A 72089-nucleotide genomic window follows, 5' to 3' on the forward strand; every position below is an offset into this window, starting at 1 on the left:
AGCTGTATAGTAGGTCGTGATGTCAGGTAGCATCAGTCCTCTGACTTTTGTTCCTTTTCTTCAATACTGTATTGGCTATACTGGGCCTTTTATCCTGCCTGTAGAGACTTTACAATTAGTTTGATGATATCCACAAAATAATTTGCTGGGATTTTGCCATTACACTGAATCTGTATGTTCATTTGGAAAGGATTGGCATCTTAATGATATTGAGCCTTTCTACACATGAATATGGAATATCTCTCCATTTATTTCATTCTTTGATTTCTTTCATCAGAGTTTTAAATTTTTCTTCATATATATATATATATATATATATATATATATATATATAGTACACATTTTGTTAGATTTATACCTAAGTATTTATTTAATTTTGTAGTTCATTAAATCTCTGCCTTTGGCTACGTCACAGTCCTGGGGTCCTGGGATTGAGCCCCACATGGGGCTCCCTGCTTATCAGGGAGCATGCTTCTCCCTCTACCTGGCATTCTGCCTTCTTGTGTACTCTCTCTCTAATAAATGAAATCTTTTAAAAAAAATTCCCATCACTGATATATGGGAAAGCCATTTACACATAAGTATTTATAATTTGGTATACTGGTCCTGAAGCCTGCAACTTCACTATAATTAATAGTTCCATGAGGTTACTATTTTTTTTGTGTGTTGTTGTCATTAATTTTTAAGGATTTCTTATGTAGACGATTATGTCATCTGTGAACAAAGACAGTTTGATTTCTTCTCTCCCAATCAGTATCCCTTTTATTTCTTTTTCTTGTCTTACTACATTAGCTAGGACTTCCATTATGATGAATGGGAGTGATGAGAAGAGGCATCCTTTGTTTGTTCCCAAATTTAGGGGAAAAAGCACCTAGTTTCTTACCATTAAGTATGATACTTGATGTGGAATTTTTTTTGTGGATGTTCTTTATAAATTTAGGAAGTTCTCCTCTATTCCGAGCTTACTGAGAGTTTTTACCATGAGGGTTGGATTTTTGCCATATGCTTTTTCTGTATTTATTTATATGACCATAGGATTTTTCTTCTTTAGAATACTAATGTGATGGATTACATTTATTATTTACAGTCCAATATTTCTATGACTTAAAAACCTTCCATGTGTGGGTTACTCCCAAATTTCTATCTCTAGCCTAGACTTATATCCTGTCAGTCATCTAACATTTCCTAAAGTAAACTCCAGATCTTCATTAACAAAAAAGACTTTCTCATGTCATTCATTAATTGGAAACCCTATTCTCCCATTGCCTTTTCCAGAAAGGACAGGTCCTCATTCTTGTACAGTGGAACTCAGGACTATAGTCACCAACATTTCTGTGCTTTTGAAACATGCTTCTGTGGTGGAATTTGGTACACTGGGATAGGGCAGAGACATAGCAAAGGTGGAGGCAAAAGATATGCCTGGATTCTAAGACTATTTTATGATGGAATGAATAATCAAACGATGAATTGTGGAGACAGAAAGATTGTGGAATTTGAGTCCCCTCGGGTGCAAAAAGTTCAAAAATAGAAGTTAAACTAGAGAGCCAGGATTTTTCCTAATCAAGCAAGCTGATCGCAATAGAAATTTTTTTTGCATGAGGTCACAACTAGGTAGCCCATGGCAAGGAAGTCCTAATTCTGGAGGCCACATATCTCTTAGGACAGTCCCACTTAATGCTTGTTGTAGATCAGTTATTTATTTTCAGTGCCTTACTGCATTTTTCATAGGGTTACAATTTCAATGATATATTATTTGGTTACTTATTTAAAATGCAGAGGACATGAGAGAGTTGGATAGCTTCTGGAGATGAAAGCTTCATACAAAAGATGTATCGAGAAGATCCAAACCATCTTCTTATTCGTACTGGATCTTTGGGTTGGTAGCTTGGAAGGGGCAGTGGGACGAGGTTGTATTTTAAACTTTGTGGTATGGAAACCTCACAGTTACTTTGGGTGGAGGGGTGTGGAGATGTTACTAAGGGAAAAAAATGACCTGTAGCATCAATGAGGCACATGTACATGTTTTGGGATTGTTTCCAAATATCAGAATTCAACCATATTATAAAGAGCTTAATCTAGAAGACAATAGCCAGGAGGAACCTCAGTAACTGCAAAGGAGTCTAGTCTCCAAGTTAGGAATCAGTTTGAGGAGACATGAGAAAGGAGGGACAGTGAGAAAGAAGTACTGATGCTGGTGGACCAACTAGTCAGTACATCCGTTCAGAAGACATAAGGACCCCAGGAATTTGAGAAAAAGTAGCCTGTGGTCCCTGTTAACTAAGTCCCTTCTGAGGGTGAGACCATCTATGGCATTTTCAAACTTGGGTTTTAGGAATATGTATGTTGTTTACATGTGGTATTTTTACAATATACATATAGTATATATACAATACACAAGTAAACAAATGTGTATAATATACATACAAAACACACATATACAATATATACACAAATATGTAGAATACAAAATATAAAAATACAAATGCACAAATACAACATACATACAGTGTACAAATAAATGTATATTTGTACATATTATACATATATTGATGGAGTGTCCTCTTATATATGTCCAATAAAACCTCTGAAATAACTTGATATATATTAATGGATTCCACATGCAGCAGGACAACTTTGAGTGGCTACATTATGGGAACAAAACAGTAGAATTTATTACTGACTGAGGTTAGGAAACAGCTATATTGAGAAAGTCGTGGAATAAAAAAAGTGGTAGTAGTTCAGAGAAGACATGATCCTTGTCCCACTCAGCAGTCTGACCCATTGAGGAGGGGAGAATGGGTGGATAATGATAGAGGGGAATTGTGGACAACACCCGGAGGATGGTGCTCATTGGCTTCCCGACTTCTCATGAGGTTGATGCACCTCTACCCACCATTCTGGGTGATGAGAAACATCCTCCCCAAAAACCTTTCCACCAGAGGTCTTAGGGTTAGTGCCTATGGGATCAAGGGAATATGATCAGGATGAGGAAGTACTTAACAGCATCACAAAACTAGGGGAGAGCCTTCCCAAGCAGGGAATGATGTCACAGTTAAATTAGCAGAACTGTTTTTGCAGACAGTTATAATTTGATGAGCTGAGGCAAGAAGCAGCAGCTAGAGACAAACAAAAGAGTTTGGATATAAATAAAGCTAAAAAGAGGGGCTGTACTAGGGAGGATGGTTGAACAAAAGTTCTGTTCATCCATGCTTATTCCTGCCTGCCAAACAGGGGGAATTGTGGCATGCTAGGAGGCTCCAGCTAGCGCTGGCTGGTGGGAACTGATGGGAAACATTCCTCCCAATTCCACATTCTGTGAGATCACATGAAATCATAGAAGTATTTAGGATTTATATCATAGAAATGGGGAAACAATGTAAATCTGAGTTTGCTTTTTGTAAATTCTTCTAGAGAACCCGATATGAAGTATTTACCAGCACACTATTGGGTCCTAGACTGGTAACAGAAGTCAGAAAATCACATGTTGAATTGTGTCATGTTTTATAGTGAGCTCTTTCACATCTGTCAACTTGCTTTGTTGGCAGAGAGACCGGTATATGACCTTAAGCCAGAAGGAGTGAAGGAGGTCTGTCTCATTAGACTACCATGGCCCAGTATTTGATTCTAAGTCTCACTCAGGCATTTCTGCCCTGGGGATGTGCTCCAATTCCAAAATAACCCTGCCATGAACTTGGTGCTCTGGGCATTTTGTTGCTTCGGAACTGCCAGATTATATATCTGGGGGTGAGAAGGTTGGAGAAAAACAAGAGTGTTGCCCTTCCTGACCTGCACTGCATGTCAGGAAGTCTGTGCTTGGTAGTCAGCTGCCTTATCCCAGTATTTCAGGGGATCATTTCTAAATCAAAAGTATTTCTGGAAAGTGTAGTCCCTAAAAATTCCATATGGATTTGATAAGTGATTTGACTGATGAGATTTTGTCAGGAACTCAGCCTCTGATTGTGCACACAACCATTGACTGTGCTTTTGATACCATTGCTTAAATAATGGGGGAAAATGACTATTTGTAAATACAAGACTCAAGTGGATGATAAAAATAAACATGCAACTTTCTTAGCGTAAGTCTGTGGCACCCAGAATAACTCTCATATTTTCACACAATGGGGAACCATATGTGTTTGATAGAAGAAGAAAATAGCTTCCCCTGTTGATGGCGAGGTGAAATCACTTCTTGAAAAATATGTTTATCTGAATGACACTTGAAGGAGGCAGTTAGCAGGTGGGTAGGAGATGTAGCTGCATGGAACTAAATGGAGGCGGGAGAAGTAGAGGTCCTATTTTGGAATGAGGAATAAGAAGGTGGCTAGTTTACTTATAGACCCCACAAAATTTGAGAGAAGCCTGGTGAGGAATCATTTTATATAATTTGCTTTTAAGTTTAGTCATTGGAACACATAATCTTTGTTACTGGAGACTCCTGGAGCTGGGATTTTTGTCTGTGCTTTTATCATCATGTGTCCTTGGAGTGGCGGGGGAGGAATCAAGCGTTTCTAAGATTTCTTACACCAAGAATTCTCCATTGTTGGAGACGAGGTGATGTCAAAGTTGGCAATCCTCAGTTACTTCAACCTGGCGTTAAGCCATGTGCAACTCTTCCAAACTCAGCAGGATATGAGGGAATATGTGGTAGAAGCAAATGGAAGCTAAGCTCTGTTGGAAGTGCCTGATGCACTTAGATATTCAGGCATTTATCTTCTTACTTCAGAAAAATGTTTTAAGGAATTTAAAAAAGTAGAAGAATCAGTGCACTTAAAATGGGAAAGAATGATGATGCAGTGGAAACAGTAAGGGGATGGAGTATTACTAGGTCAAAGTTCATGTGCGTGCAGTGTGCTCACCAGAAATGGAGCACACATTAACTCCGAACCCCCCAGAACCCGTGCTGATGGCCACACAGGATTGCTTCCATGTCTTTGAATGGCCTTAAAGGGAAAACCAACCAGTTACTCAGGGGGTAAAGCTAAAGCTCTTCTGGCCTTTAAGAAAGATTTCTCCTCTGAGTCCCCTTAATGAGATGATACTTTCTAGAATAACAAGCAGAATCCTCAACAGTGTCTTCAAAGAAAATTGCTGAAAGGTTTTGGCAGGCATCACACTCACCATGTGTGTCCGCGTGAGCTGATGGCACTGCACCACAGTGTAACAGGAGACAAACACACAGGGGCAAGGCTTCTGTGATGCAAGCGGGCCAGAGCTTTCTGACACTGTAGCTTAATGCAGGAGCAGACTTCTGAGTTTTTGGTGAATGGACAGACAGAATGGGTAGACTGAGCATCCTTCACATGATTCTCCATAAATAACGTATCATGCGGATGAAATCTTGATATAGTGAAATAGAAAATTCAACATGAGCTTCTCTGATGGATGTCTGGATTATAGAGATTTTAAATGCAGTATTGCTTTTAATTTTACCTAATTGTACTTGGAGTTATAGTTTATGATTCCCATCTTATTGAAGAGCAAATTGAGATGCACATTTGGTCCTTTGCTCAAGTTCACTCTGCTGATAAGAGCAAATGACATTGAGTTTAGGTCTTTTTACTCCAGTGCCCATTTCCTTCTTCCCTCCCTCCCTCCCTCCCTCCCTCGCTTCCTTCCTTCCTTCCTTCCTTCCTTCCTTCCTTCCTTCCTTCCTTCCTTCCTTCCTTCCTTCCTTCCTTCCTTCTTTCCTCCCTTCCGCCCTTCCTCCCTCCCTCTCTCCCTCCCTCCCTCCATTTCTACTACTACTACTACTATTACTTCTTCTTCGTACTTTAAAAAAAAATTCAGTACAGTTAACATACAGTGTTATATTAGTTTCAAGTGTAAAATAGAGTGATTCAGCACTTCCATACATCAACTGGTACTTATCAGGACAAGTGCACTCCTTAATCTCCATCACCGGTTTCACCTATCCTGCCACCTACCTCCCCCCTGGTAACCATCAGTTTGTTCTCTATAGAGTTAAGAGTCTGTTGCTTAGATTGTCTCTCTCTTTTTCCTTTGCTCCTTTGTTTTTTAAATTCTACCTATGAATGAAAATCATATGGTATTTGTCTTTCTCTGATTGATTGATATACTTGGCTTAGCATAATACTCTACAGATCCATCCATGTCCTTGCAAATGAAGAGATTTCACTCTTTTGGATGGCTAAATACTATTCCATCGAGAGAGAGAGAGAGAGAGAGAGAGAGAGTGTGTGTGAGTGAGACCTCTTCTTTATCCATTCATTTATGGACAGATACTTGGGCTGCTTCCATGATTTGGCTATTGTAAATAATGCCACTCCAAACATAAAGGTATATGTATCCCTTTGAATGAGTCTGTTTGTATTTTGGGGGTAAAATACTCAGTAGTTCAGTTCCTGAATCATAGGGTAGTTCTATTTTTAACTTTTTGAGGAACCTCCATACTGTTTTCCACAGTTGCTGCACCGGTTTACATTCCCCCCAACAGTGTAAGAAGGTTCCTTTTTTCCCCCACATCCTTGTCAGCATTTATTGTTTCTTGTGTTTTTTAGGTTAGCCATTCTGACAGCTGTAAGGCAATAACTCATTATAGTTTTAATTTGCATTTCTTTCATGATAAGTAATGATAAGCATTTTTTCAACTGTTGACCATTTGGATGTCTTCCTTGGAGAAATGTCAGTTCAGGCCTTCTGCCCATTTTAAAAATTATACTGTTTTTTGAGTGTTGAGTTGTATAAGTTCTTTACATATTGTGGATACTAACCTTTTATAAGATATGTCATTTGCAGATACCTTCTCCCATTCAGTAGAGTGCCTTTTAGTTTTGTTGATTGTTTGTTTCACTGTGCTTTTTTACTTTGATGTAGTACCAATAGTTCATTTTTGCTTTTGTTTCCCTTGCCTCACGACATGTATCTACAATGTTGGTATGGTCCATGCCAGAGATATTTCTGCCTGTGCTTTCTTCTAGGATTTTTATGGTTTGGGGTTTCACATTTCAGTTTTTAAACCATTTGTAGCTTATTTTTGTGTATGGTGTAAGAAAATGTTCCAGTTTCATTTTTTTGTGTAGTTGACCAATTTTCCCAGAACCACTTGTTAAAGAGATCTTCCCCCACCCCCAACTGGATTTTCTTTCCTGCTTTGTTGAAGATTAATTGACCATATAATTGCGAGTTTATTTCTGGCTTTTCTATTCTGTTCCATTGTTCTATGTATTTGTGCCAGTACCATCCTGTTTTGATTATGACAGCTTTGTAATATATCTTGAAGTCTGGAATTGTGATGCCTTCAGATTTGCTTTTCTTTCTCAAAATTGCTTTGACAATTTGGGGTCTTTTGTGTTTCCATATAAATTTTAGGATTTTTTCTGTTCTAGTTTTATGAAAAATGCTGTTGGCATTTTGATAGGGATTGCATTAAATGTGTAGATTGTTTTGGGTAGTGCAGTTATTTTAACAATATTTGTTCTTCCAGTCCATGATCAAGGAATGTCTTGCCACTTCATTGTGTCATCTTCAATTTCTTTCATCAGTGTTTTATAGTTTTCAGAGTACAAGTCTTTCACCACTCTGTTAGGTTTATTCCTAGGTATCTTATTATTTTGGTGCAATTATAAATGGGATTGTTTTCAAGATTTCTCTTTCTGTGGCTTCATTATTAATGTACAGAAATGTAACAGATTTCTGCAACATTGATTTTGTGTCCTGGGACTTGAGGAATTTGTTTATCAGTTCTAGCGTTTTTTTTTTTGTTGGGAATTTAGGTTATTTTTTAAAAGATTTTTATTTATTTATTCATGAGAGACACAGAGAAGTAGAGATACAGGCAGAGGGAGAGGCAGGCTCTCTTCTGGGAGCCTGATGGGGGACTCCATCCTAGGATGCTGGGATCACGCCCTGAGCTGAAGGCAGACTCAATCATGAGCCATCCAGGCATCTATGTATAGCCTCATGTCATCTGCAAATAGTGAAGATTTCACTCTTTCCTTAGTAGTTTGGATGCCTTTCATTTGTCTTTGTTGTTGAATTGCTGTGTCTAGGACTTCCAGTACTATGTTCATTAACAGTGGTGAGAGTGGACATACCTGTCTGCTTCCTGGCTGTAGGGAAAAGCTCTCAGTTTTTTCTCATCAAGGATGTTATTAGGTTTTTTAAAAAAATTTTTATAGATGGCCTTTATGACGTTGAGGTATATTTCTTCTAGAAGTACGTTGTTGAGGGCTTTTATCATGAATGGATGGATGTTGTACTTTGTCAAATGCTTTTTCTATGTTTAGTGAAATAATCATATGGTTTTTGTCCTTTTTCTTGATGTGATTGACTGCAAATATGGGACCGCCTTTTGATCATGGGAATAAGTCCCACTTGATCCCCTGGTGAATGATTTTTTTTAAATGTATTGTTGGCTTCGATTGTCTAGTTTTTGTTTTTGTTTTTTTTTTTTTTTTTGATATTTGCATCTATGTTCATCAGAGACATTTGTCTATAGTTCTTCTTGTTTGTAATATCCTTATCTGGTTTTGGCATCAAGGTAAGCCTGGCCTCCTAGAATGAGTTTGGAAGTTTTCCTTCCTCTTCTTGTTTTAGAACAGCTTGAGAAGAATAGGTATTAACTCTTTTAAAAGTTTGGTAGAATTCACCTGTGAAGCTTTCTGGTGCTGGACTTTTGTTTGTTGGGAGTTTTTTGAGTACTGATTCAATCTCCTTGCTGGTATTTGGTCTGTTAACATTTTCTATTTCTTCCTGCTTCACTTTTGGTATTTGATGTATTTCTAAGACTTTAGTCATGTCTTCTAGATGGTCCAATTTTTGGCATATCATTTTTCATAATATTATCTCGTAATTGTATTTCTGTGGTGTTAATTGTTTCTTCTCTTTCCTTTGTGATTTTTATTTGATGCCTCTCTCTCTTTCTCTCTCTTTTTATGTGTCTGGCTAGAGGTTTATCAATTTTCTTGGTCTTTTCAAAAACCAGGTCCTAGTTTCATTGATTTGTTCTATTGGTTTTTAGTTTCTATACCATTTATTTCTGCTTTAATCTTTATTATTTCCTTCTTTCTGCTGATGCTGAGTTTTTTCTTCTTCTTCTTTTTTTTTTTTTTTAGCTCTTTAAGGTGTAAGATTAAGTTGTTTGAGATTTTTCTTGCTTCTTAAGGTAGGCTGGTATTACTATAAACTTCCCTCCAGGAACTGCTTTTGCTGCATCCAAAAGGCTTTGAACTGTTGTGTTTTAATTTTCACTTGTTTCCACATACTCTTTGATTTGTTCTTTGATTACTTGGTTGACCCATTCATTGTTGAATAGCATGTTACTTAACCTCCGTATATTTGTAGGTCTTCACAGATTTTTTTCTTGGGATTGATTTCTAGTTTCATAGTGCTGTGGACAGAAAAGATGCATGGTATGTCATTGATCTTTTTAAATTTGTTGAGGCTTATTTTGTGACCTAATATTCTGGAGAATGTTCCCTGTGCCCTTACAAAGAACGTGCATTCTGCTGTTTTTAGATGGAATGTTTTGCATATATCTGTTAAACCCACCTGATTCAGTGTGTCACTCAAAGCCATTGTTTCCTTGTTAATTTTGTTTGGGTGATCTGCCCATCCTGTTAAGTGGAGTGTTAAAGTATCCTTCTGTTATTGTATTACTACCGATTAGTTCCTTTAGGTGTGTCAACTGTTTTATGTATTTGAGTGCTCATATGTTGGGTGCATAAATATTTATAACTGTTATATCTTCCTGTTGGATTGTCCCCTTTATGATTATATAGTGCCCTTCTTTTTCTCTTTTTACAGACTATGTTTTAAAGTCGATTTTTTTCTGATACAAATATTGCTACTCTGGCTTCCCCCCGCCCCACATCTGTTTGCATGATAAATGTTTCTCCATTGCTCACTTTCTTTCTTTTCTTTTTTTTTTTTTAAAGACTTTATTTATTAATGAGAGACAGAGGGAGAGAGAGAGACAGAAAGAGAGAGAGAGAGGCAGAGACGCAGGCAGAGGGAGAAGCAGGCTCCATGCAGGGAGCCTGATGTGGGATTCTATCTCAGGTCTCCAGGATCAGGCCCTGGGCTGAAGGTGGTGCTAAATCGTTGAGCCACCCGAGGCACCCTCCATTGCTCACTTTCAATCTGCATGTGTCTTGAGGTCTGAAATGAATCTCTGTAGGCAGCAAATAGTTAGTGTTTTTTTTTTTTTTTTTAAATCCACTCTGTCAATGTTTTTTGATTGTAACATTTAGTCCATTTACATTCAAACTAACTAATGATAGGTATGTATTTATTGACATTTTGTTACTTGTTTGGTGGTGGTTTTGGTGGTTTTTCTCTGACCTTTCCTTCTTTTTTTCTCTTTCATGGTTTGCTGGCTTTCTTTAGTAATACACTTGGATTTCTTACTCTTTTTTGTATACTTATTATTGTTTAATTTGTGGTTACCTTTGGTTTATATATAACACCTTCTGAAGAAAGCAGTCTATATTAAGCTGATGGTTGCTTAATTTTAAACTCATTCTTTACTCTTGTCCCCACCATGATTCATGTATTTGGTATCATATTTATACTATTTTATGTTTCTCTTACTTTTTAAAATATTTTATTTTTATTTTTTTATTTTTAAAAAAGATTTTATTTATTTATTCTTGAGAGATACACAGAGAGAGAGGCAGAGACACAGAGAGAAGCAGCCTCCATGCGGGGAGCCTGATGTGGGACTTGATCCCAGGACTCCAGAATTATACCCTGGGCCAAAGGCAGGTGCTCAACCACTGAGTCACCTGGGTGTCCCTCTGGAATTATTTTTATAGAAATATTTAAATTTTCTGCTTTTGTGCTTCCTTTTTTTGTTGTTGTTGTTAAACTGTTACACATGGTTTTAATTTTGGATCACAGAGTTCCCCTTAATGCTTCTTGTAGGGTTGGTTTAGTGGTCATGAATTCTTTTACCTTTGTCTGGGAAACTCTTTCAATCTGTCTAAGTGATAGTGTTGCTGTGTATAGTATCCTTGGTTGCAGATTTTTCCCCTTTAGCAATTTGAATGTATTTTCCCACATCCTTCTAGCCTGCAAAATTTCTGCTGAAACATTAGCTAATAGCCTTAGCAGGTTTGTTATGTATATGACTGTCTTCTTTTTCTCTTGAGACTTTTAAAATTCTTTTATATGACTTTTTGTTTGCCATTTTAATTACTATATGTCTTGGTTGATCTCCTTGGGTTGAACTTTTTGGGACATCTGTGTGCCTCCTAAATTTCAATTTCTATTTCCCTCCCCAGATTCAGGAAATTCTCAGCTATTATTTCTTTAAATATGTTTTCTATCCCCCTTTTTCTCTCTTCTCCTTCTGAGATCCTTTTAATGTGAATGTTATTAGGCTCGATGGAGTCACTGAGATCTCTAAGTGTATTCTTATTATGCAGGATTTGTCTTTCACATGCTCAACTTAGTTACTTTCCATTACTTTATATTCTAGGCCACTGATACTTACTATATAGCCCACTACTCCTTTCATCTATTGTATTTTTAATTTCATTTTTTGAGTTCTTCATCTCTGATATGTTATTTTATCATCTGTTTGTCAAGGGTCTCATGATGTCCTCTACCCTTATCTAAAGTCCAATGAGTATATTTATGATCATAATTTTAAATTCTGTATCGTATCAGGTATATTACTTATTTCTGTTTTGCTTAGGTCTCCTGATTGATTTTGTCCTGTAGTTTCATGTGGGATATATTCCTCTGTTTCATTTTGTCTACCTCTCTGTATTGGTATCTCTGTATTAGGAAAGTCAGTGCTGAAAAAAAAAAAGAAAAGAAAAGAAAAAAAAGAAAAGAAAAGAAAGTCAGTGCTGTCTTGTGCTTTTGAAAGTAGTGGCTTTAGGAGAAGAGGCCATACAGTGTGCTATAGTGTGGTGTCCCCTTTACCTGAACCTGACACCTAAAGGCAATCTCCTATGGTATTGCTTGCATCCTACTGTTGTATCTGAGTCACTTTTTCTTTCAGTCCAGGTGTCTGCACTGATTCTATGCCTACTGTGGGTGATGCTTTTTCTCTGTGGTGTTAGACCCAGGCAGGCTAGCTCTGAGACGAGTGACAGCAGGAAGCCTCAGGAGTGGGGCAGTAGTGTTGGCAAAATTTGTACATGGCTGCTAGTCCTGCTGAATCCTTGAAGCATGGTGGTCACCTGCAGTACAGCGTGGGGTGGTACCAGTGACTGGGGCACCTGGTGCCTTTGTGCATGCCTGGGCTAGTAAAATTTGCCTTGAGCCCAGGGCTGAGGCCAGAAGGAGTGGACAAATTCTCTGGAGGATGTATGAGTGGGGCACATTATTAGCTGGTGAGATGGTGAATGTGCAGGGCCGCCTTCCATAGGTGGCCCTATATTCACGCAGGTGGAGAAAAATGGTGCTTGTCAGCATTTCTGTTCCCAGAGAAGTCCACCAACATGTTCCAAAATCAGAATAAACAGATCTTCCTCCTGTTTGTATCAGGCATTGTACAAACTGTTGCTTCTCCATTGCCTCTGCATGGGCTCCGTTTCTCTCTTCTCTCGCTCTTTTTAAAGATTTTATTTATTTATTCGTGAGAGACATACTCACACAGAGGCAGAGACACAAGGCTGAGGGAGAAGCAGGCTCGTTGCAGGGAGCCTGATGTGGGACTTGATCCCAGGACTCCAGGGTCTCACCCTGAGCTAAAGGCAGACACTTAACGGCTGAGCCACACAGGCGTCCGTGGGTGCCTGTCTCTTTAGGGGCAGGGATCTAGGTATCACTCTCCCCTCCCAGTTTACCCAGTGCTGAGTCAGCTGACTTTTAAAGCTCTAGGCCCTATGTTTTCAAAGCCAGACTTGATGGGGATTCATCTTCCCTGTGTAGGTCCCTGGTGCTTTCCCGTCTTGGCACTGGCAGCTCCTTCCCTCCTAGGGGCAACTGCTGACAACCACTTCTGCCCTTCCTCCCCACCCATATGAAGCTGCTTCTCTAAATTTAGTTGCGGAGTTTGTCTTTCCAGTCTTCAGACTGCTTTCTGGTCTATTTACGTGATAGGCAGCGGTACCCAGGGGTAAACACAGGACACAGCTTAGGGTCCTCCTATTCTGCTGTCTTCTCAAGTGTCCATTTCTTGACAAATGAACCTTCTGCTCCTGCCTCCCTAGAATCTGGAGACTGAGGGAAATGACCCCCAAAACAGCATGGCCAGTGCCATGAGATCCTGCTCACTCTGGTCTTTTCCAGCCCCAGTACTGGACACACCGTGCCTCTAACAGGGCACAGCTACCCCCAGAGATACACTGTGTCTTAAGCATTTTTGTTAGGTAGTCATTATTACAAACCCATATACCGTGTATATGACAATGGAGGATTTTCAAACTTCCTCACGATGACCTTTGGGGAAGGTAGTGGGTAGGAGAAACTAGTCAGTGAAAGATAACTATTGGAAAACCTCCACTTCAGGCAGCTTTTTTCAAGGTGAAGTTATTCAATATGATCACCATAGACCAACAAAACAAAGGCAATTTCTTCTTGGCACGGTGTCTCAGAGCATTTAGAAAGCTGATGTGTTTGTGAGATGCCATGAGCTACACGCATCATAAGGAGCTCCCTAAATGCACTGTACACGAGGCCTTTCTTTGCAGAGGATCTATAGGACCAGTCCAGCAATTGGTTTATTTGGGAAATGTTACCCTACAAGTGTGATTCTCCGTTGGAGTTGCCTAGGAAGTCTTTTTACCTTCTGATTTTGAATCCCAGAATAATTACATTAGAATCTCAGTGGTGAGAGAACATCAGCATTTTTAAAGAAATTCTTCAAATGATTGTACAAACTCAGCAGTGTCAAGAGTATGTAGTCTAGGGGCATTAGGTCTTCATTAATTTGAAGACCTATTTAGCCCTGAATCTTAAAGATCTTTTGCCTCTCTAATAAGAGTGACCAGGTAGAAAACTGATGCCAATGTCTTTATCAGTACAACTCTTTTAAACTCTACTTTGTTTTGAGCTACCATTGCTTTCTGCCTTCCGGCCCATGTCTTCAAAGATTGGTCTATAAAGGTCTGTCTTATACAGCTCCCATTCATTCCTAGGTCAGGTGAACTCCTCTGACTTGTGTCTATCACTTTCCTAAACTCACTGCTAATTAAATAAGCAACTAATAAGCAACCTTATCCAGGGCGAGTCCAGATTGCTCTCGCATATTAGAAATCTGAGATTTATATTGCAACATTTTAACTCTGATTGGTACTATTTACATCCCTTTCTCCCTTCCTTAGTCTCTTGCTCCTGATTTGGACATTAGTACAATACAATTTGATGACTTTTTTTTTTTTAGATATTTTGAAATACACATTATATGTATCTATCATTGATTCAGGTTCTCTTATTTTACTTTGATTAGACATGTTTGATGGTTTTCACTACTGTATAGTTCCCTATTTTTGAGCTGTAGCTTTTCACTAAGAGTGTCAACAAGTTGAATGAACAATAAAATACACTTTTGGGAGAAATTTTTGTTTTCAAGTGCTGCTAGTGGTCATCTTTAATCAAAATCTGGACCACAAAGGCATAACATAGAAGGAAACAAGCATTTTTAATACATGCTATGCCAGGAGCACATGGATGTACCTGGAAGAACAACTCAACATAGGACCTAATTTGAATCTGAATGCCATGAAAGACAAGTAAAAAGGTTATGAAGCCATCTGTGAATTTCTTCTCCACATAATATGATGTGTGTTGTGCATTTCAGGCTTTGGGGCATTTATTGTAACATCAGCTTATGAAACCAGCACCAGGCAAGATACTCTCTAAGAACCAAAAATGCTTATCAACTATATTTGGGTTGCACTTGGGATAATGAGAGCCCGACACAAAAAAATCATCAAGTGTACCATCTGAGATCATTGAATTTACACACAAAATCCCAAAACACAGGAAGATGAAAGTTGAGACTTTTCTAAATATGTGACCAGAGAGAAGGAGAATGGAGTGAATGAATCATGGCGTGTGTTAGATTTACTTTGTTACAAGAGCCTTAGAAGAAATAAATTGAGTTCTCGGGGTATATAATCCTGTCAACCATAGAGGTTGGAGCAATTTTGGCTTATAATATGTCTAAGAACTCTAGCATCAGAACAATGGAGAGACACAATAAAAAAGCAGAAGGAACATGACAGGAGAGGGGTAATGCATAACCTGTGCTGAGAGCAGAAACCCTGTGTGAGAGAGCTGTGAAGGGGAAATGTGAATCACGATCTGGCTGAGAAAACTCTTAGCCTCACAAGGTTTGAAAAGGAACTTAAGAGGCCAATTAAGAGACATATAGTTGAATCATCGGTTGAGAGCAAACTGGACTTAACAGATAAAAGCCCAACTGGCACAAAGTTACTCTTGAAAAGAATCTGTAAGCAGGCTGACCTAGAGAAGGGACTTGTATAAAATGACCCATGAAGGCTAAGTTAAAGTGAGAGCAAACATCTTCTTCCAGCCGTTGAGTTGTCTGGCCAACAGAAAGATGGGTGCAGGGAGTGGGAAGTGGGGGATGGGGGATGAGCAGTGTACAACTCGGGCCAGTGGACTGAGTGGGAGTTAATGGGATGTTACATGTGAAGGCAGAGGGACTGTCTTTCCCATCAATGCTGAATGAGTTGAACCACATCGGGACTTGTCTGTTCTGGTGTTCTGTTATAGAGTGGGTCACATCTTCCAAATTCATATGTTGAAGGTGTGACCTCCAGCACCTCAGAATGTGACCTTACTTGGCAATAGGGTTGTCACAAGTGTAGTTAGTGAAGGCGACGACATACTGGAGTAGAGTGGGCCCCAATCCTATTGGATTGCTGTCCTTATGAAAAGAGGAAAGTTGGTCAGAGACACACAAGGAGAATGCCATTTGAGGACTGCAGTTGTCCTGTGACAAGTCTAGCAACTATCAGAAGCTAGGGGAGGGGCTTGCAACAGACCTCTCCCTGGAGCCTTAGAGGGAGCATGGCCCTGCTGGACATCTTGCTCTCACACTTCTGGCCCCCAGAATAGTCAGATAGTAAATCCCTGTTCTTAGAGCTATTAACTTGGTGGTTATTTTTTTTATAGCAGCTCTAGAGAATAATTATAGGCTCTTGTGGATTCTCCTCCTTGAGGGCTTTCTATCTCTCTGAGCAGGTCCAGAAGACAGCAGAGGTCTAAGAGGAGGACGTGTTGGTCAGGGAGCTTTCTGGAAGCATAGGGAGAATAAGACTGGTTAGAAGATGCTAGTTTGGGCAAAGACTCAAGAGGCTGCATAGGATGGGGATCAGTCACTAAGAATGTAAAAGGCTGTCCCGGGGAAGTAGAAGCAGGTTCTCTGTAGCAAAGCCTGGGACTAGAATAAAGGGTAGAATTTTGGAGAAGAAAGCCCTACCGGGCACTGAATTTCCTTGGAGATTCTAAATGAGAAGGAAGGAGAGAACTCTTGGCAGAAGATGGAGGAAATAAAATCTTCTAGGCTTGAAGTGGATGTGGGCTGGGGCAGTCCTGAGGCTCTAAGTACAAATGGTATTGTGGCTGCAGAGCTGAAGCTGAAATTGGTTCAAGCCAGGGACCCTGGGGTTCTGCACACAGGAGGTATTTGGCGGGGCAACTAAGTGCTGAGGCAGGTGCAGACTGGGGTCTCCCAGGGCACTTTGTCAAGGAGTGTATTAACAAATCATCTGGAGCTGAAACAGCACAAGCCTGGAGTGTTCTGGGGTGCTTTGTCTCTGTCACCTTGATGAGATGGAGGGAGCTGTAGTGAGCTCTGACCAAGGGCATCCTGGTATATGTTGTGCTGGGCTCATCTTGGTAGGACTGCAAAACTGGTACTGCTAGGGGCTAGCTGAGATGGTAGGTGTTCTGGGTGCCTGGATCCTGTTTCCATCCACCCTGTCTAGGTGGAGACAGAATGTAAACTGACATTCACAGACCCTTCAACATGGAGAGAGATTCCACATCTGTCCCATGCTTGGTGGACTGCTGGGGTTGTGTGTTCCAGGGCATCATTGGCTGGCGTGGGCTAGAGTCCTGGGTTTGGTGAGGCAGCATGCCACCCATGCCCCTGGCCGCACTATTAAGGTGGAAAGGGAATGCAAACAGTGCTGCTCACCAGCCCCTCTAATCCACAGCGAGTTACAGCAACTCCCCTAACATTTGGCAGGATTGCAGGGCTGGTTCCTTTAGGTCCTAACTGCCCCTTTAAGCCCTGGCATCTTTTCTGTGCCCCAACATAGACGAATCTGCTCAGCACCCCTCAGCACCATCCCTCCCCACTGCAGTTCCCCGTGTCGGGTGGGTCTTCCCTTCATTACCGCATCTCCATCTCTCTTGGTCTTCTCTATGTGGTCTATCTTGGGTGGTGCAGAAACTATTCAGTCAGCCCTCAGTTCTTCCAGAAGAATTGCTCTATAAATATATGTAGATGCACTATGTTTGTGGAGCACATGAATTCAGGGTCTAGGTATATTGCCATCTGAAGGCCTCTGGGTATGTCTTTAGATATGAAGTAAGTCTCTTCAGGCACCATCTAGATAAGTAGGTCAGTTTTTTTTTTTTTTTTTTAAATCCATTTAGCTACCATGATTAGAGCAGTTAGTCCATTTACATTTAAAGTAATTATTGCTGGGCACCTGGCTGGCTCAGTGGTTGAGCATCTGCGTTCAGCTCAGGTTGTAACCCTGGGGTCCTGGGATGGAGTCCCACATTGGGCTCCCCACAGGGAGCCTGCTTCCCCCTCTGCCTATGTCTCTGCCTCTCTCTCTGTGCCTCTCATGAATAAATAAAAATCTTAAAAAAAAATATTGCTAGGTAAGCACTTACTGCTTGTTACTTGTTGGTAGGTGTGTTGTAGTTACTCTGCTGCTTTCTTGCTCTCTTGCTGTCTCCCCTTGTGATCCCATGATTTTGTTTGGATTCCTTTCTCTTTATTTTGTACGTTTCTATTACAGGTTTTTGGTTTGCGCTCATTATGAGGTTCATATATAAAAGCCTACATATATACCAGTCTATTTTAAGGAGGTGGTGGTTAAGTATCAGTATCAGAATACGTATTTTTTAGGGTAAATGATATGATGTCCCATTTCAGCCTGGCTGCAAAAATTTAACTGCAAAACATAAGAAGGAAAGAAATGGGCAATTGGACAATTAAGTCTGGTATAAAATAGGCAAGTCTAGTTTAGGAGTCCTGATACACTGGAAAATTAAACATAATGAAGATGAGGATAAAAGAGAGAGAGAAAAGAGATTACATGGAACTCTTTCCCCTGAGATGGGGAAAACACTCAATAGGTTGAAGATAAAAGGAGTAAGAATAAAGACCTGTTGAAATGAAAGAAAAAAGACTAGACAGCAGAAACCAAACCTAATATTGACTTTTAATATACTTGTCAGTCATCTTATTCCCATCATATGTATTTTCCCTAAATGTGAAGGGATTATCAATGAAACATGCATTTTCCTGTGTAAACTTCAACAGCAGTTTTTTTTTAAAACCCACAGTACAAGGCAAAGCCTTAAGCAGTGTGACTTTGCTTCTAAGAGAACAGGTTAAGGGAATGAGATGGAAAGACTTTTTGAATGTTTGTGAATCAAAACTACAATAAGATTACATCTCAGACCTTCCAGAATGGCCAAAACCAAGAGGTGCTGGCAAAGATGTGAAAAATGGGGAACCCTCCTGTACTTTTGGTGGGAATGTAAACTGGTGTGGTCACTGTGGAAAACAGTATGGAGGGTCATCAAAAAGTTAAAAATAGAACTAGTCTATGACCCAGCGATTTCACTACTAGGTATTTACCCAAATAATATAAAAATACTAATTCAGAGGGATACATACACCCTGGTATTTACATCAGCATTATCTACAATAACCAGATTATGGACAGAGCCTAAATGGCAGATGAATAGATAAAGAAGATGTGAGATATATTGGCATGAGTGAGATATATATATAATGGAATATTACTCAGCCATCCAAAAGAATGAAATCTTGCCATTTGCAGTGATGTGGATGCAGCCAGAGAACATTATACTAAGCAAAATAAGACAATCAGAGAGATATGCCATATAATTTCACTCATATGTGGAAATTTAAAAACCAAACAAATGGGGGATCCCTGGGTGGCTCAAAGGTTTAGCGCCTGCCTTCAGCCCAGGGTGTGATCTTGGAGTCCCAGGATCGAGTCCCACGTCGGGCTCCCTGCATGGAGCCTGCTTCTCCCCCTGCCTGTGTCTCTGCCTCTCTCTCTCTCTGTGTCTCTCATGAATAAATAAATAAAATCTTTAAAAAACAAAAAAAACAAACACATGAGCATAGGGAAAAAGACAAATCAAGAAACAGACTCTTAACTCTAGAGAACATGCTCATGGTTACCAGAGGGGAGATGGGTAGGGGAATGGGTGAAATTGGTGATGGGGATTAAGGAGGGTGCTTATTGTGGTGAGCACTGGGTGTTGTATGGAAGTATTGAATCATTGTATTGTACACCTGAGCCTAGTATTATACTGTATGTTAACTAACTGGATTTTAAATACAAACTTGTAAGAAAAGGTGACCTTGAGAAGTTAGCTTCTATTACTGTCAGCTACAAAATGGGTGTAATAATTGGTATTTCACAAGAGAGTTGTAAGGAGTCACTGAGATTGTATACATAATGACTGGGTGCATAGGTGCACAAATGAGGGCTATTACTGTCAGCCTTTCACCCCAGTGTGAAGTGTTAAGTCCAATTTTACAACTTCAAAGGAACGAGAACTCTAAATGTTAACATCAGCTATCAAATCATCCCACTTTTCTTTCCTTGGTCTTTGTTTTGGTCACAGAGCTTTGTTTAAAGTTTTGTTTCATTAAAGCAATAAAGAAATGCCGATGGGAGGAAAGCCAGAGCAGTGTGTGTCAGTTCCAATTGCACATCAGAATCATGAAAAGACAGAAAGAGTCTCTCACCCTGGCACCACCAAGATTTTAGGTTGGATAATGTTTATCATTGGTGCTGGTACCTGGTAAGCTGTCTGCCCCCTTTCCTGGCTTCCACCCGCTACATGCCAGTAGCATATCCCTCCTTCTTAAATGTGACAATCAAAAATATATTTAGTTATTGCCAAATGTCCCCCTTGGGCAACAAAATTACCTTGAGAAAGAGGGATTCAAGAGAAGGTTGTGATTTAAATATTTTGGAGCAGGACACAGGGGTCTGTAGTTTTAGAAATTCCCTGGATGACTTTAGTATGGAACTAGAATCAAATTTGATATCAGATTTAGAGCAACTGGCCACAGAGTCTATATTTTATTTATTTTTATTGAAATATAATTGACCTAGTATAATCTTATACTAGTTTCAGGGGTACAACATAATGATTTAATTTAAGTATATATAGTGAAATGATGACCACAATGAGTCCAAGTAACATCCATCACCACACATAGTTATGATTTTTCTTTCTTCTGATGGGAACTTTTAAAATTTATCCTCTTACCAATTTACAAATATTTCAAATTTGAAAAAATTCAAATATTTTAGTACTATTATCCATAGTTACCATTACATTACATCTCCAGGACTTGTTTAAATAACTGGAAGGTGGTACCTTTTGATCTTCATTTTGCCCTTCCCCTACCCCCTGCCTCTGGGGGTATATCTCTATACTTATGTTTATTATGAGATCATACAGTATTTTTCTTTCTCTGACCACTTCACGTAGCATAAGGTCCTCAAGATGCATCCATGATGCCACAAATGGCAAGCTTTCATTCTTTTTTATGGCTCAGCAATGCTGCATTGTATATGTATGTATATTACATTTTCTTTAGGCATTCATCCATAGATGGCCTGTCGGGTTGTTTCCTTGTCTAGGCTACTGTAAATAATTCTACAATGAACAGGGGGGTGCAGATATATTTTTGAGTTCATGTTTTCATTTCCTTCAGATAAATACCCCAAAGTGGAATGGCTGGATCACATGGTAGTTCTATTTGTAATTTTCTGATGACCCTCCATGCTGTTCTCATAATTGCCACCCCAGTTAACATTCCCACCAAGGGAATGGAATGTGCATGAGGGCTCCCTTCCTCCACATCCTCCCAAACACTTGTTATGTCTTTTTTTTTTTTTTTTTTTTAAATAATAGCCACTCCTGTGGTTTTTTCCATAATAGTGTGAGGTGATAGCTCATTATGATTTACCCATTATTGAATGTGTTTTCCTTTCTTCTGTTTTTTTGGGTTTGTTGTTTTGCTATTGAGTTGTATAAATGGTTCATATATTTTGGTTATTAATACCTTATCAGATAAATGACTTGAAAATATTTTCTCCCTTTTGGTAGGTTGCCTTTTCATTTTGTTTGTGTTTTCATTTTCTGTGCAGAAGCTTTTTGGTTTAATATAGTCCCATTTATTTTTGCTTTTGTTGCTTTTATTTTTGGTGTTAGATGCAACAAAAATCGCTGCCAAGGAGCTTACCAGTTATGTTTTCTTCTATGAGTTCTATGGTCTTCAAGTTCAAGTCTTTAATTCATTTTGAGCTCATTTCTTGTGCATAGTGTAAGATAGTGATCTAGTTTCATTCTTTTGTATTGTGGCTGTCCAGTTTCCCAACATCCATTTATTGACGAGACTGCCTTTTCTCATTGTACATTTTGGGGAAAATTTATAGTTAACTAACTTGATGGCCAGCTTTTCTAAAACTAAGAACAACAATTATTTAATAAGTGTGTGATATTCTGAGAATTTAACAAAAGCTGTTTAAGGTAACAGTGACCTAGTATTATTACATTGCCTCTCTTATTTGGATAGAAAATTTTTAGGAAAATTGATATGAATTCTAAAACAACTGGGACAGAGATAGTTAAAATGTGGCAACTACTCTTTATTTAAGGGTAACTTAAATTACTCTTTTGGTCAGCTAGTGCTGCCATAACAAAAAAAATGACAGTACGTGGCTTATACAGTGGAAACAGGGTCCCACCTCCAAATACTGTCACATTGGAGGTGAAGACTTTAATAAATATTTTTTTTCATGGGGGCATAATTCAGTCCCTAGCAATTACCAAGAATTTTGCATTTCTCTATAAGCCTAGAACTGAATGTGGTAGGTAGAATAATGTTTCTTTCAAAAAGAAAATATCATCATCTCCAGGTACTGTGAATATGTCACCTTTCATGGCAAAAGAGATGTGGCAGATATGCCTGAGTTCTGAATCTTGGTAAGAGGAAATTATTTGTGTGCTCTTCATGTGATCACGTGGGTCCTTAAAAAAGAGGAGGCAGAAAAGAGTCACTAGTATACATAAATAATAATGATCTCAACATTTACAATCATATTTTCACTTCTCATGGATTGCAGGTGTTACTTAACATTTTCTTGGATTTGTCTCTATTCTCCTAACATCTTACCTACAAATATCCTTTCCTAAAGCATTGTAAATCCTCCCTTCATTGATTTTTGTTTAAAATTTTATTTTTTATTCATGAGACACAGAGACAGAGAGAGAGGCAGAGACACAGGCAGAGGGAGAAGCACACTCCTTGCAGGGAGCCCGACGTGGGACTCCATCCTGGGTCTCCAGGATCACACCCTGGGATTGAGTGTGAGTGCTGAGTCAACCAGGGATTTCCCCCTTCACTGATTTTTTTTTTTTTTTTACTTCAGTACTTGACTTTTTTTTGTTTGTTTGTTTTTGTTTTTTGTTTTTGTTTTTTCTTTTCTTTTTTTTTTTTTCAGTACTTGACTTCTCTGGTAGTACTGTATCTTGTCGTGGACCTGCAAAGAGTTTGGGTCAACTACAAAGTTTAGACGGACCACGGTCATCACTACAAATCAGTACTATAGTATAGTAGCAAGAACAAACACAGTGAGGCTAAGTCCTGAATTTCAGGCCCTAGTCTTTGATGATCCCTATTGACACCCAATGGAGCTGAAATGACCTGCTTTAAACAACTCATTATGTTTTGGTGTTGTTACACACAAGTAGCAATAGAAAACTGCAATAACCTCCACACTTCTACCAAACCACATACACATTCCTTTATCCTCGGCACTCACTCACACCCAGCTTTAACCTCGCTTCCTAGTTTATTATGCTCCATCACTCATGCACTGCTTCACACAATGTGAGCAATGCTTCCTTACAGTCATCTCAGTATAGAACCTGTAGTGTTGTTTTGTTCCACTTATAGTCCGCTACATCCTGCCAATTCTTCAAGGTCCATAATTCAGGCCACGCAATTGCCTATCTGTTGTATTGGTTTGGCCATATCCAAGAGCACTGTAAATGAGCAGCCTAGTTTTCCTTGGGGGAATCATCTCTTCTTAACACTCCATCCAGAGGCTTTAGCTTGAGCTTCCAGTCTAAGGTGCATAGGGGGCCCAGATTTACCATTTCACACATTCCATCTTCCTAGCCATGCGATTAGTTCAAAAGTGAGCATGCATCCTGAGTTGATCTAGTGAGATGGAATCCTGGACTTTTCCCAGAGCAATCTTTTAGTAGTGCCTGCTGAATCATGAGGCTGTTAGCCCAGGACTGAATTGGCCAACATGGAGTTAAAGGCTACCTGAGAGTGAAGCCAACCCAGAAGAAAGCAGAGCCAAATGTCATCTTTCTCACAGCATTATTGGAGCTTGTGGATTCAACCATGCCTGATATGGTTCATTCCACTCACAACTTCTTTTTATGAACCAAGCAATTCCGTTTTTGGCTAAAAGCCAGACTGACTTAGATTTCTATCACTAAGTAACTATAGAGTCAATCTTCATCATCAATAGGGCAATTCCTGAATGCTTATTTCAAATGTGATTCTGGACTTGGAGTTGAGACATGAACATTAGTAAGACATGCTCCACGAGGCTTATGCTTATTCATTACTCCTTCTGCGCCTTCAATGGAGCTCCTCATGATGGCATTTGGTTATAGCACTTCTCACAGACATTGAGCAGTATAATTAGTTGCATGCATGCCATTAGAAGCTTTGTGAAGACACCAATCACTGACTTTATCTGATGATGTAAAAATAGACATAGGACAGGGTGAACATATTATATGTACTCAGTAGCTATTACTTCCTCTTCTTTTCCCTATTGCACCAAGCATGGGTGTTGTCCATTGTTGTTCAATGATATGTGTAAATTCATTGTTTCTAAGTAATACTGCATAACATTTACGGAACAATTATTATATGCCAGACCTAAGTATCACCTCATTGAATTCTCACAGTAACATGAGGAGATACATGCTATTCTTCCCTTTGTACAGGTTGTGGAAACTCAACACATTAAAGCATGGAGAGCTAAAAATCTTGTCCATAGTCTTACAATGAGCACCTGGCAGAGTGAGGACTCCAACTCCGTTCTCTAACACCACATACCTCCAAGCTACTACATTACAGAAAATGTATGGGATTTCCTGGTTGGAAGACATTTGGAATTAAGGTAAATTGGTTGGGTTAAGAAGCCTTGAAAACAGGAGAAATCAGCCCTCCTGTTCGTGCAGTGGTGCTGCCCAGCCTAGAGAAGCAACTTAGCAACATTTGGGGAGGTTGGATAGGGTGAGCAGAAATTTGGAAGGCATTGCTACAAGCCAGAGAGCGGAAGCAAATTGCTGGAGCTTTGTTCTTCCCACATCAGCCACAGATGTGAAGAAAATGACAAGAGTAAAAAATTGCAAAAGCCTTTTCTAAAACGTGTTGCAAATTCCATGGCTGGCAGCCAGGAAAGTGTAGCGTCCCTGGGTGTCACAAGTGCCTAACAGAACAAAGAATCTCAGGCTGCAGGGAAAGATGATAGGGTTGGAAATGACGAGCTTATGAGGAAACAAAATAGAAAAATCTAACTAAGGGTAAATGGGGATAATAGGTCCCTGAAGGTTTCAGGAAGACTTGTACAGAGTTCGAATGTGTACGTGCAGGAAAATATGCTATTTGTAGAGCTTGTGGTAAGTTTCTCATCCATCCTCCAGGAATACAACAGGGTCACTATTAAAATCCTGGTAGTTTTTTTGGAGAACAAAATGCATTTGTGAGCAAGTTGAAAAGTTGATTATAGAATCTGTTTTTTCCCTATAGGATAATGAAAAATTAGATATTGATTATAAAAATAGTCATGAAAAAGGCAGATTTTTTCCATCTTAATTTCCTGGTGAGTGTTTTGCACAGCAAAACTGCTCCCCTGAGGCAAGGTCCCTCCCTAGTCAGTCCTGTGGCCAGAGTGAGCACTGAAGATGTGGGGCTCATCACTGCACTTTGTGCTACAGGCACTTGAGTGAGATAGGAATTTCTGAACTTTGGTTACATTTACATCTTGGATCTCTGCTTTGACATTTGAATTCAGGTCATGAAAACACCTTTCATGTTCAGATATCTGCAGGATGAAATGGATCACACATTTGTAGTAGAGTCTCTGCCATTGCGTCTCATTCATGTGTACACTTCCCCCTACCCCGAGTCTGAGAACCCCATGAAGGTAGAGACCGGGTCTCTATTGATCATGCCTATCCCCCCAGTGTCTGGCACGGCATCTCTGTTAAGTACATGTTGGATTAAATTGCTGCCTGTCGGTTGTGTATTTAGGAAGATGTTAAATCAGTTCTCCCACTGTTTTAGAATAAACAGTGGGGAAAAAAAAAAGCAGCTTGTGTCAAGCAAATGCTTTTGTAAGAATACTGAATTTTCCCTTAAGTCACCTGAAAGATCCTGATGATAGGTTAAAATGACCAATGACATTTAATGACAGAGATGTGTATGTGTGGGGCGGGGGGGCAAAGGGGGAGGGGGTCACGGAGAACTTCCCTCCACAAATGATAGTCTTAATTAACATACTTTCTCTAGAGACCAATATCTTAATCAAAAAGCACCTTTAGCGACCAGTTCCACATGGTCTTTGAAGGATGCCAAGTCGAAAGGACAAATCCTTTGAACATTATTCTCTTTTGCATCTGTCCCCAGAAGAAAAGAAAATGAACATAGCGAAATTTGCTAGGCTTTGCTTAACACCACTGCCACTTTCCTAAATGCCATTACAGTTGCAGATACTTCTTCCCTAAATCCTTCCCTGGCATGAGTGATACATAAATACAGTAGAGAGGCACGGATTAGTGATATTCGCAGTGTGAACAGATAAGCACAGAGATTTACTGAGGGCTGTGGTAGCAGATTTGAGAGGTGGGGGATGGGGAAAGGGGATACCAGGAAAGTAGTGATGTCCAAGCAGAATCTGGCTGATCGGTGAGTTAACTCGTTTACTGGATTCTGTTAAAAGTCTGGTAATGCAACTACAATTTTCGTAAAATGATATAACACTGAAGCTTCTTGAGAGTAAGTTACTCTCCAAAACTCTGACTCATTCTGTGGTGCCAGCATTTTACAGTATCTTTTCGTTTTGGAATTCCTTTCATCAGATTAAATATTTGTGAGCCGAGTATGGATTATTGTAATCATCCTTCTTTTTGCATAATTGTTAAAAACCTTATGAACTATTTTATTAGGTGAGTATATTAATGACCATATTTATAATGTATAATTAAATTTTCATTTAATAAATACTGCACACTATTTAAGTACCGAAAATGTAAGAAAAAAAATCATGATTTGTTCATAAATTTATCAGCATTAGATCACTTTTTATTTACACATCGAAACCATAATAAAATACAGATTTAGTTTAACTATGGATTATGACAAACAGTGAACAAAAACTGTCTTCATTTAATGTTTGGACATTCTCAATTATGCACTGGAAAATCATGTTGATAATTTTCATGTTTTATTTATAAACTACAGAATCAGCTGGAAGGTATCAGGCTGCTATTTGCAATAATGAACCCACAAGTAAGATATTCCAGATGTTGGTAGCTTTAATTCCCAATAAATAAAAAGCTAAATCAGAATTGTCACAGTGCTTTCTCTTGTTTTCTCTAGTATCATCAGGAACTTTTTGCTGGCCTATGTTAAGAGCATATGCATCTGACATACAGAGCTGATGGGGAGCCTCTTTAGGCACACGTCTTGGCTTGGGCTGCCATACAAAATACCATAGATGGGATGGCTTAAGCACAAGGGGGTTTATTTCTCATGGTGCTGGAAGTCAAGAGCAAGATGCCAGCACACTGTCCCAGGTAAGGGCTCACTTCCTGGTTTTGGATGGATGTCTTTTTCCTGTGTCTTGATGTGGTAGAGAGAAAAAGCTCTGTTCTCTTTTTCTTCCTAGAAGGTCCCACCCTCATGACCTCATCTAAGGTGCAATTCTCCATCTCCAAATATCGTCGCATGGGATGGGGAGGGCTTCAACTTATGAATGTGGGAGGAATACAAACCCTCAGTCTAAGAGCAGAGTTGTAGCAATGCTTTGACCTAGATAAGAGGGGCCCCATTTCCCTCAGGGGTGGGGGGCGCTGCTCCAGCCTTCCTCAGAACTTCCTGAGAGTTCTGCAGGGCCCAGAGACCACACTGTCTCTTCCATGTGCTACTGAATGCTTGGGACCCAGAATTTCCCGCCTCAACAGCCTGTGTCTGCTTCCAGGGCCTGCATGGCCCTTCTGCCCAGTCTACCACAAGGGACTCCTATATCCAAGAGATGGCCAAGGGGTAGCCTTTTGGAATGAGGGGAAGAAGTGGCTGGGATTCTTCAGGTGTTGGCTGGAGACCACAGGCATGAATATAAGATGAAATCGAGGACAGAGAGAGAGGGGAGAGCTTGCTCTAGGTCCCCATGTTTCAGACCAAATTATGAAAAGTATGAGGATTCTACATGCACCCCCTGCCTACCAGGTTATTAAGAAGGTACAGTGGGGAAGGTGGGAAGATAAAATATATTTTATTTCAAAGGGTTGGGTTAATGGGTGGGTGGGCTTCTCTTTGTACTCTGGTTCTTTCTTCACAAATGTTGGGAGTAGATATTTGACTATAGTATCTTCATTAATTTGTAATTTAGTATCAGCAATTTTGATGCATCTTGTCTAATATTACAGGTGTAAATGAAATAATACATGACCAAAGGGAGAAAAGGGAGTACTGGTCCAAATGGTCTCGGTAGCTGGCAGTGGTGAGCAGAGTGATAAGCACCTGAGTCCTCAGCTTGCTCTCCACTAAGGGCCATATGGACTAATTTGCTCATTGACAGCTGCTTCATTTGAAAGGAAAATATATACATGATAGTAGTTTTCCTAATTAAAAAAAATTCTGTTTCTACCTGTGTTCCCCTCATGGGCTGCCCCTCTGATGTCTTTGTCATAGGACCATAACTTTGCCCTCTTAGAAAGTGTGTATTGTTCTGTAGGTATATTTTTAAAAACTTACACCAAGTTATGCATTTTTTCCTTGCCTTTTTCCACTTAATATTGTTTTGAAGATCTCTTAATATCGCTCTTGAAATGGCGTTTATTGCTTCTAATTCCTGCATAGTGTCCATGGAACACATTCATCATCTTTTACTCAGCCATTCCCCTGGTGGCGGTCTTCTATGTGGCTTCCAAATCTCTATTACCACAAATAAAGTGTGATCCTAATGAACACATTCTATGTGATCCTTAGTAAGCTGAGAATTTCTCTGAGGGATTTACCCATGAGTTAGGTATTATTGACAGGGCTTATGCTAACTTGTTAAGTACTGTGGGAGTGTTTTCTAGAACTGCTGAATAAATTTTAATTTCTAGGAGCTGTTTACCTGAGTCCTCCCGTCTCTACATCTTCACCAGTACTTAGTATTGCCTACTTTTCAAAATTCTGCCATTCTCATGCATTCAAGTGGTCTCTGTATTGCTGTTTGCAATCATTATTGACATTGAAAAAGAATTACAAAATGTTAGAAAATTACACCTTCCTTTCCAAACTCATGATGTGTAACTAATGCCTTTCTTATATAGTCTTGTTTTCAGTGTCTACTGTAAAGCCTGTGATGTATCTAATATTTTTTTGTATATATGGTTGCTATGTGCCAGTTACACAAAAAATAATTGGGCAGTCTTATACTGGAAAGTGCTGGTCATGGTGGTGTTGGTGGTGTGTATTTAATTGACAAAAAGGGCACTGAGCTCTAACTAATCACTTTCTTCTTACTGTTGTGCTTACTCCTTTTTGTCTATCCCTTAACAGTCCTTAAATACCCATGTTACCGTATATACAAATTCACCCTATTATTATTTTTTTTTAATTTTTACCTGACTTTTTAAGCATCTAGTGAGCTCTGTCACAAGAAGATTCCACAGCATCATTCCTTGGGGAGAAATGGAACTACTGCCTAAGAGGAAGCAGAGTCAAGGTAAATGTTGAAACAATTCTGCGACAATTTGCCTTTCAAGAGAAAATTGTCCTTTGACATTAGGCGGAAAAATGTGTCTAGAACCTAGTCATTCACTTCTTAGCGAGCAGTGAATGCCCGGGTTTAAAAGCATGAGCAGCCTGATGGCTGCCAAGGTTGCATTAGCATCTTTCTACTTTGTTTGAGGTGAGAAAGCCCCAGCGTGTTCTCTAGGAAAAGCTTTGATGTTGAGTCAGAGAACTTGACGATGAAGCCAAATTGCACATTTATGTTCATTTATGGTCAACTCTGGTTTTTCTGTTGTTATGTCCATTCCATGGGCTTTTAATTTGGACAATAAATATGCATGGCTTTCTTTTATGCTACTGCTTACATAGTTGGCTTTCAAGGTGTTTTTGTTCCAGAAGCAAGGCAGAGTTCAGAGGGTAGGTTGAGTAAAGAGAGTTTAGCATTCTGCTAGGTTGTTAGCAACATGGGGGCGGGCACCATTTTGAAACCTATGAAGCTTCTGTAAGGCAAGAACTCCATTGGGGTGGGGGGGGGGTAGTTAGGAGTTGGTGGAAGAATTTTTTAAAAAATGTGAAATTGTACTTGTAGAATGAAACTTGTTCTCTGGAGGTTGATGGAACTGTTTGACCTTGTGAACAAGGTTCATTAAATTGAATGTATTGTCTCCAAATGGTTTTATAGTGGATGCAAACATCCATTTCACCATGGCCTCTTTTCTAGGCATTCCAGAGCTCCACTGTAGGGCAGAGATGGAATCTTGTTTCCTATAAATGCATGCCAAGTAGCAGTAAACTGCTCAAAGTGATTTGGATGCCAGGATTTAGAATCCTGACTTTCTTATTGCTAAATGATAGTTCTCCACTAATAAAGAGATTTCCCCTTTTGAACAGTATGGTAACATAGAAGGGGACAGCAAAATCTAGAAAAAGAAAAGACGTTCTTTTAGGTAGTTAAGAATCATTATCAATTATAGATCATATCTCAGCTGGGTTAAGCATATTATTTTGATAGTCTTAGGAAAAATCATTTCAGTTACTATTGCTTTATAATTAGTGCAAAGAACTACTATTTAAATGAAAATCTCCATGGCCTGCTAATTTTTAACAGTAACATCCACTCCTTTCCTCTGCATCTTTGTTGTCCTTCCCTGTAATTTATCACTTTGTCTATCACAAGCTGGGAGAAAATAGATATTAACATTCAACAAATACCTTTAAAGCTCTGCTCACTGAGAAGTACTTCTAGAAAACAAAAAAATAGCCAAAAGTAGCACAAAGTGTAGTCAGTGTAGAATCTTCTTGAATCAATTTTGAGATCGTCTGTGAAGTTTTTTTTCATGACTACTATATACGAAAATATGGCCTGAGGGGACATGGTTTCAGGGTGATGTGTGGGCTTCCTCCTCTACTGGGTGGTTAATCTCCCCAGCCCCCATCCTGGAGCTTTAGCAATCCCATTCTTCCTTCAGTATGAGTATGTTGAGCAGGTCTTTCCTTGGGGGAGGATAAAACAGGATGCCAAACTTCTGCCTCTACCTTAACTACCATGACCTCTGGCCCCAACTTGGTTCCTCTGCTTCTTGTCCAAGGTTTGCGTGAGAGTGCTGGAAATGGACTAAGAATTCTCAAGGCCTGGATTTAAGTGTGGGTTTCCATCTAATCTGTTGTTTTACCTCCTCTAAAATGAAAAGAATCATCATTACCTCTGAGTGTGATGCAAGGTAATATGACTACGAATTTTAATAAGTCCACACAAATATTCTCTATTATTACATTTTCTCTTGGAAATGATTGGATTCTCAGCCCAATACTGCAGAGCATGCCCTGTTCTTTATGGTTCATGACAATCTCATCCCGTACCCCCTTATTGGGGTTTTGATGTATCTGGTTTGGTGTTTGACAGTTTAGAGAACTTGCTTGTTACCACTCCAGGAATGATTGCTGCTGGTCATGTTTTAGGACATCCTTCCTAGCCCCCATTAACTTGGGTGTGTTTTTAGCTAGAAATGGATAACAAGAGGACTGATACCTTAATTAGATAAAAACTGAAATGTAGAAATATTCTGATAAAATTCTAGGTGCATCGAAGGAAGCTGGTCTTTTTTCTATCCAGCTGGACTTTCTACAGTGTATCCATAATGCCAGAATTCAGGGGCCCTAAGTCCAGCTGACTTCCTATAACATCCTCTGAGGCACAGCTGGGGTTGTAAACATACAGTGTATTTTCAGAAAAGCAGTTCTTCTTAGATTGTCTCAATAGAAAGGTTTCTTTACTTTTTTGTGAGCATTCCATTAATAGTGTGGTAACTCGTATTGTGGATTTGGGAAAATCATTCGTAGGACTATTTGATATAACTAGAAGTGGTTAGCAGCAATTAGGTTTCCTAAAATACTGACTTGCCTTCAGTTAATGAAACATTTATATACTAACACCTGCATCAAATTAAAGTCTGGCACGCCTTAGTCTCTGTCTATACCGTGTGGTCCAGGATCAGCAGCAGCACCACCTGGGAGCTTGTTAGAAATGCTGATTCACAGGCCCACCCCAGACCTACTGGTCAGAATCCAAATTTTAACAAGAAGGCTGCTGGCAGTTTGAATGTCCATTAAAGGTCAAGAGCACTGTCCCAGTTGACCTTACCCTCAGTTTTAAAAAAGAGATGAAGAAGGCAAGAATTATTTGGTGCTCTTGTCACGGAAGACTAATGAGAATCAGCAAAGCAGCTTAATTAGTAACTTGCTCATCTGTGTAGACCAGCACTAGCCAAAAGAAATAATGAGAGCTACGTGAGTAGTTTTAAATTGATACTCAGCATGTTAAAAAGTGAAAGGAACAGATAAAATTAATAAGACATTTTATTTAACCAAGTACGTACAAAATTCAACATGAAAAAATATTGAGCTATCCTACGGTGTTTTTCATGATAAACCTTGTATGCATATTTCACTCATACCTCGGTGTGTACTAGGTACATGTCCAGTGCTCAGCAGTTGTTTGTGGTGAGTGGCTACCTGTAGATGTAGATGAGTATGTCTCCTCTCCCCGCTACTCCAGGGTGCACTGAATTGCCCAGGAAAGGGGACAGCATCAGGCTTACAAGCCTGCATGCTAGAGAGGAACAGGCCCAGACTCCAGGGTCCAGCTCAACCCTCTCACTTGAGAGAGGGATACTTTTCCCGAATACTGGAGAGTAATTTATAGACATGAAGCTCATCTGTGCCTCAGTATTTATTTCCTGAGAACATTTTCTTACATAATGAGGATATAAGCCCAATTCATGGACTTAAAACACAATGCTCTTTTTCTAATCCACATTGTGCCAGTTGCACAAGATCAGTTTTCCTTCCTTCTCATTCCGGGATCCAACCAGGATCATGTATCACATCCAAATTACTTATTCCTTTCTCAGACTTTTTTCACCCATCTATACCCTCTAAGAAAAGCTGACTTCTTTTATCTGGTATTTCCTGAGGACTGCCTTCAGGTTATATATTTGGGAAGGTTAACCAAATAATTTTTTTTAAAGATTTTATTTATTTATTCATAAGAGACACAGAGGGAGAAGCATGCTCCCTGCAGGGAGCCTGAGGCGGGACTTGATCCCAGGACTCCAGGATCATGCCCTGAGCCAAAGGCAAATGCTCAACTGCTGAGCCACCCAGGCATCCCTAACCAAATAATTTTTAATGAAGGTACTAGTAAATAATAGTAGGAAAACAGCACCACCACAAGGACTAAAGGGATCTTCCTACCCTTGGATCTCTTACAGGTGCTCCCATTGGTTGAACTTAACAAGAAATGGATAAGCAAAGCAATGCAGTTGAGTTAGCCCTTAGCAGTCAGCCTCTCAGTACAGGGAGAACAGTGCAACAGCACACAGAGTGGGTGGTGGCAGGACTAGGAGAGATAGGAAATTACTAGCACACCCAGTAAAGAAAGCAGGGTGAGCTTTCCAAGCACAGGGAGCAGCCTCTGCAAAGGCAATGAGAAATCAAAAAGTCTTACAGAACATTGTGGATTGTAGTCAGTGAGGCTAAGAAGCTAAACTACATCCTTTTTGTTAAGTATTGCCTATCAAACTAAGGACTTTGAAATGATGTTACTGACAATGTTTATTAATTTTTAAAAATTTTTTTATTTATTTATGATAGTCACGAGAGAGAGGCAGAGACACAGGCAGAGGGAGAAGCAGGCTCCATGCACCGGGAGCCCGACATGGGATTCGATCCCGGGTCTCCAGGATCGCGCCCTGGGCCAAAGGCAGGCGCTAAACCGCTGCGCCACCCAGGGTTCCCTGACAATGTTTATTAAGCAGGAGCCTGACATGATCGGGGTGCCTAGGTGACTCAGTGGCTGAGCATCTGCCTTTGCCTTAGGCTGTGGTCCCAGGGTCCTGGGATTGAGTCCTGTATCGGGCTCCCCACAGGGAGCCTGCTTCTCTCTCTGCATCTCTCATGAATAAATAAAGGAAATCTTTTTTTTTTTTAAAGACTGACATGATCAGATTCATGTTTGATTAAAAAAAAAGCTCTTGGTGGCAAGGGAACAGAAATGCAAAAGAAATCAAAGTTAAGGGTTTTAGCACAACAGCTCAGGGCAGGGTTGAGAAAGGTACAGAAGAGACATTTGGGCCACTTAAAAATTAGAGGATAAGGTCCAAGATGCTTGAGGTTTAATTAATAATCATTAGTATTATTGGTAATGGCAGCTGCCAGACAGTGGGCCCCTATTCTTTGACACTAGATGAGAAATCTCATCAATCTTCAGAGCAGCTCCATGAGGCAAGTGTTGTTATCACAGTGGTAATGATAAGAAATAAAAATGTTTGAGTGGATGATAGCACCATGAATCTAGGTAGAAAGTATAAAGGTGCCAGTGGGGCATAGAATGAATCTTTATTGATAAATAGAAAATAGGAGAGAGAGGCTTTGCAGACTGATCTGGACTGGTGCGGGGCACTTGGGAGACATCACATTATTGATGTAAGAGCTGCAATCATTGACTCTGTAAGTCTGACTAGGATAAATACTGAATAGGAACCAACACTACCATATGTTAAGCAATGTTCAAAAAAAAAGTCAGATGTTACATGAAAAGAAGAATATCATATGTGGCCATTTTTGGTGTTGGTATAATTGGCCTATCCCAATTTAGTCTCATGATAATTGTGACTTTCCAACGGGGCCAGATTTGTAAAGGACGCACAGTTGACTATGTTGAAGATAGAAGCTCTGGTTCAACACGGCAACACTGGAAGATTCTGAACACACCACCTTCCATGGGCACATGGAACCTACAGCCACATAAGGAATACTTTCCTCTGAAAAAGACATAGAAAGGATCTGAGTAATTCCTGCACGAGGCAAAGATGAAAAACCCAGATGGAAGGAGGTAAGACAGGCTGAGACACAGTCTAGCCACATGACCTACAATCAGAAAGAAATTCAGTGGACACAGCTTCCTCATGAGGAACTCAGGGTTTTATTTTATTTTTTAAAGATTTTATGTATGTAATCATGAGAGACACAGAAAGAGAGGCAGAGACATAGGCAGAGGGAGAAGCAGGCTCTCTGCTGGGAGCCTGATGAGGGACTCAATCCCAGGACCCTGGGATTATAACCTGAGCTGAAGGCAGATACTCTACCACTAGCCACCCAGGCATCCCAAGCTCAGGGTCTTAAATACCACCTCTGGCACCCCAACTTTTGAGACCTGCACCTGAGAAACTAGCCCCCTAAATATCTAACTTTAAAAACTAATGCAGCTTGTATTCAGGAGGTCCACAAGGCTATAGAAATAGTACATAAAGGGCTCCTGTGCCTTCACTCACCTGCCTCAGGCCCCAGGACAGAAGCAGACCAGTCTTTATGTGGGGAAAGAGGCTCATTTGCTTATTTGAAACCACCATCATCATGCTCACTGGTGGCTATGATCCCATAGCACTGGTATCTATCCCAGGAGAGCTTTTACAAGCATCTGACACTCTAGTTTTTATGTCTGATGCCCTGATTTTTTGTTAGTACTAGCCAGGATGTGGTGGCCAGGGAGGTTGAGTTCCTGAGTCCCATAGGACTAATGGCCAAAGGCAGTTCTTGGCAGGCTACAACCCCCAGGGCACTGTACAGACAGACAAAGACACACCCTTTTCATGTGGAAAGAGGACTATTTGTCAATGCAGTTTTGGCCTGAGGGTCAGGATCTAGGTTTGGCACCCATCTAGGGGCCTACAGAGGTGTTGTCAGGGGAACATAGGCCAGTGGATGCTAACTGTGCACCCTGGCTCAGCCTTGCTTTGTCTCATTGGTATCTGAAAGAAAGGAGCTTGTACACTTGTTTGGTGCCTTCATTTTTATAAATGCCACCCAGGGGGAACCTCCAGGTAGCATGGCTATGGTGGCCAGCAGTGCTTGTGCCCGACAAGACTAGAAAGAATGTGAGGAGGTGGATGGGTAGAGGGGGAGAGAGAGAGAGAATCTTAAGCAGGCTCCACACTCAGCATAGAGCCTGACACAGGGCTGGATCTTATAACCCAGTCTGAAACCAAGAATCAAATACTCAACCACCTGAGCCACCCAGGCCTCCAATAGGCACTAGTTTCTAATCAGCCCCAATTGTATCAGGTGCTCATTGAGAGCTTCCCCATCTGGATAATGACAGGTTGTGGCACGCACTCAACTACTGAGGGCCACTAAAAATAAAATCAGCTGTTTGGAAAATCTCAAAGGTTTGACAGAAAAACAAGAGCAAAAAACAGGTTAAAAGATGACGTTTGGGATGTCTGGGTGGCTCAGTGATTGAGCTTCTGCCTTTGGCTCAAGGCGTGATCCTGGAGACCTGGGATTGAGTCCCACATTGGGCTTCCTGCATTTTTATGTGGTGCATAAAAACAAAAACAGTTTCCAAAACTCTTAATGAAATGGAGATGAGTGATGTACCTGATAAAGAGTTCAAAATAGTGGCCATACAGTAAATCCTGTAAATAACAAAATGAGGAACTTCAAGCAGGTACAAACTATACAAAAGTGCGAAATAGCAGTCACCAAGCTGAAGAATAGAAAGCTGAAATGAAAATTACCCTAAAGGGATGCCATGCAGACTACAGGAAGCAGAAGAAAGTCAGTGAACTAAAAGACAAGGCAGTGAACTCACTCCATCAGAATACAGCCAAAAAGTAAAGAAGAAACAAAAAAAGTAAAAATAGCTTAAGAAACTTATGGAGCAACACAGGCAGATGAACACTCCACATTCACGTTACCCGACTGCCAGAAGGAGAAGGAAGACAGAATTCTCATTTGAAAAGATTATGTCTGAAAACCCCGAGACTTTGGGAAAGAAGAAGACATCCAGATCCAGGAAGCTCAGAGTTTCAAATAAGATGAACCCAAAGACAAGGAAGGAATCTTACAAGTACCAAGAGGAAAAATAGTGTTGAGAACTGGGACCCTGCAGGGCCCCTGGGTGGCTAAGTTGGTTAAATGTCTGCCTTTGGCTCAGGTCATGATCCCAGGGTCCTGGGATCGAGTCCCACATCTGGCTCCCTGCTCTGCGGGCAGCCTGCTTCTCCCTCTGCCTCCGGCCCTGCCACCCTCTCTGTCTCTCATGAGTAAAGAAATATAAGAACTGGGTCCCTGAAAAAGACTATCAGAACCTTACAGGCCACAAATGAGTGGCAGGGTATCTTCAAAGTGCTGAATAAAATATCTTCCAACCAATGACTGTCCTATCTGACAAAGTTGTCATCAGAATCAAAGGACAGATACATAGTTACCAGACGAGCAAAAGCTAAAGGAGTTCATCTCCATTAACAAGGCTACAAGATGTTAGAGGCTTACTGGTATAAGCTTGAAATAAAAGGCACTAATTAGTAACAAGACACAAGGCATAAATCTCACTGTTAAAATATATAGCAAAGGTGGTGGATCGTGTATATCATTATAAAATCACACAGAAAGCCAGTATAAATGTTAAACCAGAAGCAGTAAAAGTACAATAATATGCAATATGTGAAGAGGGGGAGAGTGAAATTCTGAGAGGGTGAGAATGTGTTTAAACTCAAGTCATTATCAACTTAAAATAGACTGCTTACAATGAGGTTTACATATAACAACGTATATTCATAACAAAGTAAAATTCTGTTTACAGTTGTCCCTTGAACAGCATAGGTGAACAGCATAGGTTGGAACTAAATGGATCCACTGACTGACAGTGAATTTTTTTGGTAACTACAGTATACTATATTAAATGTATTTTCCTTATGATTGTCTTAAATTTTTTTCTTCAGTTTTAGTCAATATATGTGTTAATCAGCTATGTATATTACTGGTAACACTTCCAGTCAGCAGAAGGCTATGACTAGTTAAGGTTTTGGGTTTTTACTCTAAAAACTGTAAGATAAAGAAACAAATGCATGGAAAGATATATAGTGTTCCTGGATTGGAACAATTTTGTTAAAATGTCCATACTACCCATAGCAATCTACATAGTCAATGGAATTACTGTCAAATTTCTAATGGCATAATTCATAGAGAGAAAACCACCATCAACTTTATAGGAAACTGCCAAAACCCTCCAATACCAAAGCAATCCTGAGAAGAACAAAGCTTGAGGTATAATACTTCCTGATTTCCAACTTTATCATAAACCTGTATTAATCAAAATACTATGGTATGGCATAAAAACAGACCTAGATCAGTGAAAGAGAGATCCTAGAAATAAATCCATACTTATATTGTCAATTAATTTATGATTAAGTAATCAGGGATACACAATGGGGAAAGGACCATCTCTTCAATAAATAGTACTGGGCAAACATAACTACTCTTTTTTACCATATACAAAAATTAACTCAGAATGGATAAAAGATCTGAATTTAAGACCTAAAACCATAAAACTCCTAGAAGAAAACATAGGCAGCAAACTATTGACATTGGCTTTGGTGATGACTCTTTTTTGGATTTGACACCAAAAGGCAACACAAAGAAAAAGCACATAAGCAGGAGTACAAGGAATCTGAACGGACATTTTTCAAAAAACGATACAGAGGGCCAACAAGAAAACAAGAAGATGCTCAACATCACTCAGTATTAGAAACATACAAATCAAAACCACAATGAGATAGCGCCTCATACCTATTGTGAAGACTACTATCAAAAAGACAAGAAACCGTAAGCATTGGCAAGATATCAAAAAATGGGAAGCTTGTGTGCAGTGTTAATTGTTGTACCCAGGAAAATGCTGTGGCAGTTCCTCAAAAAATTAAAAGTAGAAACACCATATGATCCAACATTCCACTTCTGGGTATTCAAAGAAAATGAAAACACTGATTTGAAAAGATATATGCACCCCTATGTTTATTGCAGCATGATTTACAATAGCCCAGCTATGGTAACAGCCTAAGTATCCATGATGGACGAATGGATAAAGAAAATGTACACACACACATTGAAGTATCATTCAGCCATGAAAAGAAAGTAATCTTGACATTTGCAACAACAAAGATGGACCACTGATGACATTATGTTAAGTCATATAAGTCGGAGAAAGATGAACACCCTATAATCTCACTTATGTGTGAAATCAGAAAAAACCCCAGCAGATACCAAGCTCATAGATACACAGATCAGGGTGGGTTGTGGGTGAGCAAAGAGATGACGGTCAAAGGTTCAAACTTCCAGTTGTAAAATAAATAAGTCATGGGCATATAAGATACAGCATAGTGACTACGGTTAATAATACTGTATTGCGTATTTGAAAGTTGGTAAGAGAGTAGCTCTCAAAATTTTCCATCACACACACAAAGTTTCTAACTATGCATGGTGAGGAATGTTAACTAGACTTCTTATGGGGCTCATTTCTCAATACACTCAAATATTGAGTCATGCTGTACATGACAACCACTCTAGCTCATTAATGACGCAATAGCTTCATTGCTCTGAATGAAGTATACCGGGTTTGTTCTAGACTCCACCACTATTTTGTTAGGTACACTTTCAGGTTGCATATAACTTCTGCCTGGGAATTGGCACCTTTTCAGATCCTAAACAGACAATGCTATTTTCCCATCGGAAAATTATTTCAGCAAAATATTTAAGTCTTTGAATTACAAGAGATAGATTTTTTAAATGTTAGTTTTATTATAGGTAAGATTACAGCTAGATGTTGATCAAAATCCAAAGGTCTCTTGCATTAAATAGATCCCTATATTAGTGTTTCTTAATAGCCTGAAATAGTTGTATTTTTCATTTTGAGGAACCAAATTGAAAATATTTTGCATTACACATATCCTACATTAGTATTTCTTAATAGCCTGAAATAGTTGTATTATATACTTTTCATTTTGAGGAACCAAATTGAAGATATTTTGCATGTGGAATAGGAAACATTTAAGGAAATAAGGAAACCACTAATCTAGCTTAATGCTTTCTATTACTTTGGAAACATTTATTTCATCCCTTGGTTACTGGCAGTTCTATTATGGTTTAGAGACAACAATGGAAGATTTTATGGTTGATGCTTCACTGGAAGAAAAAATAGACTTTAGATATCTGACTTCAGATAATTGTGAATCCCATAGAGGATGTACTACACATTTTTAGTGATGATATGTTTTTTAACCACAAGAAACTGTTAAACACAATTTATCCTGAGAGCTTTCTTTTAGGATCTATAATATCTTTTTGTGGATTTTTAATATATACTGTATATGGTTGTATTGTATATTATATCTCTTATTAACTCTAGTGCCATCACTAATGTTTTAATATATAACTGTATGTGCCTCAAGGGAGCAGTTTGTGTGTTTTACTGGGAAAGAGCACACAAAAAAATTCTCCCTCCTGTTCCCTTCTATTATAAATTAATATCCGCTACCAGGGGACCTCTTACGATATAAAATTGTCATCCTGTGAGTGGTATGGATGAAATTACCACGGAGGGAAGCTGAGTAGCAGCCGGAGTAGGAATAAGACAGCACCTCATCTGCTGCACATGGGACCCCTGGTATCTTATAGTAATTTATGATAAATAATTTACATTGCTAATTTCAAACTTTAATAGTCTGCATTATATTTTCCATCACAGTCCTCTCTTAATGGAAGTGCATCTTCTATACTGCAAAGGAATATTCTAATAACATGGCATCATTTTTACCAGCTCCAGAGTATTCTGCAATTGCTATAAGGGAAGATTTCAGCCAGTAAGAGGGCCTGGAGGATGAAGGCTTTTAAATGACATCGTTGGCTGCATTGCTTTTCCTTTTGGCAGTAAAGGAGTTACAGGAGAAGGAGGTTGATGCATAATGACAGTCCTGAGAATTGTAGTGTGATGGTTGCCTGGCAACTCTACCTGTAGAAACGAAATATTGGACTTGTATCTGTATCAATCCCCTCTTGTCAAGTTTTGTAGGTATTTAATACATTAAGCTCAGCAAACACTTAAGAGCAAAAAAGGTTTGCTCATTTGATGATCCTTGGCAACTGTAGAAGGTTGCTGGAGGTCAACAAATAAGTGGTACACAATGCTGTGAATAGATCTGGCAAGTATGTGAACATCTCTTAAATGAGTCTGAGGCTCACCTTACTTACATCCCTTACTTGTATCTCTTCCAAGGACAGATCTCTTCACTAGAAGAACACTTCCTGGCTGCCTTTAATGTGTGAGCTTCTGCGCTAGATGTAGGCTAGAGTAAATTGTGACGAAGCTCAAACCCCCAATCTTTTCTTCTGGGGGTACAGAGTTTGTCAGCTGGCACAGCTGGAGAGGAACATTCTCACTTGTCCTTGCAGATGGCACACACCCATTCGTTGTCATCTATTCTTTTTATACTCTTTCAGAGATAAAAGCAAGCTGTGGGTTATGCCCAGTGCCCAGCCCATGGCTTGTGGCCCCAATCTGGGGCCAGTGGCTTATCACCCTGGCCTCGTGGTCCCAACAGCTTTCTCTCTCTTGCTTGTGACTCAGCTCTACTTTCAGAGTCCTTACCACTTTTGGCTTCAGTACAACTTACCTTCACCCCATCATTGATCCTCCCCTCTATTTAAATCAGGGCCACACAGAAAAGCTGTGAGGGAAAAATGGCTAAAAGACAGCCTATTTTACTAATGAGAACACTGTCCTTAGGAATAGGGGAGTGTCTCAAAAGTCTAGAAATGGACAGGGTCTCGAGGTGAAATGTATTAAAGTGTGTTTTTAATGCATGGGTTAAGAACCTATATTGCTAATGACATGAAGGAACACTTTTTATCATTTCAGCTGTTCCAGGGTGACATTTGGTCATTAATCTTCAATACAGACCTTAGTTTAGTTGGCTGAGGAAGTCGAAAAGTACTCACTGCTTTGATCTTTGTTAGAATCATATGAATAAAAAGTCTTTTTAGTGGCCACCAAAACACAATTTCCATCAGTTGATTTTATCCTAAATCAGTACATCTGGTCATAATGAACAAAAGGGTGAGGGAACAGAGCTGAATCAAAACGATCTATTTCTCCTGCCTCTGTCACTTGCTAAGACAGCACAACGTTCTCTGCCACAGATCAAGAAAGGGCACGTTTATTAGATGTGTTACTGCATCCACTGGCATTTAGTTAGGGAAAGTAGACTAGTTTATTAGGGAAAAAACACCACTTACGGGAGTGAGACTTTATATGATTATCAGAGAAGCTAGGGATGTAAGGATGGAGAAGGGAGAAATGAAGGACCAAAGAAAGTCACCAACAGCTTTCTAGAAGCACTGGGGCTGGTGGGCATGGCCAGTTGCCAGGATAGGGCCATGAAGGGAAGCTGGGGATGAGCCTCTGGAAAGCCACCTCTTGCTTCCACAGGTATTCAGCCAAATGAGCGGTGGGGAGCCTGGGCTCACTGAGTCTGCAGTGCTGTTATTTATGAGGAAGAGCTAGACACAAAGCTGGGGCCAGTGAGGACAAGCTGGTTCTCACTGGCCCCTCTGAATTGGGTTCCAGGGAACCACAGGCAGCAGCAGAGAGTCATAGCTGCTTCACTTCTGTCTCCCCAGCTCATACCAATTCTCTGCTCAGGACCATACAGGGAAGAGGATTTCAGAGACAGATATAAATTGCTTGCTTTTAAGGGAGCAGCAAATAGGAGGATGACAAAGTCATAGAAAGTTAAATATAAACAGTGATAGAAAATAAAAATGAGATTTTCATAGATGCCATATTTATAGGAAGATAGCCCTCCTGTGGATCAGCTCTGGGAGTGAAGGGTTTTTGGAGGAGGTAGCAAATGACAAAAGCTTGCAGAATATGAGGGACACAATAAGCATACCACCTGCCTTTACTGTCGGCCTTGGAAATCAAGGGAGCACAGGTGACCACAGAGGTTCAAGTAACCAAATCATTTGATTCTGTATTAGGAAAAAAGTCCTTATGGAAAAAAAAAAAGACCTATGAGTTAATACCAGATTAACTCAGGAAGGATAAGTAGTTCAAAGATTAGACAATGAGAAAATGAAAGAGATATAAAAAATACCTATTTTGAATCTTTATAGGAATCTGTAACAACCCCATATATGCCTGAAAGTGGCAGTGTATTGTGGTAGGAACCATGTTTTTCTTGTTTCAGACTTTTTGTCTTTAAATGATTTATGTGTCAGGTTGTGAGTTAACTCTAACAATTCTAATCAGCATACAGTTTGGGGTTTTTTGGGGGGGATCAGGACATAATTTGGATCACAATTATAATTTCAAAAAGCTTGTAGTTTAATTACCAATTCAGAAAAATAAATAAGGTCCAGAAATGACCCAGGAAAATAAAGTAGGGCACAGGTTATAATGAAATTCAAGGTCCTGAAGTGGGTCATCTTTGAGAGTAACAGTTCCTCTCTTTCAATAGCATATCCTTTAGAACCCTCACAAATCTTAAATTGTCTTTAATTTCTCCCCTAATTTTACTTTTCCTCTCCTTGTGATAAGGCCTGGATCATTTCTACAATAGATCATCGCATTGCTACTATTCTCTATCAAAAAGCAGATGTGACAAATGCTCTACTTTTCTCTGGCATACCTCAATTTGGTTTGTAGTTTAAATCCACATAAAGCCTATTGTTAGGGGCTGAACTGTGTCCCTCTGCCCCCCCACAAATTCACATGTTCAAGCCCTAACCCCCAGTATCTCACAATATGACTGACAGGATTTAGCTTGACAGTATTGGAGATAGAGTCTTTAAAAAAGCAATTAATTTAAAATGAGGTCATTAGAGTGTGCTCTAATCCAGTATGACTGGTGTCCTTATAAGAAGAGATTAGGACACAGACACACACATGACAGCCATCTATAACGCAAGGAGAGAGGTCTCAGAAGAAACCAATCTTTCTGACACCTTGATCTTGGACTTCTATCCTTCAGCAATGTGAGAAAATAAACTTTGGTGGCTTAAAACACTTGTTATGGCAGCCCTAGAAAATTAAGATAACTCTTATTTTCAAATTGGAAACAATTTATTTGGAATTGCGTCATTCTAGCCTCTAAGATAAACTAAATGGATGCAAGGCTAAAGGTGCTATCATTTTTTGTTCTCAAAATAAAAACACTACCACAGAAAGTATATAAGGATAGCTTAACCCCATTCAGGAGCTGAGATCACTATCAGAGTCAGTTTAATAAAATATATAGGACATTTAGACACAAGTTTTGTGTTTGAAACTCTTCCCTCTACAACGTAGTACTCCTTGTATAATATTAAGGCTAGTTTCCTCACTTGTCAAACATGAATAAGAATGATCTGATAGGGTTCTATTTCAAGATGCCAACATGGGAAGATCTTAAACTCGCCTCCTCCCAAGAACATACCAAATAGACATAGGGAATAGTTTGCTCTAGGGGGAATACCCCCCAAAACTAGCCAAGGAACTCCTATACAATGGATGAATGAAAACACTCATGTCGAAGCAGGTAGGAGACATTGACAAAACCACATCAGAAACCCTACCTGTGGCATGCCACCCACAATCGAGAGGGAGGTCAAAACCCTGAGTTTCTCCTTGAGGAGCAAAGGGTTTGAATTCCACATTAGGTACCATAACTTTTAAGACTTGCGCCTGAGAAGTGAGCCCCCAAAATCTCTACTGAGAGTCAAGAGCACTTTTGTCTTATAGATCCATCAATGTACAGCAAACTCACAAACAGTCCTTGAGGGCTTGTGCATGGACTCACCTACTTCAGAGTATAGTGCAGAGGTAGCAGACCAAAAAACAACCACTTTCTGTGACAGATGCTCATGTGCTTATCTTAGATCATCAACCTAAGGAGCAGGCATCTGCTTACCACGTATTTAGAGGTCTACAGAAATACTCTGGGGACGGAGACCAGCAAGCACCATATTTACACTCTCTGTCGTGTTCCAGTTCACCGTTATATTCCAGAAAGGAGCTTCTACCCGAGTTTTGCAGCCTCAGTCCATGGGACACTTACTGGTTTCCCTGCACCACTGGCCAGGAGGATGTTATGCTTGTTGATTCTCACAGGACTGTAACAAATGGAGAAAGTGTTAAGTGGCTACTATTCCCACACACAGTGAGAGGCAGCAAACAGAAATGCCCATCTTTGCATGGAAGGGCCTATTAGCTTGTCTTCACAGCTATGTCCTCAAAGGCAAGCTTCTAAATAAACACACACCGGGTCCCTGGGTGGCTCAGCAGTTAAGCACCTGCCTTCCATGCAGGGAGTGATCCTGGAGTCCCGGGATCCAGTCCCACATCGGGCTCCCTGCATAGAGCCTGCTTCTCTCTTTGCCTATGTCTCTGCCTCTCTCTCTCTCTCATGAATAAATAAAGTCTTCAAAAAAAAAAAAAAAAAGCTAAATAAAGACACATCTGAGAGTAGACTAAATTCCTCTGTAAAGACCCTAGAGGATGGGTGCTATCTTCCTGTTCTCTGTCCACCACATTCCAGAGTTCCAGTGTCTCCCAATATGGGGTTCACACAGGTCTAAAACCCTGGTTTTTATGTCTGGTGCTCCAGTTGTTACATTTTGACTGCTGCTCAGGGAAATGGCCCTAATCGTTTGGCTCTGGTAGCCAGTAGGGCTTGCAGTTATGGGTCTCATGGGAATTCAACAAAGAGAATTCTTGGTTGCCTACCACCCCAAGGGCAGGGCACAGACTACAAACTAAAACACATCCCAAGTCTTTCTGTAAAAGAGGTCTATTTGCTTATCCTGGAACTTTGGTCTAAAGGAACAAGATTCTGATTTTGAATTTATCTAAAATACTGAGATGCTCCCTGGGGAATGGAGACTAGGGAATGCATCTTTATGTCACCCTCTGCCTTGCTCTAGGTCACTGGTATCTTCCAGAAAGGAGCTTGTACACTTGTCTGGTACCCCAGTATTTGTACCTGCCGTTTGAGGATACCTTTAGATTGCCATATTCTAGTTGCCAATGGGGGTTGCACCGCCTGCAGTTCCTCAGGACTATGTATATCTGTATTCTTTAAGAGTTGCTGTTGAAGGTTTAGTTTTCAACCAGGTGTTGACTGAGATTCTCCCCTTTGGACACTGGCAGGTCATGGTACACCTTCAACTACTGAGGGACATGAAAAATAAAATCAGCTCCTGGGACAATCCCAAAGATTTGAAAGCCAACCAAGAGCTAGGGCAGGGTTAAACCTTTACATTCCTCACCTACTTGACACTGCTCCCTCAAAACTAGAAGCAGTGGCTCTTTTTCTAGTGCACAGAAATAAACAGAGTCAAGCAAAATGAAGAAACAGAAATATGTTTCAAATGAAAGAACAAGATAAAACCTCAGGAGAAAACCTTAATGAAGTAAAGGCAAGTCATTTACCTGATAGAGTTCAAGATAATATTCCTAAAAACAATGTTCCAAAGTAGCTTCTTGAACTTGGGTGAATAAGAGATAAACAGACCTAAAATTTCAATAATGAGATAGAAAAGAAAGCATCAGATACAAGTCAGTGAGCTGAAGAATAAAATAACTGAACTGAAAAAGACACTAAAGGGGTTTAAGAGTAGACTAGATGAAGCAGAACAGATCAGTGACCTTGAAGAAAGGGCAGTGAAATCACCAAATTATGGCAGCAGAGAAAAAAACAGAAAAAAAGATGAAGATAGCTTAAGGGACCTACGGGACAAAATCAAGTTGATCAACATTCACATAAAAAAGGCCACAGATGGAGAAGAGAAAAAGAAAGGAGCAGAAAATTATTTGAAGAAATAATGGCTGAGAACTTCCTTAACCCGGAGAAGGAAGAAACCTCCAGATGCAAGCGATCTAAAGTTTCAAATGATATGAATACAAAGAGACCCACACCAAGACACAGTATAAAAAAAGCATAAAAATGTAAAGATAAGGAAAGAATCTTAAAAGCATCAGGGAAAGAGCAACTTGTTATGTATAGGAGAACCTCCATAAGACTATCAGAAGACTTTTAGTGGAAGCTTTGGAGGAGAGGAAGGAACATGATACATTTTAGTGCTAAAAGAAAAAAATTCCACCAAGAATATTCTACCTGGCAAAGTTGTCACTCAAAATTAAGGAAGAGATAGTGAATTTACCAGACAAGAAAATGCTAAAGGAATTCATCTACAAGAAATGGTAAAGAGACTTTGCATTAATAAAGCTAAAATGAGAGGGTGCTAATTAATAAGAGGAAACCATATGAAAGTATAAGTCACACAGATCCAGGTAAATGTATATTAACACTGAGCATTATATAATATTGTAAAAGTGGTGCATTAATCACTTCTAAAACGAGGACAAAGGTTAAGAAACAAAGTACTAAAATAACTATAACCACACTAATTGTGACAAGGGATATAGAAGAACATTTAAATTGTGGCATCTAAAACATAAATTAGTGGGTATAAAAATGTGGAACTTTAGAATGAGTTCAAAATCAGTTTTTAACATAAAACCAATATATAAATTTAACTTGTTTTATGTAAGTCTCATGGTAACCACAGAGAAAAAAACCTATAGTAGATACACGGAAGATAAAGAGGTATCTAAGCAGACCATTCAAAAAAACCATTGAATCACAAAGGAATAGAACAAGAAGAAAGGAACAGAGTAACTATAAATCACCCAGAAAACAATTAATAAAATGGCAATGAGTATCTCTCATACTTAAATGTCAATGGGCTAATTTCTCTATCAAAAGACTGGCTAAAGAGATTTTTAAAAGCCATCTATATGCTGCCTACAAGAGACTCATTTTACGTGTAAGGAGTGACTGAAAGTAAAAGGATGGAAAAAGATATTCTATACAAATGGAAAACAACAGTAAACTAGCTATACTTAAAATTTTTGTCTTAAAGTCTATTTGTCTAACAAGAGACCAAAAAACTCTATTACATATGATAAAAGGATCAATCAAAATCAAATCGAGGATATAACATTTGCTAATATTTATGCATGCAACACAGGGGCACCTAAGTATATCCAAAAAATATTAACAGACCTAAAGGGAGAAATAGACAGGAATACCAACTCGGTAGGGAATCTTAATACCCCACCTTCACCACTGAATAGATCATCTAGATAGAAGAGGGGTAGGGAAACATTGGCCTTAAATGAAACATCAGACTAGACAGACTTAATAGATATTCACAAAACATTCCATTCAGAGGCAACGGAATACAGATTTTTCTCAAGTGTACAGGGAATATTTTCCAGGACAGACCATATGTCAGGCCACAGAATAAATGTCAATAAATTTAAGAACATGGAAACCACACCAACCATCTTTTCCAAACACATTGCTATGAAACTAAAAACAAATTGCAAGAAGAAAACTGGTAAAGTCTCAAATAGGTTGAGAAAAACAAGATGCTCCTGAACAATGGATAAAAAGTACCAATAAAAAGAGAAAAAATAACTTGCACAAATCAAAATGAATACACACAAACCAAAATGAATGGAATATAGCAAAAGCAGGTCAAAGAAGGAAGTTCATAGCAGTAAATGCCTACATCAAGATAGAAAAATAATCTCAAACAACCCAAATTTACCCCTCAAAAAGTAGAAAAAAGAGGAACAAACAAAACTCAAAATCTGTGGGAGAGAGGAAATAACAAAGATTACAGTAGAAACAAATGAAATTAGAAGCCAAGAAGACAATAGGAAAGGTCCATGAAACTAAGAACTACTTTTTTAGCAGATAAAATGGATAAACCTTAGCTAAACTCACCACGAAAAAAAAGATGTCTCAAATAAATAAAATAAGAAATGACAGAGGAGTTGTTAAAACTGAAACCATAGAAACAGGAAGGGAAGTATCATAAGAGACTACTACGAACAATTACACACCAACAAATTGGACAGCCTAGAAGAAATGGAAAATTTTTTAGAAACATAAAACTTACCAAGAATGAAGTATGAAGATGTAGGAAACAGACGAATTAAATCTTTAGGAGATTGAATTAGTAACCGAAACCCTCCCAATTAAGAAAAGTACAGGACAAGATGATGAGCTGTACTAAACAGAAAAGAATTAATACCATTCCTTCTCAATCTCTTCCAAAAATAGAGAATGAGGGAACAATCCCAAACTCGTTTTATGAGGCATTACCCTGACCAAAACCAGACAAGAATACTTTAAGAAAGAAAATAATAGGCCAATATTCCTAATGAACATACGTGCAAAAATACTCAATATTAGCAAACCGAATTCAGAAATATTAGAGGATCATGCACCACAATTAAGTGGGATTTAATCCAGGGATGCAAGGATGGTAAATCTCTGCAAATCAATCAATGTGATACACCACATTAACAAAATGAAGGCTGAAAATTTTATGATCATCATATGTATGCAGAAAAAACATTTGACAAAATTCAACCTCCATTCCTGATAAAAATTCTCTACAAGCTAGATATAGAAAGGAGGTACCTCAACATAATAAAGGTCATATGTGACAAGCCACAGCTAACATCATACTCAATGGTGAAAGGCTGAAAAGTTTTCTAGTAAGATTAGAATTAAGTACAAGGATGCCCACTCTAACCACTCCTACCCAACAAAGTGCTAGAAGCCAGAACAATCATGCAAGAAAAACCAAGGTATACAAATCAGAGAAAAAGAAGGGAAATGATGGCATGATATTATATAGGAAAACCCTAAGGCCTCCACCAAAAACAAAAACAAAAACAAAAACCTGTTAAAAACAACTATTAAATGCATCAGTAAAGTTACCAAATACAAAACTAATAAATAAAAGTTGGTTGTGTTTTCATACACTAACAATGAACCTTTGGAAACAGAAATAAAGAAAACAATCCCATTTATACTGGCATCAAAACCAATAGAATATCTGGGAATAAATCTAACCAAAGAGGTGTAAGACCCTGTAGACTCAGAACTACAAAATACTGATTGAAGAAAACAGAAACAAATGGTACCATATTGCTTGTTCATGGATTAGAAAACTTTAATATTGTTAAAATGTCTATACTATACCAAGCCATTTATAGCTTTAATGCACTCTCTATGAAAGTTCCATGGCCTCACTTAGGGAACTAGAAAAAAATCCTACTAAATTTGTATGGAAGTACAAACCCCCCGAGTAGTCAAAGCAACCCTGTGGAAGTAAAATAGCACTGGAGGCATTTCCTGATTTCAAACTCTATCACAAAGGTGTATTAATATTATGATATTATCACAAGAATAGACACATAAAGCAATAGGAAAGTACTGAGATACAAAATAAAAACTCTCACATATACGGTCAATTGATATTTATCAAAAGTGCCCAGATACTCAAAGGGAAAAGAAAGCCTCTTCAAAAAATGGTGCTGGGAGAACTGGATACCTATCTGACATTTCTCACAAATACAAATTTGCAGTCATAAAGACTGCAATCTTAAACTATAAAATGCATAGAAGAAAACAGGGAAGAACCTCTTTGACATGGCTCTCGATGATTTTTGGATTTGACACCAAAAGCAAAATAAACAAGAGAGACAATATCAAACTAAAAACCTTACAGTAAAGGAAATCATCAACAAAGGAAAGGAAACCTACTGAATGGGAGAAAATATGTGGAAATTATATATCTAAAAAGGGGTTAATAACCAAAATATGTGGAAAACTCCTACAACTCAATAGTAAAAAAAAAAAAAGATCTCTAACAATCCAATTAAAAATAATGGGCAGAGGATCTGAATAGACATTTTCCCAAAGAAGACATAGACTTGGTGAACAGGTACAGGTAAAGATGGTCAGCATCACTAATAATCAAGAAAATGCAAATCAAACCTATCTCACACCTGTGAGAATGATGGTCATCGAAAAGAGAAGAAATACAGAGAAGGATATGGGAAAAAGGGAACCTTGTGCACTGCTGTTTGGAGTATAGATTGTGGCCTCAAGAAAAACGGATGGCAGTTCCCTAAAAAATTAAAATCAGGAACAATTCTGTTTTTGTGTATTTATCTGAGAAAAGGAAAAAATGCTAACTTGAAAAGATCTATGAACTCATGCCCTCCCATAATCAGTGCAGCATATGTACAATAGCCAAGATATGGAAGCACATATTGGATGCTTGTTGATGGATGGATTAAAAAAATGTGTTAGAGGTACACAGTGGGGTATTATTCAGTGTAAAAATGAAAGTAATCTTGCCATATGTGACAACATAGAGAGATCTCGAGGGTATTATGGTAAGTGAAATAAATCAAATAGAGAAGGACAAGTACCACAGGATCTCACTTACAGGTAGAATCTAAAAAACTAAAGACAATAAAAAAGAAAGAAAGAAACTGAGGTCATAGAATGGATTGCTGGTTGTCAGAATGAGTGAAGTAGGTGAAGTGGGTCAAAAGGCACAGCCTTCTAGTTGTGAAATAAAGAAGTCATTCCAGGGAAGCAACGATGGTTCACCTATCTAAAAATCAATCAACACAGATTACTACATTAACAAAAGGAAGGATCAAAATTATATGGTCATGTCATTAGGTACAGTAAAAGTATCTGACAAAATTCAACATCTGTTCACGATAAAAACTCTCAACAAAGTGGGTTTGAAGAGAAGATACTTCAACATTATAAAGACTACATGTGACAAGTCCACAGTGAACATCATACTCAATGGTGAAAAAGCAATTTGCTTTTCCTTTAAGATCAGGAGCAGGACAAGGATGTCTACTCTCACCAGTTTGATTCAACATAGTACTGGAAGTCCTTATCCCAGCCATTAGGGAAGAAATAAAAAGCATTCAATTTGGTAAAGAAGAAGTCAAAATATCAGTATGTGTAGATGACAAAGAAAGCCCCTAAGATTCTGCCAAAAAACTATTACAAGTAATACATGAATTCATTAGGGTCACATGATATGAAAATCTTACACAGAAATCTGTTGCATCTCTAAACACTAATTACAAAGTAGGAGAAACAGAAATTAAGAAAATAATTCCATTTACAAATGCACCAAAAAGAGTAAAATACCTAGGAATAAACTTAGCCAAGGAGGTAAAAGAACATTACTTTGAAAATAATAAAACAGTGATAAAAGAAATTGAAGATGAAACAAACAAATGGAAATATATACTATACTCATGAATTGGAAGATATTGTTAAAATATGCATACTACCCAAAGCAATGTACAGACGCAATGCAATCCCTATCAAAATACCAACACTATTTTCCCCAGAACTAGAATAATACTAAAATTTGTCTAGAACCACAAATGACCCTGAATAGCCAAAGCAATTCTAAGAAAGAAGAATAAAGCTGCTGGTGTGACAATCTCAGATTTCAAGATATCCTCCAAAGCTATGATAATTAAAACAGGATGGTACTGGTACAAAAACAGACATAAAGAGCAATGGAATAGAATGGAGATCCCCCAAATAAACCTATACTATATGATCAATTAATTTATGACAAAGAGGCACGAGTATACAATGAAGGAAAAGACAATAAATGGTGTTGGGGAAAACTAGACAGCTACATGAAAAAAAAAAAAAAAGAGAGAGAGAGAGAGAGAGAGAACCCACTTTCTTTCACCATACACAAAAATAAACTAAAAATGGACTAAGGACCTAAATATGAGACCTGAAATTATAAAACACCTAGAAGAAAATCTAAGCAGTAATCTCTTAGATATTGGCTGTAGCAACATTTTTCTAGATATGTCCTCTTGCAAGGAAACAAAAGCAAAAATAAACTACTGGGACCACACCAAAATAAAAAGCTTTTGCACAGCAAAGAAAAGCATTGACAAAATAAAACGCAGCCTACTGAATGGGTGCAGATTGGCAAATAATATACGAAATAAGGGGCTGATACCCAAAATATACAGAGAACTCATACAACTCAACACCAAAAAACAAATAATCCAATTTAAAATGATCAGAGGACCAGAATAGACATTTTTTTTTTTCCAAAGAAAACATACAGATGGCCAACAGGCATAAAAAGAGGCTCAATATCACTAATCAGGGAAATGCAAATCAGAACTGCAATGAGATCTCACACCATACCTGTTGGAATAGCTAGTGAGAAAAAAGACAAGAAATAGTAAATGTTGACAAGATATGGAGACAAAGGAACCCTCTTCCCAGTGGAAATGTAAGTTGGTTCATCCACTTTGGAAAACAATATGGAGGTTCCTTAAATAATTATAAAGAGAAATACCATATGATACAGCAATTCCACTACTGAGTATTTACCTAAAGCAAATGAATATCCTAATTGAAAAAAATTTGGTGCACATAGGTGGCTCAGTAGGTTAAGCATCCGACTCTTGATCTCAGCTCATCTTGATCTCAGGATTTTGAGTTCAAGCCCCAAGTTGAGCTCCATGTTGGACGTAGAGCCTACTTGAAAAAATATATATTTACATATGTCTTACATATGTAAGACATATATGTTATATATGGTCTATACATGTAAATATATATTTATATGTACACATACAGATACATAGATATACATATATAAGTCTATATTTGTTGCAGCTGTTATTTACAACAGCCAAATTATGGAAGCAACTAAAGTGTCCAGTGATAGATGACTGGAAAAAGAAGAGTGTTGTGTGTGTGTGTGTGTGTACACACAATGGAATATTACTCAGCCATGAAAGAAGAATGAAATCTTGCTATTGGCAACAATATGAATGGACTTAGAGAGTATTATACTAAGTGAATTAAGTCAGAATGAGAAAGAAAAATACAGTATTGTTTCATGTCTATATGGAATGTAAAAAACAAAGGAACAAACACATTTTATACACAAACATTATAAATATAAGAACAAACTGATGGTTTGGTAGGGAGTAGAGTGGAAGGGAATGGACAAAATAGATGAAGGACAGTGGGAGGTCCAGGCTTCCAGTTATGGAATTGATAAGTCATGAGGAGGATATGTACAGCATAGGGAAAACAGTCAATGACATTGCAAATGGTGTTGTATGGTGACAGGTGGTAGCTACAGTTGTGGTGAACACAGCATAACACAGAGTTGTCAAAGCACTATGCTGTACACCTCAAACTAATTTAACATTGTGTGTCAACTGTAATTCAATAAAAAAGTAGACATGGAAGTAACCGGGATGTAAGGTATAGCATGGTGTTTGTAATGAATACATAGTGTGTATTTGAAAGATGCCCAGAGAGTACACCTTAAAAGTTTTCAACACACTCAAAAAAATTGTAAATTTGAGGTGATGGATGGGAATTAGATATGTTGTGATGACCATTTTGCAATATACACAAATATTGAACCATGATATTGTAAACCTGAAACTGGTATAATGTGACATGTCAATCATGTAAAAAAAAAAAAAAAGATGCATCTCAGGGAATAAAAGTGAGATAATGTTAACAAAAGCACTTTGTAAACTGTAAAACATGCAGCACCAGTAAGTCATTAACATGAGTGACAACCAAAAATGCTATATGGTGGTATCAGATGTAAGTACTACATTGCCAACTAGATACAAGAAGTCTCAGGAAATATCTACTAATTACTAATATTTAGAGATAATCACAGTGGAATCAGAGCAAATGGTGACAATGATTCAAAAATGCAAAAATTTGTACAAGAAATGGTGGCCTAAATTTCTACCCAGTGTGAGAAGCTCCATGATTATTAGCCAGCCAAGGTTTCTTTTGTTCCTTCTAGGTATATCAGACCATTGTTTTCCTCTTCATCTTTGTTTGTTTGTTTGTTTTTTTCCAGCTCAAAAGCATGACTTCTGACTTTCTGAGCAGCTGACTAAGCTCTTCTAAAATCAACAGGGGAAAACCATCATGAGGAATGGCAAGTGGCTGGGATGGTGCTGCCAGCATACATGACCCCTAGTGACAAGTCACATGTTGACAAAAAGATGCAGCCTCCCCCATTCAGGTCCCCGCTCTGTCACAAATGGCTCAGTTACTAATAGAGCTAAACTACTCTGGAGGAAATTTCTGACAGAAAAACTCCTCCCTCTTTCTTTTTCTTTTCTTTTCCTTTTTTTTGGTTTTACTTTGCGATAGTGATGGTGATATGAAAGTGGGGGTGGGCAGGATGCAGACCCTCAGTCTTTCCTCTGTGTGTCAGTAACAGTCATCTGAGCAGATTGTATTATTAGGGCAAGTAAACCTCTAACCACTGCTTTGACCACAGAGGCCAGAGATGTTTGTGTTTGTTTCAAGACATGGAGTCCAGAGTCAAGGTCTGGTATTTTGCTGGTGGCTGCTGAAGAGGAGGGATTTGGCTTCTGGCAGAACATAAAGCCAAGCTGACAACAAAGCTTTCCTTTCAAGCTATCCAAATGAACACATTTCTAATCTGAAATTCAAATACTTGACAACAGAGAGCCTGTGAGCCGGGCTTTGAACAGGAAATTGCTTCATGGTTTTAGCATAATGAATTAGGCAGTTAGACTAAATCCATTTAGTAGGAAAAGAATGCTTTCACATGCTTTCTGAAAGAAGGGGGGGGGGGCGGGGAGCCTTCTTAATTTCCCAAATTTCTCAGGACTTAGAGCCACAAATTCTCCATGTGAATTTTGTCTGTTGTGTTCTATGGTTGGTCTGTAAAAAGGCAGCTGAGCTCAGTATTCAGAAATGATCTTTGTTAGAAAATGCTGTGTCTTTTAGTGCTGGGGAAATGGAAGGTGATGAACACAGGTTAGGAGGGTCTCATCCTTCTCTGTGCCCTGTAGTTTCCCTGACAATGGTGAATGCATTTAAATTCTGGAGGCCTGTCCTAGTCACTGACAGTGTTAAGTCCAACAGACACAACATGCCATTGGGAACGGGTACAGTGGGTAGATGCGGAGGAAAGAAAGACAGACAAGTGCCATATGCCCCGTCCATGGGGCAGGCTCTCCCACATTCCTAGTCCTTGTGGTCAGGGTCACACCTCTAGCTCTCAGTTCTGAGCACAGAAGGGTGTACTCCCTCAGCTCGGTTTGTGACAACAGGGGCAACAGGGAGACTTCCAGCAGGGCAGGGGGAGGGCTGTGGAAGGGGAGGTGAAGTTTGCTTGTGTCGGATCCATGTAACAAGGCTGACCTAGAGAAGGTCTGCTGACAGACGTCCCTTGGGAAAGACAGAACTTGGGGGGAAAAATCGAAAGGAAAGGCATGAGTGAGGATAAGGTAAACAAAAAGGACAAAGACCCTGGAAGAAGAGCTGGTTAAATCCTGTCCTGGGCAAGTTTGCCAGAGAAGGCTGATTTGTAACCAAGCCGCAGCAGCATTTCCTAGCAGTGCTGACTCTCGACATGGTTGCGTGCAGCTCTGCCTCTAAGCTTTGAGCCCAAGACAGCCAAGTCACCAGCATTCTGTGTAATCATTCTTCTACCAGAGCAAATATGTAACGAGGTCTGACATGTCTGCATTCACAACTTGCTAGTTAATACATCCAAACTGTTTCTTGCTCCCCTCCACTATAGTAACAAAATGTCAATAAATATGGTTTCTTTTTAGTCATTGTTTTCAACTTTCCTATCAGAGGGAACAGTAAAGTCCTTCCAGTTGGCATGGTGATAGAGACACGAAGACAGATTCCATTACAAAAAGATGTTTTAAAAACCATTAAACTGTGCCAAGCATCTAATTCCAGTTTATAGTTAAAAATAAGAGAGCATGTCCTAATTTCCTCATTGCTAAGGAATCATGCCTCTTGGCAGGGGAGGGGAGAACTTGGTGTATTTACAGACTGGCTATATGATCACCTACCTGAATGGGTGCATGATGAATTAAGCTGAGAAATATTGACATTTCAATGCATTAGAAGTTCTAATCTGGCATAGTAATGATCACCCCAGGAACAAAATATGAATATTTAACGGGCACTGGGCCTCATGAGTTATGCTGAGACACCAACCAGAACTAGTCAAGTTCATTCGGGATAGTCTTTCAACCTAAGGAGTGAGAGATGGGCAGAGAGGAGAGTCTGAGGGTCAAGAAGTTTGCATTGATAAAGGTAGAGCAGGCTGGAATTCCAAATTTAAGCCTGCCACTAAACAATGAGCTTTCCTTCAGCATAATGTTCTGGAGTCTAGGGGGAGGGAGTGCCAACAAAGGGGATATTTGGGCAATGAGGGATACACAGCAGCGGGTTCTCTCTCTTGCCTATGGAAGCCAAAATCCTTTAAATTGGGGCAAGGTCTTCAATTCTTTGACCAAGGATAAAGTAGACAATATAAGTGAGCCTGAAGAGCAAAAGAGAAATAAATTCATGTTGAAGTAGAAAGGACTGATATCTGAGTTATGTTATGGGGTGGAGAGAAATCTCCAATGAAATGTTTCTTAAATATAGGTGTTTGCAGATGCTTAGGACGTCTTTGTGGATCCCCATTTTGCAAACCCTAGTTTAAGGCCAAGTGCATTACGCTGAAAGGTGAAACGACATGGATGAGAATGGTCAGAAGCACTAGAGACAGTCAAAGGGCTCCTCAGATGTTTCCACCCAGCAGAGAGGAGAGAAGGGGTGTGTGCCCCCCCCAGGGAACTTGGAGGATGGGGAGGAAAGTTTAGCCAGAACAGACCTGTTAAAAGTTCACTATTTCTTTCAGATGTGATGATTTATCTTAAAATATCTTGAGTAATTTATTTTCAGTTCCAGTATCTGCTCATGTTTACTTTGATATAAAAATTGTTTAAAATGACTAACATGGTAATCTGAGCTTCACAAGAGGTACCATGCTTTATTGTATGGCCATGCCTGGCTCCCTGCCCCTGAGCTGTGTCCAATTTGAGGAAATATAGACCTGGGGCCAGCTCTTGACAAAATCGTTATGAAGTGAGCTGTTCCAAGCCCAGCTCTGACTGGTGCCCTCTTATTTAGTCCTAACTCAAAATAACTCAACTAGGCAAAGTAATCTAAAGGGAATGTCCCTCTTCTTCCAGGCTGCCTTTAAAAAATTAATGGAAAGCATAACTTGGTGACTACTATCTTTGTCCATACCTCAACTGCTAGTGATTTTGCATCTCCTTTGAGATGATTTCCCCCCCTTTTACAATGTAAAGTATCCTTAGAAACAAATTGCTAGTAAGAAATTCAAATTGATGGCAAATGCAAATTTATCCAGTCCACCCAAATTGTCTTCCTCTTTTCACCCTTGTGGAAATAAGAGATTTTAATTAAGTGTCAAGCTGAGGCAGAAGGCAAGCCATACAGGTTAAATATTGAGGGAAAACCCTCTAGTTTTTGCATGTCTGTTACAGGCCATTTTTCCTGCTGGGTTTTACCATGTGGTCCCTTAGCCTGGGGACTATAAGGTATTCTGGGGCCTGTGTGACCCACCTCTACTGGTGGGGCTGATGGAGACTTTCCAACATTGCAAGAAATCATTCCCTTTTAAAACAGAAACAAAACCTAACCAAACAAAACAAGTTGGAGAAACATCAGCCATTTGTTTGTATCATTTCACTAATATTCATTAAAACATTTTTAATAAAACAGATAATGTTTAATGTGTATATGTGGGCATTAATAGAAATTACTTCTTCCTTTCCTTAACTGATTTCTTCAGTTATAAAAGAAGCAGAATAATACCCATGGTCTTAGGCATAATCTTTTGTTGACTGCAGAATCAATGTAGGACAACAGCTTCAAACATCATACATTTATGTACTATCTTCATTTACTACTGACACCTATTTTTCATTGTATAACTTTAAATTATTTTTGTTTTCTTGGGCTTTTTCCAAGCAAAAATATCTAAGAAATTATAGTTTTGATATGAGAAACACACTTAAGTGAGTTTCTAAATATATTAAAATAAGTAAGGACATAACTACTAACATACAAGACAGAAAAAAACATTTTAATCTGCCATAGAAATCATCCCAAGAATCCCCGATTAACACATACAAAATAGCTAGCACCAGATTACATCATGTCCTACTGTGGCCAGTAAGGGGTTCAACACCAAGGGAGGAGATGGATAGCATGGTTCATATTCTGTAGGTGATGGTAACTCCACAGGATGAAGCTGGGCATAGAGTTCCAAGGAGGAGGAATTTGGGCCTTCTTTTGGAATTCCTGGGGGAGGTTGAGGGCTAAAGAGAGTACACTACTGAATCCAAACATATGCTGAGCTGACACGGAAGCACAATGAAATTTCTCTTATTCCTCTTATTTGTCCTGGATCACTATATTGCAGAAATGGAGACAGAAAATCACTTTTGAAGGATGAAGCAAAAGGTGCCTATTAAAGAGGAGCAGAATATGCCAATTTGACATAAGGATTTGGGGACATTTCCCCAAAATATGCCACTTTTGACATGAAGATAATTTTGGGCTTATCTGAAAAGCAGCAGCTTTTCTTTTTAAAAGCAGCAGCTTTTCTTTTTAAAAGAAGAGGTTTCTGCCCTCCCTTTATTTGTGTAAAACCACCACATAAATTTGTAAAGGTGTCTCCTGTACTCCCCTCTCTACCAGCAATGACAGAAGATAGTCACTGGAGACTACGCTAGACCTGTAGTAGTCCAGAGATTGCACCAGAGAAGTCTATGTAACAAACCTTGCCAAAGCCTTCATCTACCATTAGTTTCCTCTGTATATTTGCCTTCCCAAAGTTTGTTGCCTCTAGAAGCTCAGAATCCTTTTCTTGTGTATTACCACTTCTCTTTCTAATGTATTACCACATTTATTGTTTCTTTGTTGATTTGTTAAATTGCTGTATAGGCTGAAGTTTTAACCAGCCCTTTGAGTTACTACTCATCATTGGGTATTCCCATATGTATATGTGATACACATGCCAATAAACTTTTATTTGTTTTTATCCTATAATTTGTCTTTTTTTCCCTTAATTTAAGAGATCCTGAGATGGGTAGAGGAATATATTTCTTTCCTTCCCTACACTACCTCTTAGTTTCCTCTGTACTTTTGAGTACCTATAGATGATTTTCTTCTCACCACAATGGTTATAGCAGAATGAGATCTGTTGATTAAAAAAAAAAATCAATGTCTCTTTTATCTTTTGGGGCAAGCCTGTATTGAGGGCTCATGAAATGATTGCCACTTTTGTGCCTGCAGTCCTTGAGCATGGCAAAAGTGATGGGCATTTTCCTGGGCGAGTGTGCAGGTTTTGCCAAAGTTTTCAGCCGAAGTGTAATGTTACCATGAATGGGCCCAGGGAACTGCCCCAAGGGTAGCCAGAAAGATTGCATGCTGCCATGACACTGATTAGGCAGGGGAACACATGCACATCATGTCCAAATGGACCCTTGAAAGGCCTGGGAAATGAACTGCTCTGGGCAAACATCTCACTCAGAACCATCTTTATTTTCAGCCATTCTCCCTCTGGGGTACAATTATCACTTGGGAAAATTAAAGAAAATATATGAGAGTGGGGGATCAAGGAATATGTCTTATTACTGTTCTTATTAGTTATTCAGAAAATCACTAAATAGATGAAAGTTACCTGATTATTTGCATGGAGTATTATCTAAGGGCTACCATTGTACCCCTGGACACTGTTCTATTACTTAATTTTATGACAATAGTGACAAGTATCCTGTGCTTACCATGTGAGGGTCAGTCTTCTGAGTTCTTTGCTTACACCAAATTGTTTTCTTAATCTATTTAATCCTTACTGTAAATGATCTTATATATATATATATATTATATATATTATATATATATAATATATATATATTCCCATTTTATAGATGGAAAACTAAGCCCAGAGTGGTTAAATGGCCTACATGATGTGGAGTAAAACAGAGCTTTGAGAATCCTAACAGCTGGGTTTCAGACTCTGTGCTCACAAATACTAGGCTATTCTGCTTTGTTTACTAAATATGGGAGGGATGAATGGGTAGATGGATAGGAGAGAGGGTATAGTAGGTTATGTGACTGAGTGAGAATCATGTGTCTGATCCTGTCTGGGACCAGAACCTTAATGCTCTAACTCCTCTTCCTTTAATCAAAAGATTATGGTCTGCCTTTTCCCTCAAAAACACATCTAAATAAAGGAATGGAAGGTAGACTTTGGATTGCCTATAGGGTATTCAGGGGAAAATGTTACCAGATCAACAACAAACCCTGGGTGAAGAAATACTGTATGTACCCTAACATTAATATTTGTCTTTAAGGCATTAGTGGTAAATCAGAGAATTCAGGATCTTGTGTTGCTTGTTTGCTTTTGCAGAACAGACAGGATATGTTATTTAATTCTTCATCTGTTTTCCTTATTATATCTCCTGATGAAAATCCATTCAGAATGGTCGAGCTCCTTGAAATAGGGTATGTGCATGAGAACTTTCTTTAATATTATAGTTGGGTTGGAGTTACTTTGAATTTTAGAAATACTTGTCACAATGGCATCTTCAAATTAAAGCTCTGGGCCAGTATTTAGATATGAATATGCTAAAAGCATAATAGGGTCTGATCATCCTTCTTTTTATTGCATTCAGTATCCATTATTGAAATACATCCCATAGGGTGTCACCCATGCGCTAGGCTGTAGAGTTCAGGAATCATACACCCTAAGCCAGAAATCAACCTAAGGGCTATGTGACCTGAGGCTTATTATGTAACCTCTCTGTGCCACTGTCTCTTCTTGTGTAAAATGCTCTAAGATTACCCTGTGACTGTGAGATGGTCTGTGCAATTATTTATCATCACAGTGCCTGATACCTTGTAAACACTTAATAAATGATAGGTAGGAATGAACACATGTGCAACTTTCATCTATGATATAATAAATAATGTTTTCATTCAATAAAAATACTTATATTAAAAAAAGGGTCTGGCTCTAGGTCTTTCACAGAATATGTACTCACCAGGTGTTAAATGTGTATCTTAATTATCCAACTGATGGCCTCCTGGTGCATGCTCTTTCTGTAATGCTATATGTAAAATAATCCCCCCTGCGGCATTCCAATGAATAAAGCAGGCCAATAATCGGAGTATGTCTCCTCCACAGTAAGCACAACCGTGGTTTGAAAATTGCCTTTCAGGAACATAACATCATTTTTCCTTAGCTGTTTTACTCCTGTACTTATCTCATAACTTTGAAGCAGATTAATCCATTAAAAGGTATACTCCTCGTGTTTAGTAATTGCCAGTAAAGTCTAATCAGATAGCAAGTGCCACAGAAGAGCCTTCAAGAAATACTATAAGATAATTAAAACATAAAGGTTATGCAAAAGTAGCAAATCAATAGAGACAGTAAACACGGTTTATCAACAGTCCCGAGAACATTTTTTCAATTCTAAAATGTAAATGGACTTGGGGTAGAACGGGCGGCAAGGATGACAGATAGGATCCTGGTAACAGTTTAATTAACTCCAGTTTCCTGCATGTTAAAGGTTGCTTCAGCCCACTGGCTCATGTAACAAACCCTCTTAGGATTTTGTTAGCTGGTGTCTGATATGAAGACCAGGCAGCCTTTCCTGCTTGCAGGGTTACATTTTGCCCTCCTCCTCCGGAGACCTTATCAAAACACAGCCCTCTATTTTCTCTATAAATACACAGATATTTTTAATTTCAGCTAAAATGGTTTGACTTTGTAATCAAGGTAAAGGAAACACACACACACTGCCTAAGTAATGAGAAGGGTTCAGTGGGAAGAATTGTGTAATTAAAATTATATATTAAAATTCACATGTAGTGTGTGTAGAATTTTAGAACCACCATGGCAGCTCTCCAGATGATTCATTTGCTGTTTTTAATTCTTCTATAATGTAGGCTATTTTATAATTAGCTGCAGAACTATGTCACTTGGTTAGTTCAACCCAATGAAAGGGATAGATAATACGGAATGTTTACTATTAATGTATACTGAAACTGCTACTCTGAGCATGCCCTGTAAAGAACAGTTATTGACTGTTCTTGGTGAGCCATTTTACATGGAATATATTCAGTGGTTTTTGTTTGTTTGTGTTATTGGGATTTGTGTGTGTGTGTGTGTGTGTGTGTGTGTGTGTGTGGCTTTTTCTTGCAATCACAAATTAGTTAAAACTATAGGAGATGGTGATGGTAAACTTCATTTGAAGAATTGCAATATTCAAAAAAAAATCACTGTGAGGGCCAAGAGTTAGTTAAAAGACAAATTCTTTTTTCTAGCCCGGTAGAATTAGGTTTCACACAATTAACTTTATCTTTAGTAAATAAAGGAGTTACTTAACCTCTGCCCTTACAGAAAGAAGTTCTTGATATTTTTCTTTGTAAAGGGCAAGAAACCTATTATGGCTTATTTATTCATGTTGTTAAAAGGTTATTCTTGAAGATTGGGATATAGAGGCACATAATATGTAATCTTTGTTAATAAAGATCTATATAGTCTACCATTTAAAGAAGCTAGTTATTATAGGATGCTCATGAGTACTGTGAACAAGGGACTTTTTTTCTGTTGTTCCCACAGGAGAGATTATCAAGCTGTCGGTAAAGGACTCATTTTCTTTAAATTAGAAATCACCAAGGTATCCTGTGTAGAGGATATTAAAAGTGAGTGTAGTAATGCCATCTTATTGCAAGATGAGCTAGAGGTAAGTACATCACTGTGGTTTTGAAATGATATGTCGAAAATGCCAACTACCAGTGATTTAAAAAATTTCTCTTTCCACACTTAGGGTTTTTATTCTGAAGCAGAAATCTAAGCTTGTCCTTTTAAACAATGATTTAGAGGAAGAAATTTAACACCCCCTGCTTGCAGCATCTATTTTTCAGTAAATCTATACTTTCTCTGCCCTCTGCCATGTTATCAGTCATCCGTATCCCAGAGGAAATGCTTCAGGCTTGGGGTTAAATTAAGGTTCTATCTCTAGTGATTGTCTAGAAAGCTGTCTACATTCTCAAACAAACTTATCTGCATTATATACAGCCATAAATGCTTCCTGCCAAGCAGAGACACCTTTTTTTCCTCCATTGATGTCAGTGGTAAGATTACTACTTGCCAGTTGAAAATTAACAGAAAAGCCACAATTACATTTCATTATAAATTGTAAATAGGTCGCACTCAATCAATCTAGTACTCTGATGCCGAAATCAACATGGGATATGGGATGGCCTATACTCTCACTTAAAAAAACAGATCTACTGAGATGCACCACCTTCCTCTTTCTCAAAATAATATTCTGTAAATCATGCTACTTCATACCACCTTTCTTTGACAGTTTGGTGATCTCTCTTCTGCTCGTGTGGGTTAAGCATGGTACCTGACGAGATCCCTTGTTTTAGAATTTCTTAACAAATAAAAAAAATTGAAAAACATATGTAATATAAATTAGTTTTACTAAACAGAAGAATGGCCTTAGACATCAGGGTTAGTCCAGGTCAAAGGTAACATTCTGATAAAAATATTAAACACACTTCATCACACACACACCTTCACACATACACACACATTCTTTTTCCTACCATTTAAGCTAAACCCACTTAAGTGTCCTTTGGACATAAATAATGTAAAACACATAGGGTTTTATCACCTTCAGTGAGAGAGAATGAATGCGCCACTACGTTTAGGAGCTAAATGAAGCCTAGTTCACAAAGAATGATTGCATAACAACTTGGGATAAAATCTCTGTGAGGTGTGGAAGGAGGCATACAGAAAAATACTCGAGGAGGACAAGAGTAGCTTCCCCTACCTCACTACCTCACTAGCAAACCACAGTGCAGTGGAAGGGAGGGAAGGAGGGAGTGGGGAAGAATACTTCATATGGTATGCTTTGCCACTCAATTCATTAACTTATTCATTTAACATTGGGCACCTACTAGGTATAATTTTCCAGCCCTAGGGATATGCGAGTAACACAACAGATGAAGTCTATATACTCATGGAGCTTACATTCTAGTGGGAGAAGACAGATAAACATGCACACATTTGACAAAGGTTAGTGCCACTAAGAAAAATGGAGAAGGGGAAGACACTGTTTTGTATAAGGACTCAGAAAAAGTCCCATAAGTACGGTAACATTTGAGCAGCTATCTTTATGGAGTAAGGGACCACATGGAGGCCATGTAGATATAAAGAGGAAGAGCACTGCAAGCAGAGAAAACAGCAAGCACAAAGGCCCTGGGGTACTCAGAAAAGCAGGGAAGGCAGTGTGGCTGGGCTAGAGGAAAAGCAGTAGGAATGACAGCAGAAAGGTGGTAGGCTCTCATATAATCTGTGAGTAAGCTTGAGAGAGATCATGGAACACCTTGAAGGCCACTGTCAGTGCTTTGAGCACTATGAAAGGAGTACTGTGGTCTGACAAAGGTTTTTAGAGCATGACTATGTCTTCTGTGTGCAGAACCAACTAAGAGGATGGAGGTGGGGTGGGAAGAGTCGTTAGGGGTTCTGCAACCATCTGAGGAAGAGATTACGGTGGCTTGGACCACAGTGTTGAAAATGGAGGAGGGGAGAAGCAGTCAACGTTTAGATATATTGTGAAAGAGCCTAAAAATTTACTGTCAGATTCAACACAGTGTAGGAATAAGGATGACTACAAGACTTCTGGCTGGTAAAATTGGAAAAATGCATTTGCCATTTACAGAAACGGGGGTGACTTCAGGGGAGCAAGAGGTAAGGATGGAAGGGGCTCAGATAAGAGCTTGATAAATGGACCCAAGTTTGAGATACCAATAAGATATCCAACTGGAGCTGTCAATGAGAGAATTTGATACATGAGCCTGGAATGGAGGGAAGAGATCCAGGATGGAGATACAAATTTAAAGTCATCCAGATATGTATCAATATAGCACTTAAATCCATAAAATTGGATAAGCTCACCAAAGAAGCACATGTAGACAGAGGAGAATTTTGATTGCTGAGCTTGGCAAATTCAGAGACTTAGCGAGTTGAAAGGTGGGGTAGAACAGGCAAAGAAAACCAAGTAAGGTAGCTGGTAAGCTAGGGAGGATAATCAAGTAAGAGAGTTGTTTCAGAAGTCAAATGGAAATGCTTCAAGGAGGTTTTAATGCATCCTGTCAATTCTGCTGATATAGAAAGTAAGAATGGAAGAGAGACAAGACCACTGGGTTAGGCTGTGAAGGGTATTAAGGATCTCAGCTGGAGCTCCATCAGTAGAGTGATGAGGATAAGACAGAAGGGAGAAAAGGATCTAGCACGTATCTAGAACTAGGAGTTCTAGATGGGGCAATACCTAGAGAGGGGCCTGGGTAGGATTATTTTTAAGGGGGGAGATATTACAATACATTTGTATATAGATGAAAGTGACCTAAGAGAAAGGAAAACCTTTAAGACACACAAGAGAGGGATCCCTGGGTGGCGCAGCGGTTTGGCACCTGCCTTTGGCCCAGGGCGCGATCCTGGAGACCTGGATTGAATCCCATGTCGGGCTCCCAGTGCATGGAGCCTGCTTCTCCCTCTGCCTATGTCTCTGCCTCTCTCTCTCTCTCTCTCTGTGACTATCATAAATAAATAAAAAAAAAATTAAAAAAAAAAGACACACAAGAGAGAGGAAATCATAGTACATATGTGTACTGGGTAACCACAAAAGTCTATTAATAACTTGCACTTTACAGACTGCAAATCCTATGTGGTCTTACAAGTTCATGTCAGGTTACATAAAGAGAAATGGGTCAGACTAGATGACAGCAAAGCTGCCTAATAAGAGGACACAATGATTACATATTTTCATCCATCTAAAAGGTATATTCAACACCAGGGGTGATAGTCACTTGGTAAAGCAGAACCATCAAAAAGCAAAAGCGTCCAAAGTTCAGTTCTCCTACTATCTACTGATGAAAGTGATGTCCAAGTAAAAAAATAGACAGTAGGGTTGACCTTACAACAAAACCATAGGTGAAAAAAGGTAAACATACTTTTGTCTTGTGTACCGTCGATTCACATTGATTTCAGAACTCGGAGATGTGAAAAACACAATTCTACTGAATTCAGTAGTGGCACTACTGAAGCTTACGATTTGTTTCATTAAATTTGAATTATCTTTGTGAGAGTTACACAGCCTGAGGTTTTGGACAGAGTATTTGAATGAACGTAATTTTAGGGACCGATGTACTGTCCTGCCATGAATGCCACAAGCTCAGTCCCTCTCTGTTGCCTCCAGCTTCTACCTTTGGGTATCTAGCCCACATGTGAAGGTATGTCCCATATTCATGACCATCTATTGAGACCATGTGATATAATCCAGTAGCCCTAGTGTCTGATCCACATTAAGATTATGTACTCTTAGAAGGTTCTCTCAACAGCTTTTCTAAGTGGATTTTTTACAATTCAACTAGACAACAGACTTGAGAGCAAGAACCACCTCCTATAGTCCTGCACCATGTTGAGAGCTAGAACTTCATTCTATTAAGCATGTTCTTTCTATGTGTGCTAGTTGGGTTCTTTCATGTTGCTGGAAAATAGCTATTTTGGGTAACGTCAAATGGAAAGGTATCTACTGAAAGGATACACAGGAAAGTAAGGAAAACAAGAAATAATTTCAACTGTTACATATCCAGATGTCATGAGATGGCAATACTATTCAAGAAATAGGACATTATTTAAAATACCTTATATCCCCAGTGAACGTATAATACATTTGTTGCCCTCATCTTTGGGAGATGTTATCCGTATCTTTAAATCATTACCCACAGAAGCCTCTCTGGACTCCCCTCTACTGTGGAGCTGATGTGGAGGCATGGTTTTCCAGCCTGGGAGTGGCATATCTCTAACTCTATGTATTTTGGCCTCTAACTGTTGCAACAACTATCCACTCTCCTCAAGAGAAAGGCTAAGATGGATTTAATCATTTTCCTGAGGTTCCATCAATATCACTGGCTGCTGCTGCTTTGTGGATTCACTTGCAGATTCAAAATCGTCCCCATCATTAAACGTCGTGGTTTCATGAACTTCAGTCCTGGTTGGTCTCTCCTCATTTCCTGCTCTGTTGTCCCCCAGGTGATGTCATTCAGCCACGTTCTTGGCTTTTTTTTTTTTTTTAATTTTTATTTATTTATGATAGTCACAGAGAGAGAGAGAGAGAGGCAGAGACACAGGCAGAGGGAGAAGCAGGCTCCATGCACCAGGAGCCCGATGTGGGACTCGATCTCGGGTCTCCAGGATCGCGCCCTGGGCCAAAGGCAGGCGCCAAACCGCTGCGCCACCCAGGGATCCCCACGTTCTTGGCTTTGACTAATATCCACACCTGTGTCATTTCAACTGCTCAGCTGCTTCTCTCTTTCACCTATCAGCTCAAGTGTCACTTGCTACAAGAAGTCACGTTTGCCCCATTGTGCCTCTCACTACGACTCCATCCTCCTTATAATCTGTTGTGACAAAGAGACATTTTGACATATATGTAGTACACCTGACTACTATTTATTTCTCTTGCTAAACTGTAAAGTTCAGGAGGGTGGATTCTGTGTGTGTTTGGATTGGGCACTGTGTCACCAGTTCCTTGCAGAGCATTTGGCACTTAGGAATTCAAAAATTAATCAAAGCTCAAATGAAACCTCTATTTTAGATTTTTCACAGTGAAGAGGATTTCTATGCTAAACAATGCCACAGGCCCCCATGTCTGATCTATCAGCAATGATCTGACAGGTGGAGTCACACAGAGCAAAACAGAGCATCTTCTCCATCCATTTTCTTTGGGAAAAAGTTTGGAGTGGTAGACCTGTGAACTAATTTCTAATACTTTTTATCCTATTTATAGCTGATTAGCAATGTCCAGATTTTCCTTACTGGATTGAGTCAGCAGCTAAGAGTAAAATATATATTCATCACTGTGACTCCCAGTAACATGTCTCTGGGAGATTAATGTATGTCAATGAGTCACTAAACTCTATAAATATTTATTGACAAGGTATACCAGGATAAATGTTTTGAGAAAAAGAATACTGTTTGGGGTGTGCTTTGATTTTCAAAATTTGGAGTTGCTGAGACAAAGAAGTGTTTTATTTATTTCATTTAAAGATATTACATTGGAGTAAGTATGTCAATCGTCCAAGATTTAATGACCTTTTTTTCTTAGAGCTGCAAATAATCGGATTCCACATCACTGGGCTCCACACTATATTTTAAATCAAGATAATCATTTAAACATTTTATTCATTTTGTTTTAAACTCTATCAACACTTGTAAATTAATTGGAATAAAAACTGTTTAATAAGTTATTAGCCATAACTAATTCATAGTTAATAATTAGAATCAACCCCTTCTCTTGCATTGGTATGCTCTGTTATTGATTTAACTTTCATTTTCTTGCTCATTTTTTCCTTATAAACTCTCTGGAGTTGCCCTATTAAATATATTCTATTACATAAAAGAAAAATAATTCAAATCTGAATGAAACTAATTTTATCAATTTTTTAGAAGTGAATAATGTTACAATTACTTAAAAAAAAGATTGTTGACATATCCAAAGCAGTATGTACTATATCTGGAAGGGGCAAAAAAAAAAAAAACTAAAACTAATTACTACTTTTTGTTTCTATATGAAAACAGTGACTTTTTAAATGACTTATTCAACAGTAGAGAAAATTATATAAATTAAAAATTTTATATAAACCCAAATACAATAATCCAAATATTACAAATGGAGTAATTTGATGACCATGGATATATACAAACAAAAGGATATATGAAGAGATAGAATTTTATGAAATTTTTCTTGAAAAACATGAGATTAATTTTTCTAACTTAATGAAAAAAAGAAATATGAATTGCTGTATCACAATACATGTTTCACTTCAAGGAAAAAAAAGATTATGAAAAACCTAAACAGATGGGAGTTCTTTTTCAAAGTCCAATTCTTGGGGCACCTGGGTGGTTCACTCAGTTAAAAGTCTGGCTCTTGATTTCCGCTCAGGTCATGATCTCAGGGTTGTGAGATTGAGCCCAGCTTTGGGCTCGTGCTGGGCATGGAACCTGTTTAAGATCCGCTCCTCTCTCTCCCTCGGCCCCTCCCTCCTTGCTTGTACATACATTCTCTCTGTCCAAAAAAAAAAAGGAGGGGGGGAACAAATCAGATTCTTAAGCTTTAGGCAATATTGATCATTGATCCAGAGCCGGCTATAAAAGATGTTGACATCAAACATTAGGGCATCAAAAAATTCCCCTTTCATGTTTTCCTCTTGATCTCCTGGTTTTTGGTAGTTGTTAAGGGTTATAACATTTACATTGTATTCTGTAATCATATTTCCTTAGGTTTTAAAGTCTAGATGGCATATTTGTTTACTTGTATATATCCATTTCTGTATTCTTAAGTTCTTTTTATTTGTTTAGGAAAAACTTTTGTATTCAATTACTTTTTAAAAGAAGGTCTCTTGGATGGTTATTTCTTGAGGTTGTACATCTACTGCAATGCCCATTTTATATGTATTCAATCAGGGTTCACCAGGGAATTGAGACAATCAGTCCAGGTGTTTCAAGAAGGAGTGATTTTGATAGGAGTTAGATGTTGACTAAACTGCTAAAAGAGATCAGTGCAAGTCAAGGAATCTGACATTTAGGAAATCAGGAAGGACAAAAACCTGAGAAGGTCATCACCAATGACCTCAATGGCCTCCCGCACGCACACAAGTACTCTGCAAGAGGATGCCTGGAAGTTGCCACAGGCCAGCAGAACCCATGGGCTTGCCTGCTGCCAGCACCAAGCCAGGGTGGCTTCTGCATCTGCTCTGCCTTCTAAATTTTATGCAAGTCCCTCTCACTGGTGGAGTCCAATCTGGAACTCTACCGGCTAGGATAGCAGAAAATAGCATTCCCAGCCTTCATACTTTAAGATATGAATGGGGGATCCCTGGGTGGCGCAGCGGTTTGGCGCCTGCCTTTGGCCCAGGGCGCGATCCTGGAGACCCGGGATCGAATCCCACGTCAGGCTCCCGGTGCATGGAGCCTGCTTCTCCCTCTGCCTGTGTCTCTGCCTCTCTCTCTCTCTCTCTGTGTGACTATCATAAATAAATAAAATTAAAAAAAAAAGATATGAATGGGAGAGTGGGTACATAAAAGGGTCAGATAATTCCTGGTTGCCACCCAGACAACTGTGATTTATTTTAACATTCTGGAAACATATATTGTTTCCCATAGAAATCTTCACCTGTGACTACTGGCATTGAATACTGCTGGCAAGCCTGCCCATCCTGCTACCTTATTATTATTTTTTAAAACCTAGATAGTAAAGAGCTTTATTCTTGAAGTCCAATAATATCATTCAGACTCTTGCTATTTGTGTCTAATTATATTATTATTCCCAAGTGTGTACTAATTCCTCTGTAAGAATATTTTTCTAAGATCTTACCATAGTTGGCCATATTGTTTGCAATATACCAACGGAATTTGAGGAGAAATGGCATGGTAGCATGGAGAATAAATGTGCCTAACACTTTTTAGGTCCTTTCTAATAAAATGTACAGTGGAGGGCAGCCCTGGTGGCGCAGCGGTTTAGCACCGCCTGCAACTCAGGGTGTGATCCTGGAGTCCAGCTCTCCGCATGGAGCCTGCTCTTCCCTCTGCCTGTGACTCTGCCCCCCACTCTATGAATAAATAAATAAAATCTTTAAAAATAAATAAAATAAAATGTACAGTGGACATTCCATTCTGGCAGTATTATTATTTCTAAATATCTGTTCTAAGGCAGTGTTTAATTATGAGTACAGAGGTGTATATAGGTGTTCATGCACCATTGTTCATTTATCACAGTGGACCATTGGGAATAACTAAATATTTATTAATAGGGTAATGATCAAATAAACTATTGGAATATACAGAATTCAGACTACTAAGCATGATGTTGGCATAGATCTATATTTAAAAGTTGGAAAGATCTTCAAGAAATTGTTAAAATATTGTTAAATTTTAAAAGTTGCAGGAAAAGTATATACTATAATTTCATTTATGTGCAACACTAAATTTATGTATTATATGTATATACAGGGCCAAGAAAAGGTAGAGGAATATTTAATCATGCTAAATATGGTTACTTCTGGAGTGGTGATGATTTTGGAATCAGGAATGGGGTAGGAAGACATTTTATTCTATGTCATTCTGTACTGTTATTTTCACAGTGGTAATGTATTTGTTACTCTGTAATAAACTGAAAGCTAAAAGGACATCTTATTGTTTAATGGATAATCCTTATTACTCTTTTGATAGGTGATGTGAGGAGAGAATTGGGATGAAAGAAGCAAGAGGAAACTATCATTTATTGAGTAACTATGTCTGTTGCTGTGTCATGCATTCTACTTAGTGATGTTCATGCCAATCTCTGAGATAAAATGGTGTAATCCATCTATTGGAGATGAGGAAACTGATTCCATAATCTTTGCTTAATCCAATATCACATACTGACAAAGGGCTCAGCCAAGGTCAAGAACCAAGACCTCTCTAACTGCCATATTGTTGTAGTTCATAAGACAAGCCAATGGTGGTTATATAGGCTTCATTTATTTTGTAACAACCGCACACAGTAAGCTATGTGTTTTGGAGTGAATGACAAAAGGGCTGGGCAGCCTGGATAGGATTTCCAAAATAACTTGGCATT

This window comes from Canis lupus, chromosome 10 (assembly GCF_048164855.1).
Source record: "Canis lupus baileyi chromosome 10, mCanLup2.hap1, whole genome shotgun sequence".
Classification (NCBI taxonomy): Eukaryota; Metazoa; Chordata; class Mammalia; order Carnivora; family Canidae; genus Canis; species Canis lupus.